We start from the raw sequence: 72,089 nt of genomic DNA, 5'->3' as shown, positions 1-72,089 counted from the left end.
TCTTGCAGTTTGATTTTTTTTTAATTGTCTTCTGGTTCAGAGGCATTAGGGTACAAGTACATCAAGTTCCGAAGCTCTAGCATTCAGTGACAGCTTCTAGAGATTAATTTATATGAGTCTTTATCCATAATTAGTGTTTATTGCATTTAAAGTAGACATTTAAAGTAAAGTGGCTACTTCAGGTAGCTCTCATTAACCTAAAACCTCACATTATAAATACATCTATCTTGAATCGTAGGCATTTTTTTCTTAACTTGGCTTCCTATTTTGTTATTTTGCATTCTTCTCTTTGTAGAGGTTTCTCATGTAAATCCATGTTCTGCCAATACACAGAAGGATTTTCTGCACAAGATTCAATTGTAATGCCATTTACATGTGTATTGCGAAAGTAATTATCAAAAGAATTGCCGCCTTTTATGTCTTCACAATCGAGGGTATGTTACCAGTGAATGAGTAACTTGCAAATTATGCAAATGAGTGGGCTGCAAGAGTATTTCACATATTGACGTGTGATTTCAGTAATTCCCCTCCATACGCAATTTCTCTTTATATATTTTCAAAGCATTTCATTGCCCCTCAAAGTGGGTATTGTCTTGATGAGTATCGAGGTCTCAGAAATTGATAGAGTTTCACGTGGAGCGCTGTCATTTGCGCTTCACGCGGTGATAGTAATGAGGGCAGGCGTCAAATGTCAGTGTCACAGCTGTGGGTGACTCTTAGGAGGCACGGACAGGCACGTGCCATTCCTATGCACCATCTACCAGCGCAAATGCACGGCACCTGCAGAGAAAATGGGACACAGAGCTGGTATCTGTGATCTGAAATACGACAAGCATTACCTGACGATTGACAAGTCAGAATGACTCTGCTTGTGCTCCTGCTAATTTCATGCCCAGGCAATTACAGTTAGACACGAATTATAAATCTTTTGGGGTGTTTTTTCTTTCTTTCGCATTATATTGTGAACTCCACTAAAAGGTGATTTTATGGCTGGAATACGAACATGTGGAAAATTAACTGAGCTTGAGAAAGGCACTAAAGCTCTTCCAGTGCATTAATTATCTGGCAAGTGTATTTTAAAACTGGTAAATCACCCATATCACCGGGAGAGACAGAGGAGGGATTCAGACTAAATTAGGAACTAACATTTCGATCTGATTCTTCCTTAGATGCATGAGTAAGGAGAATAGCTTCTGTAATAATCATCGGAATTCTGCTGCCTGCCAATTAGTCCTGAAAGCGATCGTTCTGATAGCTGCAGCTCATCCTCTTTGACACACTACCCATAACGTATTTGAAGTGCAGAACATAGAATGATTTGAATTTTCTCAGCAAATTATACATCTGTTTAATAAAACAAAATCCTGGATTTTCATGTACTTTCCTAAAAGGAAATTCAAACATCATAAAAAACTTTTCTACATTTCAGTTCTTTTCCTTGCTTCATCTCACAGGGAAGTCAATGTAGCTGCTGGGTGACAGCACAATTACCCTGCAGAGCACCTGATCTGACGCAATACCAGTGCAGAATTCTGATTCTGCTCTGTATTAAAGTAACAACGCAGAAGAAGAAATAACAATTAGACACAACTAATCCGCAATAATAGTACTGAAAATACAGAAAACCAGTAAAACGTATTTTATTGCATAGCAATGTCCTTTTTATTTGGGTTTTCCACAAACTAAAATTCCCCTCTAAGTGATGCATTAGGAAGATCTTTATTTACAGAAGAACAGATTTGTTACTCATCTTTGGCTCTAGAATAACCATTTTCTCTGTCTCTTTTAGTAAATGGAAATGTGCCCAGATGCACTCTTGGTGAGAAAGTACTAGGTTATATATACATTTTTTTGAATAACGTGTGCTGCGGTTGAGCTGGGTGATGCTGTTCTGCCTTGCCCCAAGGTTTAAATCACAGGAACCTCTAAAGGGAAACCAGCAGGGGGAAGAACGCCAGCAATGATCATAACTTACTAACAAAATTGTCCTTGGGGTGATAATGGAGAAAATGCTGATATCTGGAAATAATGGCACCTCCTTGCCTGATTCTGGATGGCCTGGTGGCGTTTATTCTCCCCTGGCTTGAGGAAGGGCTGGAAGAGATGTTAATCATCAGCAAACACTGAGGTGGGCTGCAACGACATGGGCACAGGGGTACCCATGAGGGCTGCCAGCAGCGATTCAAGATGTTTTGCTGTGTTTTGGCATGCATGGGCAGGGCAGCAAGCAGGCAGGCTCGCCCATGCGGGCAGCAGCAGCAGCAGCTGCACCCTTGGGAGAACATGTGGCTGTAGGCAAGGACAAGCATCGTCTCTCTTGTTGCTTTTGCTCTGCTTCCCCGTGAAGGAGTGGTGGTGAGGAAGGTGACTGAGAGCTCTTCCTCAGGTTTTGGGAGGGGCAGAAAGATGGGTGGCCAGCAGACACGTGTTGGGAACGTGCAGGGTGGCACAGTGTCATTTAAGGACTGGCAGAGTTCACTGCATGGCTTCCAAATGCTCTGCAAAAGTTGACTAAGAAAAATGAGCAATAGCTGTGTGAACACCTGCTTCTCGTGTGGAAACTGGAGGTGAAGCCCAGCCAGCTTGATAACTTGTGTTGAGCTTCATGAGGGAACTGCTCCTGGGACCAAGGCATTTGGACTCAAATAAACAGAAATAAATACAGGTTTCCTTGTCTGAGTGCTTCTGGTGTTCATGATGGAGCCAGGGACAGAAGGAAAAGGTCCCTACAATCCTGGACCTTAGAGCCTGTGGGTTGATTTTGCAAGAGTTCGTGATTTTTGTGGTGATGGTCTCCTCTCTCTGGTGACCAATGGTAGGACACGAGGAGATGGAATGAAGCTGCATCAGGGGAAGTTCAGATTGGACACTGGGAAAAGGTTCTTCACCAAGAGGGTGGTCGGTCACTGGAACAGGGTCCCCAGGGCAGTGGTCACAGCACCAAGCCTGTCAGAGTTCAAGGAGTGTCTGGACAATGCTCTTAGTCATACCGTTTAGTTTTAGGTAGTCCTGTGAGGAGCAGGGAGTTGGACTTGATGACTGGACTTATGGGTCCCTTCTAACTCAAGATATTCTGTGATTCTGGTTCTGACTTGCCCATGAAATGGGAACTGCCTCTCCAGGAGGGCCTGGGGACAGTGCACAGAGCAGGCAGAGCACACGGCAGATGCAGCCGGTCCTCCCCAGTTAAGGACTATGAGAGCTTTGGGTTTGTGCTGGCTGCCAGGGTCAGGCTTATTTTAAAATCGGTCATCTACCCTGAGATACACTGGGCAAATGCAACCTATAGTCACTCGCTAGTGGTAGATACCTCCAAAGGTCCGTTCTCCTTGTTTGAGACACCTCTCCCAGAATAAGATTAATTACCTTGTTGAACTGCCTGTTTCTCTCTATTGCCTAGAGAGGCAGCCCCTACGTTGCCATAAAAGCCAGATGCCTACTTTTTAGGGGTGGATGAGATGCATCTGGTCTTCAGAGTCTGAATGATGCTGAAAGGTCACCTTGTGTGACGCTGCCACAGCTGTTACAACTGCAAAGTTGGGTGATTTTAAGGGCTTGTTGAATCCCATTGTCACTCTTGAAATAATACCTAATGGCTGAGTTCCTAGACCTAAGAATAGGGGTTTCTAAGGAAGCTGCTATAAATTGGTGGCGCCCGCAGCAGCAGCAGCTGCACCCTTGGGAGAACATGTGGCTGTAGGCAAGGACAAGCATCGTCTCTCTTGTTGCTTTTGCTCTGCTTCCCCGTGAAGGAGTGGTGGTGAGGAAGGTGACTGAGAGCTCTTCCTCAGGTTTTGGGAGGGGCAGAAAGATGGGTGGCCAGCAGACACGTGTTGGGAACGTGCAGGGTGGCACAGTGTCATTTAAGGACTGGCAGAGTTCACTGCATGGCTTCCAAATGCTCTGCAAAAGTTGACTAAGAAAAATGAGCAATAGCTGTGTGAACACCTGCTTCTCGTGTGGAAACTGGAGGTGAAGCCCAGCCAGCTTGATAACTTGTGTTGAGCTTCATGAGGGAACTGCTCCTGGGACCAAGGCATTTGGACTCAAATAAACAGAAATAAATACAGGTTTCCTTGTCTGAGTGCTTCTGGTGTTCATGATGGAGCCAGGGACAGAAGGAAAAGGTCCCTACAATCCTGGACCTTAGAGCCTGTGGGTTGATTTTGCAAGAGTTCGTGATTTTTGTGGTGATGGTCTCCTCTCTCTGGTGACCAATGGTAGGACACGAGGAGATGGAATGAAGCTGCATCAGGGGAAGTTCAGATTGGACACTGGGAAAAGGTTCTTCACCAAGAGGGTGGTCGGTCACTGGAACAGGGTCCCCAGGGCAGTGGTCACAGCACCAAGCCTGTCAGAGTTCAAGGAGTGTCTGGACAATGCTCTTAGTCATACCGTTTAGTTTTAGGTAGTCCTGTGAGGAGCAGGGAGTTGGACTTGATGACTGGACTTATGGGTCCCTTCTAACTCAAGATATTCTGTGATTCTGGTTCTGACTTGCCCATGAAATGGGAACTGCCTCTCCAGGAGGGCCTGGGGACAGTGCACAGAGCAGGCAGAGCACACGGCAGATGCAGCCGGTCCTCCCCAGTTAAGGACTATGAGAGCTTTGGGTTTGTGCTGGCTGCCATGGTCAGGCTTATTTTAAAATCGGTCATCTACCCTGAGATACACTGGGCAAATGCAACCTATAGTCACTCGCTAGTGGTAGATACCTCCAAAGGTCTGTTCTCCTTGTTTGAGACACCTCTCCCAGAATAAGATTAATTACCTTGTTGAACTGCCTGTTTCTCTCTATTGCCTAGAGAGGCAGCCCCTACGTTGCCATAAAAGCCAGATGCCTACTTTTTAGGGGTGGATGAGATGCATCTGGTCTTCAGAGTCTGAATGATGCTGAAAGGTCACCTTGTGTGACGCTGCCACAGCTGTTACAACTGCAAAGTTGGGTGATTTTAAGGGCTTGTTGAATCCCATTGTCACTCTTGAAATAATACCTAATGGCTGAGTTCCTAGACCTAAGAATAGGGGTTTCTAAGGAAGCTGCTATAAATTGGAAGAAAACATAATTAACCAGCTTCTGGGTATTTCTATAGCTATTGCACCAGGGTTTTTTGCTTATAAATAAAAAGTATTTAAAGTGCTGAGTAGACCTTGCCTGTATTAAAACCATTTCATAGAACATCAGATGCTGGATATGAAAAATTCCCACTGAGCAGAAGATGGAGAACAACAAATTTTTCTGTTTACCAGTGTCTCTGAGGAAAAAAAGCATGGTTTCATGTCAGACCGAGAGTGAATTAGATGAAAATTTCAGTGAATTGAGGGCTAATAACCACTGCACCCCACAGCCTCCAAAATGCTTTGGGTTGAGCGAAACATTTTGTTTGACGTGAAATGAAAGGTTTTATTTTGGTTTCAAACCGATTCAAATATTCTAAGAAATAAGGGAAATTTGTATACGGAAGTAACTTCAAATGAGAAAATCAAAACCTTTCATTTTCAAAATGTCAAAATGAAGCCTTTCCATTTTTCACTGATTTCTTTTGTCTGAGGCTAACAATTCAGCAAATTTGATACAAATTCATGAAATATTTATGTGATGCTGAGTCTTCATTTTATTCCAACAAATGGCTTACAGTTCAAAACTATGCCTGGCTTAAGCATTGTATCATGCTGTCCAGCTAGCCCTTTAACAACACTGGATTCTTCTCTCTTAGATAGTCTCAAACCTGAATAGAGTCTGTGACAGACACTAATAAAAATGACAAATGTGTATCTTTCTTCATAAAAATATAGAGTTGCTGCTAAAATGTAGAGTAAGATATCTTAACTCCTTGTAAAAAAGACTTAAATTACAAAAATGGCTGATATAAATAGTTTAAATGGTGGGATGCATGACAGAAAAAACTTAATCCATTTACTGATAACTGAGTATTTTAAAAACCTGCTTCTGAGAGTATTTCTTTATGGCATTTTCTGTGGTGTTTCACTAAGGATGCCCTTGGATTTGGTTCTGCTTTGCTAGAGTTCTTCTTCCACAGTTTCACCAAAAGTGCTGGGTTAACCCCAAGCACATAAATTACAAATATATATGCATGACTTGCTGTCAATTTGCATGATTATTGCCACAAAGATAGGCCTGGCATAAGGCAAGACAACAAGCCATTGATAAGGCCAGTTGAGGCAGGCTTGGGATGCTTTGGTCTTTCTGGACAGTGTCCTGATTTATGCTATAAATAATCAGGGGTAGGGTTTTATGTTTGGGGCCTTTGTGTGGGAGCTAAATGGGATGACCTAACCTTTGAACCGGTCTTTGTGCTCCGTTTCAGAGGGATGGCACTGTGTTCAATGTCACGGCAAACGTGAAAGGGGCTCTGAGGGCTGGCAAGGGTGATGCAGGATGCCCTTGGCTGCTGTCAGTTTTTCATTGGGGAACCTTCTCACGTTTCTTTTTGCTGATAGGCTTCAACTATTTTTGTGAAACATTTTTAGGAAATGATTGGGAGAACTTACACACATCTGAAATGTAGAAACAGCAAAGAATATTTTCAGGAGGGAGGAGAAGAGGCACTCTTACATGCTCGTTTTGTCCTATGTGTGTATTTGCATACAGAAACAGGAAAGATGGTTTGTTCATAGCATAGGTGAAGTACTTAATTACGTGGAAACGTCAGGTTATGGTTGGTGGGCAGATTTAATACCTAATACAATTAAAGAAGTAGAATCTACAGAATGTCTGAGACAAGATGAAAGTAATTCGAGCGCCTTTTCTCTTTGCTAAAATGATTACACAAGAAGGGGGGGTCCATGCCAAATCCAACGTGTTCTTCATGAGCATAATCTTGCTTGCTTTTGGGGACTGTTTGAATGGGTCCCTTTGTACGTGTCGGCCAGATCATTCCTGCATAGTGAGGAGTAAACCTCAGTGCAAAGCACATGCTTCTGGGGGTCCTGTTAAATTGCATTGCTTGGCTTTTTTGTTTTAAATTCAGGCTGGTTTAACACTCTGGGAATTCTGGCTTCACAATATTAAAAATGAGCACAATATAGGAAACACCTGCGAGTCTCAGTGCATATTGTTCTTGGGCTGTACAACAGGTATCATCGAAATGCAGTCAGATTTCACTCAACCCGTAATTGCAGTGAGATAAAAGCAGGGCACAGAAGTAACTCCTCGCTGCTGGTGGAGAGGCTCAGGGTGGGGAGGAGGGATGGCAGGGCATGGAAAGCAGATCCATGGAGCAAAGCCCTCTGGACCTGGCACGCTTCTCGGTCCTCCTGTGGATTGATGAGACCTCTCAAATGTGGATGCAAACAACAGCCTTTCCCGTTTCACACCTTGCTACTGAGTGCAAATTGAGTTGTATGTGAGGGTGGCTAAAATAAGCCATTAATAGCTGTATTAAATGGTCTTTGGGATCCATATCATGCCTCTGCAAGAGAAGCATACAAATGCTCTCCTCGTAATTGGAATTAAAGCACATGCAGCTGGTAGCCTTCAAGGTTTCATTTTGGTGGCTTACTTTCTCTTTTTCCCCCAGAAATGTAAAGCTATCATGAGCTGGGGTAGCAGGTCATAGGTTTTTATTTTAATGGAGGAGGAGGGTGATAAAGACATGTTTTATTCACAGTCAGAGAATGTTTTCGTGTGGCGTGAATGGGGACTGGAGCTCATTTAGCCTTTCTCTGCAGCCTCTCAGAGCCGTGCTTTACAGAAGAACATGTTAGAATTTATGAAAGTTTCATTACTAGATTTGTCAGGCAACATCTGTCTGTTGCAAAGAAGACAAACCCGTTTAAATTCTGGAGATTAAAAGGCAAGTCTCCTTACCCTGTGGTGTCAGACCTTTGTGTCTGCTGCCTGCCTGAGGCAATGAACCCAGGTCTTCCTTCTGCTGAAACCAGGTGCGGATTTCCTGCTGAGGCTGGGGAAACGGGGATGAGGTGTTCTGCATGGGGAAATAGTGCCCAGTGCAAGATTCCCATGCAGAGCCTTCTTACCACAGGAGTGCAGAACCCTAATTTTTGGCCTTTCTTGCCTTTTTTCCCACTACCAGAGAGATGCTACCTGCTGCAATAGTGTAAAAACTGCAGTGACTTGAGGTCCCAGCCCTGTGGCAGGTGTCCTCTGCTTCCTTGGCTTTGGGGACACCTCACTAACTGACCCCAGCGTATCAATTCTCTGGTGTCAGCGTGACAAGAAAGCTTGGGGCGGCACTCAGAGGGACTGGGACAGCAAAGGGTTCCAAGGCTTAGCCCCAGTGCTCAAACCTTGGCTCTCAAAATCAATAGCAAAGTATGCCCAACTGTCTGAGTGGTCGTTGGGATGCCCCAGAGAGCTGGAGGATCTCCATCAGCTGATGAAATAGCTTCTGAAGGGTGACATGGTAAAGGAAAAATCTCACCAATTTTTACCTTCCTTAGAAAATAGCGCACGGCAAAAATGGGATAAAACCTTGCCTTTGCTCAGCAGCTGGCATTTTGCAATGAGTTCTTTAATTCCCTTGGGAGAAAAGGGAGAAGTTTGCAAGAGGGCTGGTGGTGAGATGTGCCTGTAAGTGAGGACTCTGGCAGAGTGCTGCATTAGCTTGAGCTCCTGAAGAAATTTAGGGGGCTGTGCTCAAAACAAGGGATATGAACACAGCTCCCAGTAATTCGGGTCCTGCCATGTCCCCTCTAGAAGTGATGCCGCATGAGGGGGACAAAACAAGAAGGAGGGACACACGAAAAGACAGAGGCACAAGTTTTGTCCAGTTTTCCACATGTCTAGTTCCAGAGGTTTGAAAATGTCTCTCATGCTCCCTCCCATACTTAAGCGTCTCCTCTCTTTGAGATGTGCAGTGCAGGATCCACAAAGTATTTGGGGACCTCCCGCTAGAGACCTTTCTGTAGGTGCATAGGATGAGGTCCATATTAGATTTCGACACCATTTGGAAGATGGCATTTGATCTAAATGCGTTGCTTTTAGCCCTTGTTGAGACTTCGCAGGGTGTGCTTCCCCCGTGGTGCAATGCTGCCTGCAGCAGCCATGCCCTGCAGACTCAGCCCACCAGCAAAACTGGGTCTGAGGACACCTGCACACCCGCAGATCCTGTTTGCTTCCTCCTAATATGAGCACTGGATTTATACGCTCGATCCATCGGTTAAATTTACATGTGCAAATCAGGAGAACTCTAGGAATGTAGGATACAAGCGAGGGCAAGCTCGATTTAAAAACATGTAGGTTGGTTGTGGCTAGACCGCTGGGGAAGCCTGTGGTTTGTCCACGCTTATGTTGTCAGTCTTAAAATCACATTAGTTAAAACGTGTTAGCTAACGCATTTGCAGATGGAAACGCTTTTCCTGTTCTGATGTGGCTAGAGGAAACAGTTTCATGTTTGCAGCAATGAATAATGCCTTGCATTTATACGCTCATGCTACTTTTAGGATAAGGGTGAGCACCTGGTAACTGGGTTATCACATCCCCGCGAGGTACTGGCACTCGTAACAGACCTTCCTGTTGTGATAAACTGGTTGAAAACCAGTGCAACAAAACAAAACCAAAAGGAGGCAAAGGATTATGGTTTTAGTCCAACTAAATCCTTGAATGAGCTGATCGTGCCCTGGTGTACAAAAGAGACAGGGCTGGAAAAAGGAAAGGGGGTCCGTCAGGAAGATGGGGACCATCTCCTTTGGCAACAACGCAGATGTAGATGGGCTTTCGGGAGGCATGAAACTGCCCAGGTGTGCAGGGTCTGCCTGGTCGGCACCAGCCTCCTGGTCCTGGTCCACCCGCTCAGGCCAAGGGGCTGTCTCCAGGAGGGAGCTGGCATGCAACGGGATGGCTGCATCCTCTGCAGCTGCCACATTTATGGTGTATTTTGAGATGGCTGTTTTCAAGTCGGGTCACTCGGGTGGTCTGTTCAGCTCAGCGGTGCTGCATGACCCAGAGGGGCAGCAAACAGAGGTGTGGAGGGGGGAGCAGTGTTTGGGGGTGGGCAAGGTGAGCTTCTGCATCCCCTGCTGCCCCCAAAGGCAGCGTATTCTGTAATGGCATCCATGTCTTCTTCTGTCTCGCTTCATAATAAACAGTAGAGGCATTAGAGAAGTTTTATTGTCTAAGTCGAGGAATTACAAGGTTTTTCCAATCAATTAAGCAAAGCATGTGTTAAGTGACCTGTCTGGGGGATTGTATTGCCTTCTTTTTAGCCTTTCTTTTTTAAAGGGGTTGATGTATCTCTGGCTCAAGAGAAAGAAATGGCCTAGCGATATAAAGCAAAAGAAGTATTGGGAAGCTGGAAGCCAATAAGCATATATAAGAACTCTCACCAGTTTTAATTACCTCTGTGCAATACTGATGAAAAATTTAACAGAATGCATTTGGAGAAGCTTTCAAATTTTACCAAGTCACATCTAATCCTTAATACACTGGCTATCCAGACACAGAGGCACCATTTTCTCAAGTCTGGTTTTCACAGACAGTATTTTATATCAATATCTTCATGTGGTATGTGGAAAATCCTACTTCCCAAAGAGCAGTGAGATCTTTTCTTGCTATCATCTCATTTATACCATTGCTTGCTTGCTTTTTGTGCTCAGTAATATACTTCATATGTTTTTTACTCCTCTTTTTTTCCCCTTCCCAATTGTTTGATTTGTGTGTTGGTAGCAAAAAAATCTTATTTTCAGGTTCTTTGAATATAAATCTGACATTTACACAGTTCATATGTGGGGAAACTGGCTGCAGCTTCAGGAGGCTCAGGTGGTGTTAAAAAGCGAGTACTGGAAATAAAAATGCATTTCATACCTACTCATGCATACAACATTCATACCTTGAAAACTATACCAGTACATGCACAGAGCCAACATTTGGGTCAACTGCTTCCAGGCTGATGTCTGCTTGAGCAAAACTGGCCTGTAGTTGAGCGAGGCTTTGGCCACCCATGTCTCCTTGGGGTCTGTGCTCCCTCCAGCCAGATTACTGGGATTACTGGGATTTAGCATGGGACTCGGAGAAGCCCAAGCCCCTCTGTAACCAGGAAGGCTGGACGGGGGCCATGGCGGTGCTGGGTGCTGCACTGCTTGTGGTGAGGCTCCTTGGCTGACAGGAGTCCCAGGATCCTGTGAGCATTTTTAGGTGCAGGGCTTCTGGGCAGGGCACTGATAACCAGCTCTTCTGTTATACTTAAATGTAAGTTAAAGCAAGCTGCCCCTGAAGGTACCGTCTTAATTGCAGTTGTAGACTGTACGGCTGGAAGAGGCCGTGGTGACTGCTTCACCTTTTACCTTAGGCAGGCCCAGAAAACCTACTTATAAACCATTCATGATTATTCTTTTTTTTCTTTGTTAAAAATACTTCACAGCATCTCCATAGCTCAGGGCAGTTGTGTCCCCATCTGTTCTGCCTGCTGTAAGTTGTTAGTTCTGGATTTGGCACTGTGGAAGAAAACTGGCATACGACGAAGAGGAAGCAGGACCTACATTGATTGACAGAATATTTTCTCAGTGGGAAAGTGCAGTGAACTCAGGCATAAAAAGGGATAATCCATAAGATATTTATCACCAGGGATCTAAATTATATTAGGAAGTATACAAACAAGGATCTGGTTTCTCTCTAGACACCATGGGGTCTACACATTCCTATGCCATCCGTTAAGATAGATTGTTGCTAAAGGAATGAATAAGAGAAAAAACCTTTGCTGCTAAATTCCCTGGGAATCCACTATGATGCTGTTTTGAGCCTTTGCATGTGTTCCCAGAAGCATCACGTGTCATGTTACCCTTATGTGTAGTTGTGAAAATGTGGAATTTAATCACAGTTTGTCCAAGATAATTTTTTTAGGCTGTTGTAACTGTACCCATGAACCTGTATGTGCTGGAAGACGCATGGTCCTTACTGAGGAGGATTTTTTTTTTTTCTTCTGATCCTTAGCAAGGGAAAAAACTATGGAAGGTGGGGAGGGAAACCTTTGGGATGAAGAAGCAGATGTTCCAAAGCTATGAGGAAGTTTAATGGCTTAGTGTTTTAGTGGGCTTCTGGAAAGTTGTAATGCCTGTGTGCGGAAAACCAGATGGTGGTACTGTAAAAGTGACTGGTACTTGTGCATGCAAAGCTTGGGATATGGCATTTTTGCCTCCAAACTGTATCTTTGAATACACTGATGAACTCACTGTGGACTTACCAAGGTTGTGAAGAAAATCATTCTGACTGGCAAATGGCGGTGTTATTGTTTGTGGCTCGTGGAAAGCTCACTGGATTGCCCTTAAATTGCACTGCAGCAAAATCACTTTCATAAGGCTGGGGGGGATTTTCTGAACCATCACCAAAAGTGGAAATGGTTAAACTAAAAATATGGCGTCCATTTAATACCATTGAGAGGTCATACCCAGCAAGGGCACCCTGAGCCCACACAGACGGCACGTTGCTCTCCTCTCATCTTTGCAGACGGAGAAAAGAAGCTCTTTCAAACACCCGTTTTCTCTCCCCCCCCCCACCCCAGTGTTAATTTCTGCCCGAGTGTTTTGTTGCCAGCACTGCGAGTACGCTGGGAGCTCAGCACTACCAGTCCTGCTTAAAACTGAGTGAAAAAATAGCTTGTGAGGGGTTTGGAGCAGAGACAATCAGCCTCTGTCCGAAGTGATCACAAAATAACAAAAGGGACCCAATAGCTCTTTCAAACACCCGTTTTCTCTCCCCCCCCACCCCAGTGTTAATTTCTGCCTGAGTGTTTTGTTGCCAGCACTGCGAGTATGCTGGGAGCTCAGCACTACCAGTCCCGCTTAAAACTGAGCGAAAAAATAGCTTGTGAGGGGTTTGGAGCGGAGACAATCAGCCTCTGTCCTAAGTGATCACAAAATAACAAAAGGGACCCAACGGGGAGGACGAGTGGGAAGCGACGATGCCCAGGCTTGTTCTGGTCTTACCCTTTTTTGCCGTCATCTGCTTCTGGTCACCCTTTGGGGGTTTTTGAACAGGACTCCGGGATTTTCTTTGGTGTTTTAGTTGACTGGCAGACCTTTGTTTGCCTCTCCTGGACTTGGTCTTTCTCACACCGAATGCTCATTGCTTGCCCTCTATCATATAGCTGCCTGCTTGGTCATATTGTCCAAGCTGGCAGCTTTCCCCATGGCAGCAAGATACCCAGCCTGGTGTTCCTCCTTTCTCCTGGATCACCTCTGTGCGCTCCTTGTTCAAGATCTCCTGGTGCTCAGGACCTATCTCGACCTGCTCCTTAGGCAGGGCCCAGGGCTTTGCAGCACTGTTGGTGTGGAGGGCTATCACTGAGAGCACCACAGGCCTCCAGCTGGGCTTTTGCCATACCCATGCCAGGCTGGATTTGCTGCCCACTTTTGGGTTGCAGTTACGTGACACAGCTGAGCCAGTGCACTCATCTGGGAAACCCACACAAAGCAAAGCCAATAGTTTTAGACCAGTTTGGGAGCTTGATCCAGTTCAGTGCTAAGATGGGCACAGAGAGGGCAAGGGTTAAAGAGGAGGTGGAACAGAGGAGGAGGAAGGGGACTGTTCCTGGCCAGATCAGTGAGACATTAGGGTCTCCTCATCTGCATCCAAACAGTCAGGAAGGTGGGCGCTGATGTCGCCTGTTCCTTGGGGGTTTGTAGGTCTGGCATCTGCCTGCGCGACTTCTGTTTTCCCCAGGGAGTTTTGCACTTAAGCAGCTCTGTAGTGATTTGCTTTTGGCATTGGGCAGTTCATAAATTTATCGGTCTTTAATCACTGAGCCATAAAAGCCGAATGTCCTTGCTGATTATTTTCACTCGATCAGCAAACCTGGGTACGACTCACTACAGCCTTAGTGATACACATGGATGGACTCGTGCTTCGACTGACGCCTTTCAGGTGACCTCAGAGCATGATTTATTATGCATCCTTTTCCCTCCCTTTGTCAGAGAAAAGTAGCAGGTACTTCACAGGTAAATTAGAGAAACCTTTACCCTAGGGAACATACAGCCTAATGCCAAGAGCAGTAACATACTGTTAGCGAAGCGGTGGTGATGAGGTGGGATTCACTGCATTGCAGCGTGAGAGGGGAAAACCTGAAGCGCGTGGATGCACCCGGGCGCGAGGGCTCTTGCTAAGCCTACCGCTCTGCTGCCTGCTCAGCCCATCGCCAGGGCAAGTTTCTGTTCCCAAAGCTGGCAGTTTGTCACCTTACACGAACTTACGAATAAATAAACTGTTTGAACCGGAATTGGAGCATTTGTTCGAACAACTTTATGGAAAAGATTGTGGTTTTTTTTTCTTTCTGGGAAGGAGATTTGATCCTTCATCTATTAATCCAGGCCCTTGGAAAGAAGGGAAGGTGAATTCCTCCCTGAAGCTGATTAGGTGTGCAATGGGTACACGCACCTTACAGGCATGGTCATGATAGGATTTTAAAATGTTTTATTTGACACGTGCATTACTCAGATGACTGTTCCTGCATGGACCCCTAATTGACAGAATATTAACCGGGGAAAACTTTTGTCTGTTTAGTTGACAAATGGTTAAGCGGGTTTGTAGTTTTGATGAAAGATACTGCTTGACGGAAGAGAGGGGTTTCTTCTGTCTTTGTAAGAGCACTCCAGAGTGGAGGTTAGCTTAATTTATGAAGAAGGAGTCCTATAACATTAAGCATTTTTTCTCTTTAGGCACTGAAATGTGGAAAAAAGTATTTATGACTTCCTAATTACTGAAGACTGTCATTCGGGCGTCAAAGTGGAAGTGCAAGAAGGCCTGGGTGTAAATCTCCTCTTGGCCTCAAAGAATTTTTCTTGGGAATGGAAAACATTTGAGCAGGGTATGTAGGATGGAGAATGAGAAACCTGGTGCGGGTGTATTGGCACATAGGAGAAGACAAAGCACTTGCTCAATTTGAGTGCTGTTGTGGAATAACGAGCCATAATCATTAGTGCATTAATGGGCAGAGACAGAGGGGACAAGCAGCACCTCCCGTGTACTTCACCAGCTCCTCTCCAGCCTCCAGAGCTGGCTGTTTGGTGATGGCCCCATTCTGACAGTCCTTCTGCCCCTCAGACACCACCCTGCCATCCCAGGTTTCCTCAAGAGCCTCTTTGGCTTTGAGGAGCAGTTCCTGCCAGGCGGAGCAAACAGCCCGCTCCAAGGCAGGTTTTCCCACCCTCACAGCAGCTACCATTGGTGGCAGTGCTGGTTTGGGGGGGATTGTATTTTTTTAAATGTCAGGGAATTAACTAAAGGGAGTGGAAATATCCATATTCATGAATAAAGCACTGACCTGAATGCGTGCCCAAGTTTAATCAGAACCAAAACTGTATTTCTAAAATGAAATGCCTTTTCAGCAGAGGAGGAAATACCATGATGTCCCAGTATTCACTTACTCATGACATTCTAGCTCAGCTTTGTATACTGAAAAAATTCAAAGTGTTTGACATAGGCTTAAATAAACATTTACCCTTTTGGTGCTCCATCCAAGTAGACCCAAGGCAGTACTTGAGACTTACCCATTCATAACTGTGAGAAGAATGTGGGACCTTCCCTCAGAGTCATTCCAGCTTGATCAGCTGGGATTTGTAGTGCTGGGAAACAAAAAGGGCATTTTTTTCAGCTTGCTTTCAGCTTTTTTCCCTTCCAAAATGTTTTTTACTGTTTCGGCTTCTGTTTGTTTTTTTTTTTTCCCCCAGTTTTTTTTTTAAGCTTATTAATGTAAAAACCAAACTAAAGCCTCAGCTAGTCATGGGCTTGTGCGTGAACTTCTGTGTTGCAGCCCAAAGTGCAGCTTGATCCCGCCGATTCCAAATTCCTGAAGCATGAGGAGTTCAGCTCAAGCTACGTGCGTGTATATGCACAAGTCATATTTTGCCAAGAGGAAGGGAAATTTCCCTCGCTGCCATATAGCTGAGTTTCTCAGGCTAAACCTCTGTAACTTATACATTAGGAATCTTGGAGAGCTGGAGGAGTGGTAAGCGCTAGGCATACAGCGTGCTCCGGGGAAAACAGCATTGCTTTCTCTTGAGCTTTTGCTGCACGATTAGAGAACAAAGCTGGGGAAAGAGGCTTGTTTGTGGTTGCACGGAGTAACAGAGTTATCAAGGAATGTTGTATTACCTACACAGAAAATATTGCTGTGGATATTTGTGTTCCCTCATAACATTTGTTGATGCTTTCAGGCTTTAATATGGTTGTGATTCATTTTTGGAAACAGTTCCCCCAGGTTTCTCACAGCTGTGGTAATTTCTTTATCTAATGCTTCATGTCAGCTCCCCCATTCATTTGGGGGGTAGGTTTTACCCTTTTAAAATACCTACTTGTATGCATAGTTGTTCAGAGAGTGCTTCACCTATTTTTATTCTGAAAGGATCAGAACCCTATTCCTTGCAGATTTTTAAAGGCCTTTGCTTGTGCTAAGAAGTTTGAAAACATAAAGGACCGGAGTCAACTTCATTAACAGACATAAATACGGGCATGGTCTGTCTGTGAACCTTAGAACAGAGAGTAGTTGGAGAAAATGAACTGTTGGAGTATAGACTTCCCTTGGGTAAAAAAAATGTGTTTTAAACATAAACCGACATGCTAACGTCTTTAAGGAGAGCACCTAAAATCCAGTTCCCCTCACATAGCTCCTACAATAGACAAATAAATAGCCTGTGCATCAGTATTAGAAGCAGAACAGAAAAAGTGTTATCTTTATTTTAAAAAATTACTAAGGAGGCCTTTAACACAGTATTACAGAGCACTGGCAGATAAAAACCTGAAACTTAAACATTGAGAAATTAAATTAAGCCTTAAGTAGTGTTTGTTTCAGAAATCAGATGGTATTTAGAATCCTTCATAATGAACAAAGTACATTTTCAGATTGAAAGAGGAGGTGCAGAGGCCTTATATCTATTTTTACTGACATAGTGAACTAGATGAGTTCAATTTTCAGCCTTGGGAAGTCAACTGTTTCCGCTATTCTCTCATTTCAGTTTTAATTGCGGGAAAGGCAGACTAAATTTCTTGTCGTCTACTCATTGCATTTGCTTCTCAGATTGTGGTTCTTCACTACCAAACCTAGGTGCCCCTAGGTTTAGTCAAAGAAGATGCTTTTCTGCACTGGATTATTTTTTCCTGCAGCATATCAGGGAGAGACATGCTGTCTCAGCTAATAAGCAAATAGCTCCACGAGCAGCCAAACTAACGATGCCTGCTTTCCAGTGGGTGCGTGTCTCTTGCTTGATGGACTTTTAACTGAATTATGCTGCAGCTGCAATGTGCGTTCATCCCTTAGTAGGCACCAGAGAATCCACTTCTTGGCCAAAGTTTTTCTCCCACCGGGATGCTCTGTTGTTTAGTAACACACAGTTCAACTGAAGATTTTCTTCTGTCCAGGAACTGAAAAAGACTCTTGCTCTCTTTTCCTTCCCCTTTCCTGCTCCCCCTCACTGGTATGGATTCACCACCGTCTCCTCTGCATGACTGTCACGATGCCTTTGAACTCTCTAAGTTCTTCCTCTGGAAGGAAGAAATTCTTTACAGTGACGACAGTGAAACACTGGAAGGGGTTGCCCAGGGAGGTAGTGGAGGCCCCATCCCTGGAAACATTGTAGGACAGGCTGTACGGGGCTCTGAATGACCTGACCCAGTTGAAGATGTCCCTGGTCACTGCAGGGGGGTTGGGCTAGATGGCCTCTAAAGGTCCCTTCCAACCCAAAGCATTCTATGATTCTACTCCATGCTGCCTCAGGTTTGGCTGAAAGTGTCCAGCAGGCTAAAAGTCACTAGGGCAGCTGGAGAGGCAGGCACCCTGTAGCATCACATAATCCTTAGAAAATCAGGCTAAACACTGAGGAAAACAATTCAGAAGTACTGGGAATGGTTCATGTTTGGATTTTTCTTCTGGCAAGTAGATGCTTAAGGGGACTCAAGCACTGATTGCCAACCCATCAGAGGAGCCCATGGTAGTGGGAAGATGCTCAGGTCCAGGAAGATGCTCAGGTCCATGTCCTTGTCCTGCTCAATTCAAGGCAGATGCTCACCCCTGCAGCTCTTGCAGGACTGTGCCTTGAGCACCAGCACGGTTGCTCTCAGCCGTTAGTCCTGAAGGTGTTATGAAGTACTAAATATACTCACCAGAGCAGAAAAAGAGTCTTCATTCTGCTTGTGGTAGAGCTGGGAAGAGAGCAATGTGGATTTCCTGCTCCAGTGAGCGTGTGCTTTATAGAAAATGGAACTGTTCCAATAAATAAGCAAATAAATAAATAGCATCCACCCTCTGTGTGCTACACAGCTACCCAGAGACAGAAGAGATGTGAACTTGGGTCATCTGCTTCTCAAATGCATGTTCTGCTCTGGAGAGGTTTAACTCTCTGGCTCTTTTCATTCTGTAAATGATGCCCCAAATCCCCTTCTGAACAAGTCCTTTTGCCTAAGAATGCCCCAAATAAAATTAAACTATGTATTTGACCCTAAAACAGTAATGTACTTGCTGGAAATTCTCAACAGCCTCACTTTCAGAGGAAAACGTATTTTTTTATGCACATATATGTGGGCAAGCCAAAAGGTATTAGTGGCTTGACTGTAGCGGGTTTTCTTCTTTTTAAAATCCTTTTGGACCAAGCTCTTACACAGGTGTTTTACACCATTTCAGGACACATTTTTCCCTGCTGTTTTGAGAAGAAAAAAATTTTAAATGTTAGCATTAATGGCATTCTAGTTTTATAATGGTGGGTGGTTAATACATTGCTGAACCTGCCCTGGATTTCAGAGGTGTTTTGGACAGGACTGTAGAATAAGAGAAATAGGCGCTTCCTTCAGGGAAGAAAGAAAAAAATAAAAATTGAAGGTAGTATTGCAGCAAATATGTAGTTACTAGGCATGTACGTTACCAATTGCGGTCCTACTTTTTTGTGACGGTTCCTAAAAATACAGTTGGCTTTCAGCTAGCTTGTTTGAACGACTGCTGAATTCAGAAAGGGGGTTTTAAAAGTGTGCATTGCTCTGGCAGAACTGCCCCTAACCTATACACTGGAATAATACACCTGAGACCAGCAAGCTGCTTTGGATTTACAGTCAGGTAACTGAGATAAAAGTCTGGCCCAAATATTCAGTCTCCCAGGACTTTCCAAACCAGATAGTAACCACGCACTGAACTGCTTTAGGAAGTGGGAAGCCCTCGAACGTAGTTAAGGTTTTGGACTAAGGAGTATATGAGCACTGTATGTCTTCTTTTAGGACTCCTTTGCCTTTTTTGATCTGCCGCTGTTTCACTTACTGTTTTTACACGCTTACGTATTAGTGAATGAGGCTGCAAGGGCAACTGTTTAAAGCTTTGTTTACTGACCAAAGGCTGCAGGACAAAACGGCACTTTATAAATGCCAATAAATTCAGATTTTTTTTAGGCTGCCATGATGAAATTGCTGTTAGGAGGGCTGCTATCTCTTTTAGTTTTATATTTTAAAGAAAGCCTTTTAAATGACCGTTACCTCATAATTTTTCCCTCTAGTGTATAATCTAAATAATATAAAGGAATTAAATTCCTCCGAGGTTACAGACAGACAAGGACTTGCAATACTGCCTGGAGATGATAGGTTGGGCTTTCTTATTAACGGGACTCATTTTTATGCAGGGAATGGCCACATTCAAACAGACCCCCTTTCACTTTAATATTCCTTTTTGTTCTTCAGTCTCTGAGTGACAACATCCTAAAAGAGCAGTGTGTGGCAGGTGATTAAAAAGGACAGCTATTCCAGACGGTATCCTGAATTACCTCCTGAGCAGCGCTGATGATTGCTTGAGCCCTCTCTGGGGCTGCAGAGATGATTCAATAAGCCCTAATTGAAACAAATATGTGAGGAAGAAAAATACGCTGTGTTGATTATCCATACTCAGAGCTGTCTCCAAAACCTGGTTTCCTCTGGGTGTTTCTGTGCATATGTGCTCAGCTGATGGTGGCTGGAGCAGAGGCGTTTCCTCGCACTGTCAGGAATTAGCAGGCGCGGGCAGGCAGAGCAAGCGGCTGGCAGCAGTGAGGCCGCGTTAGGACACATTCACCTAACGTGTTTCATTATCTAGATCACATTTTGAATGGCCATTACAAAGTGATTCTGTATGGTCTGTGCATTATGTATGACAAAGAACGGTTACTAGTGGGATTCATTAAGCAGCAACTAAATTTTTTCCTCTGTGAAAGCAGTTAACACCTTTTAGTAAAACATTTCCCCTAAAAATGTGGAAGAAATCTGAAGGGGCAAGGAAGAGAAGATCTGTAAAAGAAGGGACTATGTTGCTTTCATCCATTGTGTGTTTTCCTCTCAGTTTTTCCTTGCCCAAAAAATAATAGTCCGTTTTTGCAGTGACCCCAGGAATTTCAGTGGGAACATTCCTGGAGCAAAGTGTTATGGTGAAAAACACCCAGCAGTTGAAAACAGGAATTCAGAAGTTCTGGCATGAAGTTTTCAGGTCTGTTATGTTCATACTCCATCCTGTTTTCCTACCTCAGAAGGCATCAGAAAGCTGACCTGTCGTGTATGTGGGGGCATATTGGCCTGTTTTGACCACTGAGAAAATCTGTCCTTGAAAGCAGAACTCACAGGAGATGAGAACAGGCATTTTTTCCAGAAGGTGGAAGCCCTGTGCCTCAATCACTGCTGGTTTCTGAAAGCTGAGGCGGGCTCCTGTATCCCACTCTCTGCACAGCGGAGCTATTCGGGTTATTAGGTCTGCAAGATGCTAACTGTGTCATGTGAAAGAGCAATAAACTTGTTTGGGGGGGTGACCCAAAGTCAACCTTGATATTGCTGCTTGTTTTTCTGCATTGTACACATATACAGTCCCTTGGGTTGGGGTTTCCCAAGTGATGGTTGGCGGGCCAGGAGGATATAGTAAATGGAGTTCCCATATTAGCGCTGACCCTGCCGGCATGCTCGGGTGGCACAGCGTGCCCCTGTAGGGTTGTTTCACCGGCAGGAGAAGAGCCACATTTGGATGGTGCCATACTGAGGCTTTATAGGCTTTTACCCTGACTTTGATGGGAAAATGCTTTAAGACGCAGACGTAACAGTAATTTTATCTATGCACTTAAATTAAAAAGGCACATGTACCCTGAAGCCTTTTGCAAATATTTGAGGCACCTTGGATATAATTTGAAAATTCCCCCATCAAAAGTGGCACTCAAGATAATTGAAGTGCAGGAGTGACCTTTGTAATAACTCAACAAAGTAGACAAATAGAAAGCTAAAACTCCTGTCTTGCCAGCAACTTGCCTCTCTCCCCACAAATAAGCTAGTCGTAAAACACTACAGAGAGGGTAAATTGTGTGGCACATATTTCATCTCCTCTGTCTTCAGTATATCTTACCAGATGCCCTGCAGCTTCAAATAGATGCATTTTTTTCAGATTAAGCACTTCCTAAAAGTAATGGTCCTTGATAGCAAAACTGGAGAATGATTTGCTGCTTGATTAGAGACCAAGTCCATGGAAATAACCCTCTTGATTGATGCACTGTATTACAGTGAGTGATCCTTCCCTGCCTGGTCTTTGCATGACTTGATTTGGCAAATAGCACTGACTGTGGATGGGCTATGACAGTCCAACGAATGGCACATCCGGTAGAATAAATCATAGCCCGAAAGCATGAGTTCAGCTAAACCACCTCATTGACTAGCTCTGGTATTTTCTCTCTTTCTTACATTTCCTTTGCTTTAATTATCTTGCCTGCGAACTCCTTTTATTTGTAATGAGTTATAAGTAGCAAATGTTGATGTAGTCATTCTTGGTTATGTAAGTTTTCGCTTTCAGCCTTGGAGATTTCTGGTATCTTCTAGGCTTTCAGTATATTGCCGTTCATTGGTGGCATTCAAATTAAACGGGGCAGTTGGCCCTTGAGAATTCAAAATATGGGCAATTTAGGTAAATCGCTTTATTAGACTCCGACTCACTTTGAACTTAAGTTGTATGCACTTCAAAGGGTCAGGCTGGCTGTACATCTAGTAGTTCAGCAGCCCATGCAATATTCTTAAAGCTGCCAAAGTCAGATGGAAATGTTGTGAATTCAAGCTCTCTTTTATGCAATTTCCATAATTCCCCTTTTTACCTTGCAGGAAGCTAAAACAATGTGTGCGCTGGGGTAAAGGGGAATCCTTCTTCCAATATTTCTGAAACTCAGCATGAGTTCAGATCTACCTTGAAGCTAGAAGTGGCTGAAGGAGTCTTTCTTTTTCCTAACCTTTTGAAGCAGCCTTACTTAGACCTTTCAGTTTTCTGGCTCTCAGTAAATTCTAGTGAACTTGCTGAATGCCAGGGATGCAGGACTTGCAAACACCAGTCCAAGCCAAGGTTCTTGGCATCTTCAGGCTTCTTCCAGCAGAGCCAGGACTCGGCAGTGGCCAGTTGTTAGATGCTGATTGGAATAGATAAGTCTCTGTGGAAAAAAAAAACCAATCAAACCCTCTGCTTCAGTTAGTAAATGCTGAGACAGAACATTTTCCTTTTAGGGGTAAAAAAGATTTCATCTTTTGTGGCCTGGAACCGTCTGACACAAATCCATTCCATGTTTCCCATACACAAAATGCACTTTCTCTCCACCCCAATCAAACAGCTTTGCTCAGCTCCATTAAACAATTCTGTATAAATTGCCGTATTCACTCAGTTCTCATTTATCTCAGCTGGACTTTTTAATCGGGCCATATTTTTGGAAGGACGCAGGGTTTCTCAAAAGCACTGGTCACCTGGATCAAATGATTCCTTGGCCACTGTCTGGTGAGCAGGACTGTGAATTAATTTTCATGCTGTCGGCACACAGTGTGTTTGATAACCTAGCCTGTGACAATTTCAGAAGCCTAATAAATGGTGCTCCAGTTTTATTTACTGATATTTCACTCAAATATGAATGGAATCTGACCATGGAAATATTAAATTAGCTCTATCATGCCCTTCTCTGTCAGAAGGAGGTGAATTATGAACAATAAATAAGTGCTGAATGAAAGACTCTCAGAGCACTTTGCACTGTGTCTGGGTTATTAGAAGTGAAGCAATTCCACTTCATCTGTCCTGTCCAGGTTCTCCAGGTTCCCAAGACCCTATTAAGGCAAAATTGTCTTCAGCGTGTTGGAATGAATGACGCACAAACCAGGAGGTTTTTAAAAAAAAAGTTGCTGAATTTTTAAAGCTCAAGTGCCCTTTTTTAGTGCCTTGGGACCCAAGCGGCAGATAAATATACACTATATAAAAGACGTAGGTAAAACTAAGATACAATATTGGCATAAAACTGGAAGACATAGGATCTAAATGAAGTGGAACAGGCTTGTTGGGGGAGAAACTGGGCAGGAGGAGAGAGGGCTGATAGAAAAGCACCGCTTTGAGTGGACTGGAGTTAACAGGAGGATGCAATGCTCACAAGCAGCTGAAGCAAAGAAGCGAGCTGTGCCTTTGTTCGGGGTCTTTGGGCAGAAAGGCTACTATGCAGGAGGGGATGGGGAAGCACATGGGAGGGGGATGTGAAGTCTGGACTGGGCAGGCTTTATTACAGCCCTTCTCCTGTTGCCTAGGTGGGAGGTGCTGCAGAAATGGCTCTCCTCTCTACCTTGCAATAGCTCTGCCCCCCGCTGCAGGAAAAATCAGCTTGGCTTGGGCCTTCCCCTTAAAGTGACCAACTCTCCATGGATCTCCAAAAAGACTTGGCTTCCTCGTCTCCATTTGTCAAAGGCAATTTAATTTGAATGCCACTAAGGACAAGATGAGTGCTTGTTGGATCTGCTCTGGTTCTGCTGCTCCCACCCATCTCTACTCCACAGGGCACTGGGGTAATTACAGCTTTTCACAGGGTAGCATAAATGGCGAGGAGGAGTGCTGAACTGCTGTGCATGTTACGTCGGGCATTGGGGTGGCAGAATGAGTGCCAGCAGGGAAAAGGCTGGACTCACTGCGGGGTGACCCCAGCCGACTCAGGAGGGTCTCTCTCGTTGATGGGGCACTGCTGCTCCTTAGGCTGGAGGCTCGCACGCACCTCTTTCACATGGCTCTAAATCTACCGACCCTGTTTCACCTATGTCCAGTGCAAGTTTACAGACTTTAAAGGGTACAAGTTTTGTGAATGGCAAGTACTAGCACATAACAGACCCATACTGCCTGTTTTTACGCTGACTGGTGTAAGTACAGCAGCACGAACCTTGGGGAAGGAAGAGTTGCAGCAGCCTCCTTCAGATGTACGCCAAGGGTAGGAGGTTGCAGTAGGGCTGGGGAGAGGTGGCACTTTGTTCTGTCAAGTTTCCTGGGGCAGAAGTAAATACCATGCACCTTCTTTGTCTGGCCACTGTGCATTTGTCTACATGGGTGCTATCGTTTGGATGAGGAGCATGCGTTTGAAGTGTCTCATCCAAGCAACCTACTTAACCGTGCTTTGGCTCTGTCATGGGATGGTCTTGGAGCACACAAATTTTATCTTTTCAGAGGCAACTGAGTGGGAAGATGCAGTCCAGCACACTTCGTGCACCCCAACTCGTAATGGGCATTTAGTTCATGGCCGCAGACTGGAGCCTCATCCGAGGTAAAGCTCTCAAAACACCTGCAGCTCAGTCCTTAGGTCCTCAGCACCAGCTCTTCCACTCTGCCAGTCCTCTTCTGTGGCTCCACACCACACGCTGACATAGGCAGAGCCTTTCTCTTCCAAAGCGTCCCGGTGAACTTCGGGAGCATGTGGTGGAGTTGCCTGAGTCTTGATTTTCTCGAGGACGAAAGTTAGTTCCTTCTAGCTTCAGGGGATGATAAACCCAGGAATGGGAAAGTTGATCTGCATTTTTAAAAACCCTTTGGGTTTTGTATTGATTTTTTTTTTATCCCCCAAATATATGCATGTAGCATCTAAGACTACAGAGTAGAAGGGATGGGTACATAGCCTTTGTCTGTTCCTTTTCAAAAGCCTGAGTTACTTAATTCTTCTTAAAATAAAAATAGAAGTGGTAAATTTTACACTAGATGACAGAGATTATTTTTTTTTTCTGTCCAAGTCAAGTTAAGTCAAGAACATAAATGTTAATTGCATTCATGTATATTTTCCCGATATGACATTAAGTGAGGGTGGAATAAGGACTTCTCCAGCATAAAGAGAATTTTCAGCCTGTGATTAACATAAATCAGGAATTCAAATCTGGGTGGCTCCCAAGTGAACCAATTAAAACATCGCAGAGCCCTGGCTCAGTCTGTCTTTCAGAAGTTGGAGGGAAGCTCTCCTGACTTCCTAGTGGAAATGCAAAAAACCCCAATGTGGTTGTATAGGTTAAGGCACAGCTTTTAGAAGAGGACCGAGCAAGAGGGATTAGCTTTTTTGGCCAGCCGATGAGCTAATTCTTGTCATCCTTACACTGAGCTGCACCTCACTTACTCAGTAAAGCTGTCTTCAAATGCATTGGCCTACTTCCATGAATGAGGACAGCAGAGTCAACCCTGCTGTGATTAGCAGGTTGCCAGCTCTTTCTCTTTGCAGGGGGTGCCCAGCACTCTGAAGGTCTATTTATTGTTTTGATCTTGCCCAAGTCTCTCTAACTTCTGTGATATCATTCAAAACTTAGTTGGAAATTCATCCCATACCACACGCTGGCTTTCTAGGCCAAGCCTCATTCAATAGGAAAATTAAGCGGAGTGTATTCTCAAATAAGTATTTTAAATTCAGCTGTGATGGAAATGTATCAGTGTGCAGGTCATCACCTTAAGGAGATTTTTATGAGGTTAAACCTCAAATTGGTTGAAAATACGCAGCAAATGTTTCCCTAAAGTGGAGAGATCTATTGCAGTGTGAATGAAAACAACATTTAAAGACCTTGAGTCAGATTTCAAAATTAGGACAAATGTAAGTGTTTGCTGTATCCCAAAATTAATGCTGTGTGGAAGTAAGAAATAACTTTGAAACTGAAACAGAGCCAAGGCTGGCTTTGGAGCAATTTTATTCCACGGCTAGCTGCATACCTCCCAGTTACTGAAAAACAAATGTGGCATGCTTACCGCCTTTTACGTTACAGGGTAGATGACCACCAGGAGGAATCCAGGAAATATTTCCAAAGCTGGAAGCACTGAATGATGTGGAAATAATTACTCAAGTAAAAAGAAGGCTTGGATTGCTTTCAAAATATTAACATAATCTTCTCAAAACCACAGCAACAACCAAAAAACCCAGGAACGAGGAAAATTTGGATCCTTCATACCAACAGACAGCCAAAACCCTCAAAGCACACTGACTACTCTGAAAGCATATTTATTCAGCTTTCAGGAGACAATTAGCAGGAATGAGACTTAACATGGCAAAGATCCTCCAAGGAGGATCTGCCAGGAGAGGTTGGAATCTGATGTGAAATTGGAATAAAAGGAAGTACACTTGGTTTAGTATGTTATGTGTTTTTGAACCACTCAAAAGTTCCTATTTCTAGATATCTTGAAATATTTCAGATTTTGAATTCTAAAACATTTGCTATTTTTTTAATATGACTCATGAGAACAAGTCATATAGATAAAGAGAAGAAGCTGATTTCACAGGAGTGTGTTGGGTTTAGGCACAAGTGTATTCCGTAGACTAAATTTTGGAGTGGATGAGATAACTCCATACTCTTTTTGTTTTAGACTTGTAATGTTATCTTCAGAAAAACAAAATAATTTTATTCCGTGGGAAAATGGCTCTTCTTTACTATCATCTTTGACCGGTACAAACAATGTTTCCAGGAAGGGAACAGGGATTTTTGGTTTTTTTTGTCTGCAGAGAGCACCTTTGTTCAGTTATTACTTGTACTTTTTGTTCTTCCTTCATGTATCTGTGATTTTTTTCCCCCAGCTTCTGGTGGGATGTGCTGTGCCCGTGGCGGTGCAGGACAGGCACTGCTGCAGCCGGAGCGGGAGCTGGCCCGTGTCGTCCTTGGTCCCATCCTGCCCTTTCAGCTTGTGTTTAGTGATGGCAAAGGACATGAGGGATGTGACCCATCAACCCTCTGTAGAGAAGTAGCAATTAATAATACTTATTGGTGGCTGGTTTATTTATAAAAGCCTTCAGGGCATCAGGTTAAATGTGAAAATTAATTTTAGTAGAGGAAAGAGATTGGACAAATTGGTAGTTTAAAGAGTTGCTGGCGAGGGTATTGTTTGCTGTAGTCATCTTAACTATTTTTCGGACAGTCCTATGTAATTTGGGGATTATAAAGTGGTTATTGCAGTTCCATGATGTTGTTCTCCACTCTATCTGTGTACTGACTTCTTAATTTGTTCTTGCTTGCCCCTTGTAGCTCTTCCTTTTTGTCCCTGCTGCTGGTCTCGTGTTTAGGAAGAAACGGTGATAAGCTCTGCAGTTAGCCCAGCGTTGTTGCCAGTGTTGTTAAAAAGAGCCTTGCATCTCTCAAGCCCCTGCTGGGCATCAGCATGTCCCCTCATCTGGACTCTTTTGAGAGTCCTTGAAAGGGACATTTCTAACCAGAAAGTCACAATGTTTGTTCATAGTACTTCCCAGAACGGGGTTTCACGATATTCATGGATGAGTCTTCATGTTTGAATTTCTTGTGAGCGGTACAGGCAAGCTGCTTTCTTCTCAGATCAAGGATATGTGGCTCTGAAATTGTCTGTTTTATCATCCCAACAGAGCCAGCTGCCTAACAGATATGAGTAATGTGAAGTAGAAATGAGAAGACCAAGGTAAACAAACATAAAGGAGCAAAGAAATGTGTTTCCTATCTAGAAATGTAGAGCATGCTACGGATAATACAGCTCGGAAAGGTCTGTCACAAGATTCATAGTCCCTGGGCATATTTCATTCATGTGAATGGTGCTTACACAGCAGATAATTTGAGCTGTTTTTACCTTCGCAGCGTTGCCAGAGAAATATTTTCATCCCCTAAAATGGGTCTTAAACAATAGCCCGATCACATTGCATAGACAGGGCGCTCCGGTGTCTGCAGCGTTTCTTGAGTTTCTTCCTTGCATACATATTTGTTATCACAGCAGACGACAGAGCCTGTAATGTAATAGGTACATGGCCCTGCTCCATGTACGGACAGATTTTTTGAATTTGGACATTTTTCCATTTCACCTTCCTGGTGGTAAAACAACCACAGATGAAGAGTAAAACAGGGCACTTAGTAGTTGGACGCAGAAGCCGAATAACATTTCTTAACTCGGTAGGAAAACTCCTTTTACTTTCAAGGAAACCCAGAGCCAAGCTTCAGAATTTTTGGCCATTTTTACAGTATAAAGAGGCTGGCGGCGCTTGCCTGAAGAGCACCGCTGATAGGAGGTGTTGATCTGTAAACCACACACCTTGCCCTCGGTGTTCCCTCTGTGAAGCAATGAAGCCCTGCAAATGCTGGCATCAAGTACTCCTTCCATCCACCAGAAATTAATAGCAGTTTTTGCTTGCAGCTGTTGTACTATACGTGTTTCTTAATAAAAAAAAAAAAAAAAAGTTAGATCAAAGGGTATGTCTAAAATTTAAATTCATTTTGCTTCAAAAACAGATTACAGAAGTGCCCCAGTTATGATTATCTTTTGTCTTGCAATGTGCTTTCTTTTGGATCTATTCTAAACCTCTCTTCCCACATAAGGCCCCTCTTCCCCCACCTTCTTCTGCCATTTAATTTATCATCAGAGCAAATGTGCCGTGTAAATTGAAATATGCAGGAGCGTCATATATGGTGAGAAGTAGTGGGGATTAGCACGTGAGAATGAAACACCTTAACTAAATATTTGCCCTCTTAATTCTGTCCGGTTTTGGTGTGTTTTGAAAAATGAGATTATGCTTCTTCTTTCACTAAAGAGAATCTTTTGGACTGGAAAGGAAAATTGTTTACTTCATGGGATGAAGCTTATTAACAGTTATAAATTGTAAAAAGCAATATTTATCTCCCAGGCGATTGTAATGTCTTTATTAGAGCTTCAGTGAGTAGCTGGGGTTTCTTAAGTATTTCTGTTAAAGGAATAAATTTGTACAATGAATGCATGCACCGTGAGATAATCTGGATTTCAGCAAAGCATGCCTTCTCTTTTTGAGAGAGGAAAATCACCTGGTGGGGTTTCACCACTAAAGTTTTACGTAGGCAAGCTTTATGTACTCACAACCCTGAAGGTGTGAGTTAAAACCTTCCTGATCTGTAAAAATACATTTTTATTTAAAAAACAAACAAACAAACAAACAGAAAACAAACAAGCCAACCATATCTGCAACGCCAGACATGCTTAAAGGGGGAGTTCGCCACCGGTTTCTGCTTGGGGAGGAATGCCCGACGGACGTGCCTGTGCCAAGGCCTCCAGTGGATTTTCCTCTTCACCAGAGCAGGACCAAGAGGCTTCACTGGCCTCCAGGAGCTGGGTCTTTTAGGAAAGTTGAAAACTTGGAGACTCCCAATGGATTTATGAGACTTGGCACTAGTGGTGGGGGGTGGTGGGTGGGAAGCGTTCCCATGAGTAATAGTTTGCACGATCAATCTCCTCATTTATTAATCTTTTCAGATATTTCTGAGCAAAATGCACGTTGTGCAAATCTGTTTCTAAGTGGATAAGTAGGCATGGGGGCTTGGCATGTGGTCAAATCACATCATCTCAGCAAGCTATTACCCTTCCTTGAGGTTTCAGCTGATCCATTAACCCCAGGGCTGGGTGGGCTGAGAGCAGGCGGGGAGGGCCAGGGGGGCTCTGCCAGCCCTGTTAGCTCTTTCACACCAGACCCTGGCCACATTGAGTCCTGCGGCCATGCCCTGAGGAGCCAAGAGCAGCAAATTGTCGTAAGAAATCACTTTGGTGACCAGCCAGTTATGAAAGGTGAAGTAAAATAGTCCTTCTTCCTCGGGACAATTTAGGGAAATGATGGGTGGCTCAAAAGGAGTTGTCCTATGTGCACGTTCCCTTTTAAATAAAACCTGTGCTCAATGGCACACCCATGCTTCATAAGCAAAAGCTAGCAGTAAAGATGTATGGCCAAATTTTACAAACATTATTAAAAAAAATTATTGCTAGATATTATATACACAGAACTCTGAAAAGGAAATCTATTTTTATTAAAGTTTGGAATTTGAAAGAGGGAGATACTGCCAATAACTTTTTAAGAGTCTGATTTATAAATGAAGTGCTAATGAATAATTCCACAAATGGTGCTTCATATAGTAAAGCATGGAGGCAGATTTTCACTGCTGCTGGTACGAGAATAAATCTGAGTGAGTAAATCTGCTGCGTGTTGCCAATTTTTATCATTCTTGGATGTGGAAATATAATCTTGCGCAATATTTAAAGAATGTAAAAACTCTGCACAAGGGGGCTGGTGCCTCACTGGCAGCGAAAGACGTTACTGGCACAGACACGGAGGAGAGTGTGTTTGCGGGCTTGGTGGTTTCCCAGTTGTAGGAGCATCCTTCACAGTACCGGTCCCTTAGCCTAAGGCAGAGGCTCCCGGGGCGTGCAATGGTCTACACTCTGCTGCTGGAGAATCTCACCAGCACCTGGGATTAGCAGGGTGTAGATAAATGGTGCTTATTCCCTTTTCCCACCATATGGAAGGGCTACTGTTTGCACAAGCGCGTGTCTCTCTGGCTTGGCTCCCAGGAGGAGTGGGAGCTGCCCGGCCTCGGAGGTAGCAGGTCCGGGCAGTGCTGCCGCTGCCTGCCTCAGTGGAGCCAGCGCCGGAGGACTGCACTTTTCTGACGCACAGGGGGGCCAGTGGGTATCCCCTATTAATGCCAATTAGAGCTACACAGTGTTTGTTGAGCAAGTGGTTTATTGCCATTGGTTAGATTGTTAGCTTAATGAGATTAGACAAGATCTAATGAAAGAAGACAAGTACGTAACGTGTTTGTAGTAGTTAAACTGCTCCGCACTGGGATTTTCCGGGACTGTGGCATGGCATGCTCTGATAGCCTGTTCACCATCACATTGTCCCGTTCCCACAGCTGCTTCCCTGGAAAGCTGTCATATTGTCAGCGCTGGTATTTTCCCTTGTACCCAGCTGGCAACAGGTTGTCAGTCTGATTTAACTGGCCACCCTACATGTACATGATCAAATGGTGGCATCCTTTTAATACATGGTGCACGGTGCAGCTTATGATTGATTCCTGACAAATTGGTCAGCATTGCCCTGCTATCAAACCTATCAAACCTAGCTGCCTCCTGGGGCTGCTTAGCTGGAGAAGGGTTAGCAGCAAACTGACAACTGCTCATCAAGCAGATAACGATGGGAAAAATTCAATGAAAACCTGCATGGCTAATGGTGGTGGAAATGCTGTCTGGGTGGGAGAGGCAAAAGCCTACAGCTGAGATGAGGGGTCAGTCAGGCTGCCCAAGAAACAGCAAAGACCTTCTGGATAGCGGAGTGTCGGAGGCCACATTGTGGAGAATAAGAACAAAAAAATGGTCATCTTCATCATCTCTGACGCGCTTTGTGGATTGTCTTCAAGGCTTGGTTTCTTCAGGCATTCAAAAAAGAGGATTGACTGGAGAGATTGGGAATAATTTGGCAGCCATCAGAAATCTGTAGCAGGTTACCCTGAGTTACTGCATTTAGGGAACACCTCTAAGATTTGGTGTCAAAGGCCCTTCTGGCATAGGACTACATGTCAATAGAATTCATAAGAAATTAAAACTCAATGCAGGAAGGGAGTTTTAAGATCATTTTGTATTTATTTTTTCAGGGGTGAAAATCATTATTGTGTTGGGCCAGCCAAAGAATTATGCTTCTTTTTGCACCTTTATGAAAAGAGACTGAGAAACTGATAGGTGCCCCATGTGCTTAAAATCCCCTCAGGGAGCTACACGAAAATAGAGACAAGATACTGCAGGAAGGTAGAGCCTTCTCTGCCCTGCCGAGGGGTCAGTACAGCTTAATTAAGCAGAGTTTCTCATTTCTCAAACCATGGAGTATCCAGCTGTCTCATTCCCTCCCCTCTGCGGATGTCATATGTGTCATATACACAGAATTTATGTCAACATTTGCCATTCAGTTGACTGCCTTTGTCCTTTATCCGAGTGATAGGCAGTTGTTGTTTGCTGCCTCATTTTAACCAGTCATTCCCATTAGCACTAATAACACCAGACTGGGGGGAGCTTTCATTTTGCACAAACCTGGTGCTGACCTTCCTCAACGAATGTCTCCATCAAGGAGAGACTCATACTACCATATGGACGTATGTTGAAGAAGGAGCAACAGGATGCAAATCATCTTGGAATTCACACTGTACAAAATCTTTTTTTCTTGTTCCTTTAAATGTGCAATCCTTTTTTCTTTTTTTTTTTCCAATGGTATTTTTGCCGGAATACTTTTTGCAGAGCGGAAGACTGGAACTCTTCAAAGCCACAGTGCCAAGCGTCTCCTCTCCCTCCTATTTCAAAATAAATCATTCTCCTAGTGGTAATGAGTAATACAGAAAAATGCAGGCAGCGAGGATTTTGCCAGCGAGAGAGAGATTTGCAGTGCTGTGCTTTGGCTTCTATGCAAAGTTCTATTTAATGACACTGCCACAGAAGGAGTATTATATTATCTGTCCCACTGCTCAAGCCTTCAGTCTCCGCATTGTATAAGCACGCTACTTTTTTACATTTATAAGCAGCAAGCGATTCCAGAGAAATTCCTGTTCCAGCAACAAAACTCAACAGACCCCAACTATGTCATTACCTCACCGTGTCGGGGCAAGTCCTGCTCCTGCAGCTGCAGAGGGCCTCTGCCAGCTGCCCTGGGAGGGTCCAGCTGCCCTCCCCGGGAGTGTGCACCCATTGCCACCGCAGCAGATGGGGGCTGCTCTTCAGCATCTCCGAAAGCCCCAGAGGGAAGAGGAGCCATGTGCCATGGGGGCATGGCTGGTCCTTTGCCTCTTGGAGGGCGCAGAGGGAACCTGGACCCATTAAACTGGCACTGCAGGTGCGGTGATGCAACCCACGTGCGCTCCCATAGCATTGCCGGATCCTACCCAAAGCAGTCTGCTGATCCCTAATGTTTGTTTTCCTGCTAAATTTTTCCTGGGTTTGGGGGGAAAGTTAGGAGATTCCTTTTTCTCTTTGCTTAACTAGGGTGTTTTTGACATTCAGAGACAGTACAAACGGGGTTTTGCCTTTGAACTCTGTAGTCTAGAAGAAGTAGCTGTTTCAACAAAATGAATTTTACTTTACTGCCCGAATAAAATGCTTCTGAAGATTTCTGTCTCCCAGGAACTGCTTGAAAATGCCAGCTTTCCTTTGGATAGAATACCTTGAGTTAATGATATTCATAATTAATCTCTACAATCTCTCCTGGGCAGAGGGACCCCATGCCTGTCCCACCAGTACGCCTTGGCCTCGGCTTGAGGGACAGATGAGAGCATTTAACTGCATTCCCATCAGTTTCTCCCTGGTGAGATAACCAAGCTGCACCATGCTTTACTTCCACGGTGTCTGCTGGGAGCTCAAGGAGAGCACATCAGCCAGGTTCCCTCTCTTGGCGCAGCCGTTCATTCACAAAGATCAGTGTAAACCTGGGCTGAATTGCAGCCAGGAGCGGGGATGGAAGCACCCGTATCCTGTTACCAACCTCCTGAGCTGCTTAATCCCTTCAGCTGAAAGCTGACCTGCAACAGATGCCGTTTCAGCAGTTTCCAAGAGTCAGCGATGTCCAGGCATGGTATATTCAACATATAGGGCCAGTTTCTCAGCTGGTGTGAGTTGCCCCAGCTCTACTGAGACCATCAGCATTAGACTGATTCATGCCATAAATAGGATCAGGCCATAATTTTTTTTTAATTCGCCACGGCTCATGTTTCGCATGACATGGAGTCAGATTTTTGAGTCAAGAAGCCTTTTGTTAACATGTTCCTGAATATCTCAGTATCTGATGTGCCAAAAGTAAAATGGCTCTTGACTCTCATTTCCGCTGGGTTGCCTTTTCACCAGCGTCTTAGGCTTGATTTACACCGCTGTCAGTGGATAATGAGGGCCGTCTGCCTGGGAATCGTTACTTTTGGAGAGAGTTGCCACTCCGTTGTTGGTCAAGCATCTGTTGACTGCTGGATGCTGTGGTGAGCGATGTGCTTTTCTTGGCGACACTGCTCTGAGCCTCTGGCACGGCTGTAGGACGCTTTCTGCGGTGCCTTACTGCCAGTGCCCAGAAGAGGCTGGGCTGGGTGGCCTCCCACCCCCGCCTGTCTCAGATGCTTATTTGTATTGCTCCTGTCGCTATCTTGTTGGGTTTTTTAGCAGGAGGTGAATGCACCTTAATGCTCTAATAAATGAAGATAACATCCTTAGAATCTGGTGGCAGGAAGGACAGCTTCATGCATGAGGAAAGTGGTGTTTATATTAATGGTCTTCCAATTAGCAAAAAGCATTTATAGTTTTGCTTGATTTTTACAGTCCTTCGTTTGGGGTTCAGGGCTCATTCTCACTGCAGGAGACCTGGAAAACATGGCTTGCTTTGGCATTTCAGCAGCATTTTCTGGCATGCCTAAGATTTATGGTTGGTTTGATGAAGTTAAAGCTGGCACAGCTTTTCTGCGGGTGGAGCATTTGAGCAGACAGGTTTATACAACTCAAAGAACTGCATCAGACTGGAGCAGAACTTGATTTAAAGATAATCTGGGGAAGGGGGAGTGTTATGAGAGAAGAGAGAAAAATACATATAAAATAAATTCAAGCGCTAGATTAGATGCCTTCCTCGCTTTGCTACTTGTTCACGCTCTTAGAGTCTCTGGCATCCACTAAATAGAAGGCAGGCACTCTAAATCAAAGCAAATGTTTTCTCTGTCATTTCTGACACGACTCAGTGTTTCCGTAGATGGGTTGGCAAATCAGGTAGGCTGCAACCGTCTTCTCACCCACGGTGCTGTAGTCGAAGTTACTGCTATAGTGGTGGCTGCCTGTGCCTCAGAGGCATGGCACTGCCGAAAGGCAAGGGCGGCGCGGGGGGAGCAGGGGCCCATGTCCTGCCTGGCTGCTGTGAGCTTGCCGCCTGAGATGAAACATTGCATCCACCTTCCCTTGACGGCTCAGATGTTGTCACTGTCCAGACCTTCAGTGAAAACTGGAATGGCGCCATAATATTATTTCCAACATTAACGGGAGCTCTTTAATTGTTGGATGCGTGTCCCAGCTCATGATGAACATAAGCTTGCTGGTGTTTGTTTATGAGTAGCATCACGCTCCACCATGGCTTCTCTTCAATGAAGTTTTATTCATACACTTTCTTGGTCATGGCAGGGAAAGTTTTCTGTTTTTCTGTGATTCACAGCAAGTGAACTTTATCTTCTTATTCATAAAATTCCCAAGTGATCAGACATAAATGCCTCATTCCTGCCACTATCCTCCCCAAGAGGCTTGTGTGCCAAAAAAAGACTTGGAGTTGGCTGACAAGTCATTTCCTGATTTGCAGCCGTTCCAGATTTACTCAGCTACCAGCCACCCCCATGATGAGCTTTGTTCCTGTTGGAATGGGAGCAGGCTTACTCCTGGCTTTTTTTCTTCTCTGCTATGGGTTCTCTGCTATGGGCTGCCAGGTGCTGAATTTTAATTCCTGCAGAAGCTAACAATGAATTCTGACTTTTGTCATACAACTGGGCGATGGTGTGACATCTGGATCTCCTACATGCCAAAGTGCTAACCCCTTTTGAACCTTAATCTGTAGCAGATGGCTATGACCCATGAATAAGGTTTATTTCTACTCCAGTATACCAAGGAAAGGATCCAGAATGCTTTCTTCCCCTTTCCTAAAAGATGTAGACAACAAAGTCCCAGAAAGTGATGAACACCTTTGTTCCTCAAGTATCTAAATCTCCTTACACATGCCAGTGATGTGTTCAGAGCTCACAGATCTATTATATAGAGGCCCAGGGAAAGGAAGTTGCCAAACTTGTTAAAAATAGTGTAGCAATTATATACCCGTAGGTATCATCCTTGAAAGACCCAATCTGCTCTCCCGGTGGTTGTGCCACCAGTCTAGAGGACACCTATAAAACCTTGCATGTGCCTCTTGTTGAAGCTGGGGCACAGTCAGCTAGACTAGGGTCGAAAGCAGATCGCCTGGAAGTAGCCTTAGGATAAGTGACTCCTTTTGCCACATTGGTTGCAGAAGCAATCTGCCCATTTTAAGGAAACTCAGTCTGGAAATGCTTAGCCAACGTCACATAGCGGTGTTACTGGTACATGCAATGGCCAGCATACTCTTTAGTAGAGTTTTGTGATCGTGCAAGAGTTTCAGTTCTCATTTTGTTTAAATGAAACTTTCTAAACATTTTGTTTGCAGAGAAAAACCTTAAGATACAAACCCTGAAGAGTACCCTGCCAACAGGCAAACAAAAATGACTATTATGTAGTTATTTTTTAAATCCCAGTATTTTTTTTTTTTTTCCAGCTTCCATTGCTTGGGTGCAGCAAGTGGTCAAAAAAGGATGCTTAGCTGATGAAAGTAACCTTGACTCACGTGCCGAGTTTGATAGTAGGGACATGGGTCCTGTTTCTTTATGTATCTACTGATCCAGTTTGTACCTGCAGTGCTGTGCACTGGCCTGCGTCGTCGGTACAGACACTAAAACAGCCATGCTGAAAACCCTGCGCGGTTCTGATCTCCAGCAGAACTGCACAAAGGAGGAGTTTGGTGTAGCGATGTGAGGGAGGCTGCATTGTGTCAGTCATTTGAGCAATTGGCCCCTGGTCTTATCCTTAGCACATACTTAACACATCTTGCCAAATTATGTGGTTGCTTAGTAATGTGAACAAATATCCCCTGGAGATTCAATAACCAAACTCATTATCACTTGTCATGTAGGCCAGGAACTGAATCCAGATCTCCAGGAGTGAATGACTGGTGTGCTAACCTAGTCTCCCACTGCTAAAATAGCAGAATGAATATGTGCAAAGTCAGCTCCACACAGTGGGTAAAAATATGCCCTCAGTAAAAACACAGAGAAGCTCTATTAAAAATTATTCTCATTACATAGATTCCATTATCTGAAATAAGAAGGGGGGAATTCAGCATTTGTTAATGTTTCGAGGAAAGACATAAATGAAGATTGATTTTTTTTTAATTATCTAGTTTTGATCTTGCAAATTAAGCAATAGAGCTGTTCCGGTTAAGTGTTGCAGAGGAAGAGTCTGTTGCATGTGGCGTCTTCTGCACTTCAGGAGGCCACTAAATCCCTTTGAAAACAGAACCTCGTTCCAATGTCACTTGTGCATGCTGTTAGGTGGGTCTACCAGCACTCACCACAGCTGTGTGCAGAGGAACCTGACCCTACTCCACACAGGATAGTTTGCCGCCATATAGCCACACCAGCGGAGTGCATCCCAATGGTCCTGACACCTCCCCAGGGTCCAAGCTCGTGCTGCAGGGACATGCTAGCCCCTCTGGGACCTGATAGATGGCACTGCATTGTGCACACCGTAAATCCATGATCTGAAATTTTTGCGTAGTTTGCGTACTTTGTCTCCTGCTCATCAGCAGGTTCCTTCTGGTTCATCAGGAAAATGCAGAGAGTCAGCCAGTTTGCTTAACAATGATTTTGGCAGTGAATCCAATATTTGTAGATCTGCGTACTGCATACATATGCTGTTGGCTATAAAGATACCACATTTTTCTCTCATAAGCAATCCCAGCTGCATATATGGGGTTTGGACTTTTTTTTTTTTTTTTTAAATTTTATTCTGGAGTAAATTTCAGACCAGCTGCTCAGCGTACAAATGCAAGTTGGTTTAATTCATGTAGATACTGTATGCATATCAGACTCTGAGGGGGTGTGCACACTCATAATGATGGGAGTTCAGAGGAGCTGCAGAGATTGATAATTTGCCCGAACAAGGTCAATACTGGCAAACATGGAGGGGAATATCTTAAGTTGCTATTGCCCTTTCAGGTAATACCTACTCAAGGGTAAAATGGGCTTGATCTTCCTTAAGCAGCATCTCCTGCCACTTCCTCTGGATATCATTAACACAGATTAATTGTTTTCTAGAGTTTAGTGTACAGGATCTTTCCAGTGGCATCAGCACTTTTCAACTTCTACAGAAATTACCTTGTCTGAAAGCAAGTTTGTGAAGCTTCTTGCACTTTTCCTGTTAAAATAGCCAACAACTGTTATCATGGAGACCAAATTGAGGGGATGACATCTTCTCAGTTTTGGAACTGGGTTTGATTTTCCCCCCTCTTATTTCTATTGAGAAATCTGTATTTTTCGACTATTGAACACATAATTTCTCATTTCCTACCTGTGTAAGATGACATTGATCTAGTAACTAGGCAATCTCACTAGCTGAACAGTCCTCCTATCTGTCTGGGGATTTTTACAGTTATCAGGTTCTTGCAGGGGTAATGGCATGTTTAGTGCTCTAGAAGTATGAATCATTAGGTATTTGCTGCACTGGTATGCCCAAAGGGATTTTAAAGCTCCTGTCACACTGCATTGTGCTAACATTGCTTTCAACTCATGCCGCGGGACTTTTGCAGGCTGTGTGAAAAAGCTTCTGGGAGGGGTTGGCATTCTTGCAAGGACTGGGAATTGGCCACATCTAGAGCCATGACACAGGTCAGGGTGCTCTGGGGCTCAGAGCCGTACCAAGTGTTTGCTTCGTACGTCCTTGCCATGTGCTCCAGCTTGCATCAGTCTTTAGATATGTGGTCAGAAGGAAGCTTTCTCCTCCTGAGTGGTTGCAAAGCACTTTGGTGGTGTGTTTTTTAATCTTTCTTGGTACCTATCATCTCATGTGGTGTGCAAGCCCTCTTACCAAGCTTTGCTGAACTCCCTTCCTTCATCAGGAGTGGGACATTGACAGTGCTAATGTGAGAGTTACAGCTTCTGGTCATTCCTACTTGGTGTTAAGTTCACGAGAGAGCTTTGGGAGGCGCTTTGTTGCCCATGGTGAACTGGAGCATGTAGAAAAAAATGTCTGAGAACTTGAGGACTATGTATTTATTGCAATGTTTCTTGATGATTGCAGAGGACTAGACTCCGCAGTCATGTGAGAGTCTGGTGGTCTCAGAGGGGTTTCTGCCCATCATTTCTTGACTTATGCTTGCCCAGATTCTGGATTTGCTCATACTTGCTTTGTTCCAGCCTGTACCGCTAGGCAATTACAGTTGAGTTATTGTTGTGCTGTAATGGATTTACGCATAATTTCTGAGCCCAGACATACTCTTTCAAGTTCTGACTCCATAGAAACATTCAAACCAGGACGTGGACAATTCCTTAGCTGAGGTTCTGGCAGGCAGGGGGGATGAGATGGTGAAAAGAAAGCACTGGCATCATATGGAAATTAAATTCCCTTCCTTTGAAATTCAGCACAGTAATTCCCATCTGCTCAAGTGAGGGATCCAGTGCTCAATTCTCAGACTTGGAGCTATCACTTACTGTCATACTGAAGCTGTGGTTTGAGGGTAGGGCTAAGCCTGTAGAGCCTCTCTGGGGGCTGCTGCCAAAAGAGGAGGTTCTGTTTCCCACCTGAGCCCTCCCATCGGGTGTGCGGTCCTGCTGCCTTCCTTGTGCAGCATGCTGTGCTCTTCTCGCAGTCTGAGGAATCACCTGGGGGACCTAAACCCATAGACACATTAACCAGCAGAGGCTGCCTGAAGGTGGGCTCACCTGTATCATAAAACCACAACCTTGACCACTTCTTTCTCCAGCTCTTTCTTCTAGGTCCCATTGCTAAGAGAGTCGGGGGGGTTGCAGCTTTCTCCAACAGCTCCACAAAAGGGGGGATGTCTCAGAGAGAGCCCACTTGACCACATTGCCCCAGTTGCTTGCTGCTATTTCACAAAATGCACTTGCAAACCCTTAGTCTGCAGAGATATGCTGATATCACATGACACAGGTAACTATGAATAGCTTTTTGGAGGTGGTATGATGGAATAATTAAGCATAACGAGCAGGAAAACAAAGCTTAATTGGGTTTGATGTCACGGAAATACAGGATGGAGTCTTTTTCAGGGTACTTCTATATCTTTTCCAAGCAATACTTAACTCCATACTTCATCCCAGAAGCTTAACATGGTCACGCCTGTTCTATGGGAGCTATCTTGCTCCCATAGCAGAATCCACTGTCCCAAAATGGTCACCTAAACTTATCACACAGCGGAAAGAACGAGGGCCAGCTGGGGTCCTGAAGCATTAGCCTGCTGAAGGGGGGAGAGGTGAAGCCAGCGTGCTTAATCCGCTGCCAGGGAAGCGTTGAGGATGGGAGTATGTCTTTCCTTCTGCCCCTCTGAGGGGCTGAAGTTCTCTTCTTCCTTTTGAGAGATAGGCCCTAATCCTCTCCTGAAGTTAAGTGTCTAAAAACTGTCTTTGAAAAGCAAAATGCTCTTCAGTTTTATAACATGGCCAGAGGAGAAGCCAGTGCTCCCACTTTATACAATATCCTAGTGATTATAACTTTAGCCCAAGGCAGAGGCACAGGACTTCAGTTCTATTTTGAAGGGATTCAAAACCATACAGAAGATGAAAAAGTAATAAAAATGTATACACCAGCACTATTTTGCTTTGTTGTTATGTCTTTTTCTGTTGCTAATATGCACTGTATCTAATTATAAGCCATTTCTTTATCAGCAGTGAAAACTGTTTCAGTAAAACCAGTTTATTCCACCAAGTTAGACAGTTGCCTTCTTAAACCTGAAAAAGAAATGCCCAGGCATCCCATTATTATTGGTTTGAATTATTTATAGCATGTAGCATTTTACAAGACATTCGAAAAGCAAATGCATCCCATATTTTAAATATTACTAGGTGGTAAAAGATGCACGCAATGCAGTATAGGATTGCAATCATAGCATTTCCCCTGGTGTCACTTGCCACGGAACTTGACTGCGCTGCCACAACAGTGACAATCAGGAACGCTGTCATTACGGTCAGTGGGGGAGCTCTTGATTTATTTACATTCATGTAAGCAAAGTCAGAAGCAGGCCTTGGAAAATGTTAAGGTCGTTGCATCTAGCAAGGTGTAGCTGCGGTTTTCAAAATTACTGTATGGCTTTGCAAGATAGGGTTTATGAGCTAGCTTTATATTAATAGCAAACCTATGCAAAGTGTTTTCCCCTTTGAGGTTTACAGCCCCATATTTTCTTACAAAAGAAAAGCAGGAGTATTAGCTTTGTTGTGTGGCTTTGTTGATGGCCGATGAAGGTGCTGATGATGCAAATGTGTAAACTAACTGGGGCAAGATGCTTAGGGACACGGTTTTGCTTAGGGACATGGTTTAGTGGTGGGATGGCAGGGTTAGGTTAACAGTTGGACTTGATGATCTTAAAGGTCTTTTCCAACCTAAACAATTCTAAGATTTCAATGCTGGTTGCTTCCCCCTGCCATTTGGGTCTTGAGATTTCTGAAGGTAAAACTAAGCAACATCTCAGAAATTCTACCTGAAGTCAGGCAGTTTTTTCCCAGGAATCGAGTACTTACGAGCAAGACACAGAGATACCAGACAGCTGGGAAGGAGATGGAGGTAAGGGAAGGGCAGGAGTAGTGTTGAGACTCACCTACCTGTGCCCTTTCCTCCAAAATCTCTGAGCATCCGCTGCCCTTGGATGAAGCCATCTCTGGCTATGCCTGGACCACAAGGGGAAGGGAAGGTGTGCGAGAGGCATTGAGCACGCCAAGCGGCTCCCACATGCCCTGTCTGACCCGTGCCAACAGGTTGGCGAGCACCAAGGTCATACCCTATGGCACAGCATGTGCAGGGCTGTGGCTCCCAAAAACTCAGCAGCTGAGCATGTCTTTGGCTTTGACCATGCTCTGTGGAAACACATCCACAGATGATAGAGGAATATGTCAAATACATCAATGAGATGTCAGGGTATGATTGAGAATGTAACAAATCCTTCAATGCTCTTCACCTTGGAGAAGAGTCAATCCACAAAACAAGTGAGCTGGCTGTAGCAGCAGAGACCTTGACACCCAGACAGCAGAGCTGCTGCTTCATCACTCACATACATCCTTGCAGATTATGCTGGTTTTTTTCTAGCTGTTTGGTTTTTTTTTTTCTTGTACTTCATTAGCACCAGTGCTCAACACTGAATACTACATACACCAGGTTAGCCAGAAATTCAAACACTTAGGTCATTAATATCAATGTCTATGTCAGAGGGCTAGTTACATCTCAAGCCTTTTTTTTTTTCTTCCCTAAAGACATTTTTCACCCAGATCAACGACTGGTGATTATCCAGTCTAAATCAGGATCCTATTATGTGAGGTAGAGGAGATTCTTTTGACTACTGCTGAAATGTGTGTAATAATAATAGCCACAGAGAGGAGTGAAATGTAGTGTGAGGGTCCTGTGTGTGTCCCTTTAATTAGAAACCACGCAGAGTTTGAAATCCGAGGTGCTTCTAAACATGTGTAGCATTCATTTTAATCATTCCTCAGTGCAGGAGGAAGCATCAATTAAATTCAGGAGGAGAGAAGCTCCTGGGAGGGGGTGAAGGAAATGAATTTTTTTAGTAGGAGGATGATGAGGAGGAGAATGATGAGGATGAGGATGAGGATGATGCACAGGCACAGCACTTTGAAAGCATTAACCTGAAAAGGCACCAAGAGGCCCCGTAGTATGTCAGCAAGCAGCCAAAGCTCCAAAAGATCCTTAAGGCATAACTTTGACCCATATTCTGTAGATAATCAACTTCCCTCTCCCCAAAGGGGATTCGGGAGAATGACATAAAAGCGTGATTTGCATTACGAAGCCTTGTATCTTCCTTGATGTTTTCCTTGTCTGCTCCAACTACCGTTGCTTCCTAACATCAAAACGCACGGAGGCTTGCTCCAGCCGGGGGAGAAGTTGAACTGCTCCTAATGGGACCCTGGCGCGGTGGCGGGGGGGGGAACCTTTCCCACCGCAGAGGAGACAATGGCTCACGGTGTCGGAGTGCCAGATCCTCTTTGACCTCCTTGGTACAGCAAGGCTGCGGGGCAGCCCTCTCCTCCGACCACCCCTCAAAGCCTGGGCTGATTAAAGCCCTTCTGGCAGCCAGCTGGCCAGGTTGTGGGGAAGGTGCCAGTCTGGCCCATCAGCAAGGCTCAGGCGTGGGATCAATTCCTAATCATCTTTGTGAAGACAGCACGTGTCAGTAAATTGTAGCTAGTGAGTCGTTTCAGGGCGAGGGACCTGGGTGGGAGGGCAAAGCAGAGGCAGTGTGCGGGGAGGTGATTTAAAATACATGAATTTTTCCATTTTTAATGGATACCAGATATTTTAATATTATTGATTGCCACATATGAGGGGGGGGGATCTCTAAATTCCTTGCGCATAGGTTGGCATGGTCATTTCTTCAGACGCCATGAGCATGGAGAGCCCCAACGTGCTCTCGCTTGAGAAGGTCCCCAACAGCGAAAGGATGAGGAGGCTGCTCACACAGTGCAGATGTGGATGAGCTAACTCCTCTCACGCTGATGTTTTGGGCCAAGAATATTTCAACGTTAGCATTTCCTAATGCAGTTTCATCTCGCTGGCTATAAAGCCTGTCCCAGTGCAAAAGAAACCTCTGCGATTTTCATGTAACTACGAGAAAAGATCCATAGCCGTTTTTGTGTAACAGGATTTGTGTGGGCTGTTGGTAAGGGCACGCTGCTGATAAATAAGGTTCAGTTGTAAATATTCTCTAGTGACATGGGAATTTATCCACCTATTGAAATTCACAACTGAGCTACCAAGGAAACACGTTCTTTAGCTCCACTGTGTATGCAGCCCATGGTGCATTTATCAAGCGACCTGTCAGTTCAGGGAAGGCACAGTTCAGGTAGTACAGTATTTATGAAACTGTTAATACCACCTCAGAAAGTTCTCATAGAGTATGTTTTTTAAAGCTGCCTTATGAAAACTTTGGACAAGAGGAAAAGGGGGGATATGTTTTCAGTTTTATAGTGTGGGGCTCTGCAGTCACGTGCAGTGAGCAAGACCCAACAGAAAGAGGTGCTTCCTAGGCACCATGCTAATTTATCATAAAGCATACAGTAAAAACAGTGTAAGCAAATCAAGCACTACCTTTTGCAGAAGTATTAGGGTTTAAATAGGAATTTTGGATCCTCCCCTTCATCAGAAATAAGAATTAAGGCTGCCTTCTCATCATTCACCCATCTCAGTTTACAAGCCTCCCTGCCACCATCAGGCAGAGGCTCTTAGTGTGGGCACTTCTTCATCCCATTCCCATATCAGGTGGTCTTCGTGGCCATTTGTCTTCTGCTGCCTCTCTCATACTCCCTGGAAACCCTGGAAGTGGCCCTGTGTGCTCACCTGTAAAACCATCCCTGTTTCACCCTTCAAACCCTGCAATGCTCTGATTCCCTCAGCTCCTCAGCAAATGCAGGTTTACATATGGAGGAATGATCCCAACATGGTCCTTGAGCAACCCTGTGTCACCTCAGAGAAATAAATAAAAAAATTCCTTCATTTTTAAGTTTTTCTGTGTGAGTTTATTTGAGTGCTGGAGCCCTTGAGCTGAGGATGTCAAAGTGGCTTGTGTTGTTTCAGCTGCTGATTTTCTTGATTCTCTGTGATTGAAACGATGGGAGAAGCTTTTGCACAACCGTTAAGTTAATGTTTGCATGAAAGGAGGGAGGAAGAGAGGAGAAAGATTTTCCTGGTGTGCATTTATTTATGTAAAAAAAAAAAAAGAATTCTCTTCTCCACCCGTAGCAATCCTGGCAAGATTCACCGGAGTGGGGCTCCCTCTGTTGAGCTCTGGGAGCTTCGCCAGATGGTAAATACAGCTGCCCGCTCCATTTTGGGGGCAGCTTCATCTCGAAGCCCTTCCTTACCCCTCTCCCCTCCCTGCAGCCCACCTGAGAGAGAAAAAATTGCAATGGAAAGGTCCCAGCAAAGCAGGGTCTGGGAGTGGGACCTCCGAGCTGTGACCTGCCTGGTGTCTGCTGGGAGGAAACCCATCTCTGATGAGTTGGAGCAGAACCAGACCATAAAGTCCTTTCTGGGGCAGAGATGGGAGAGGGTTTCGGCTGAGGAGATGCTTGAGTCAGAAGGCAAGGAGCCAAGAAGAAAGATGTGGAAAGGCTGGAAAGCAAACCAAAGGTATCAGGCTGGGTGGCAGAATTACAAAGGCACCACTGGAAAATGTAAGCTGTCCCGTGCTTTGTCAGCTTCCACCAGGAAAGATCAAATGAAGCAGTTACAGCAGAGATCCACACTACGGGCTTTTATGCAACACTTTTTAGTATTTTCCCCAAAATGTTCTTTTTTCTTGCCATGACCTACAGCGTAAAGAATTGTGTAAAATTCCAGGGCTGTAAATGCTGCCGTTGTGGAGGTGAAAGAGCCTGAAAAAACGTCAGACTCAAAATTGCACAGCGGGCTGACTTTTAACTCGTTTCCTTTACCAAAAAAAAATGAGCAAAGGCTGGGTTCTGGCAGGCAGCTGGGAAAACCAGGTCGTGGTCCTGACCGAAGCAATGTTGTCTGGGGAGTACTCAGTGAGAGATTTCATGTTTATTTAAAGGATTTAAGAGACACTATGAATGGAGAACACAAGGCAACCCTGAATATATATCTGCCATAGTGCCTTGCATATAAGGTTTTGTTTCGTGTTTCTCTGTAGCCTTGAGGGAGCCCCTATTTGCTTTACAGCATGTCTCTCTCTTCGTGGCTCTGGCAGGCTCCGTGTAGCAGACTTCGCCCTCTTTCCGTCTTGAGCTGCTCAAGTAGCACATTGCGGTGAGATTGCCCATTGAAGCTGCAGCAGCAGATGTTTTCTTCTGTTACTTGTTTTCTTCTGTGTTAACCCACCGCCAGCCCCTGAAACCCTCAGTCAGGACATGCTCGATGGCCCTTGCAAAGGCAGTCAGTCGAGGCATATTTAGTCTGGTGGTTTCTCATGAAGTCACACTGCATACGTGGGTTAGAAGCCAACCCTATCCTGGGCTGCATCAAGAGAAGTGTGGCCAGCAGGTGGAGGGAGGTGATTCTGTCCCTCTGCTCCATCCTGGTGAGACCCCACCTGGAGCCCTGCATCCAGCTCTGGGGTCCCCAGCACAGGAAAGACATGGACATGTTGGAGTGGGTCCAGAGGTGGCCATGAAAATGATCCAAGCACTGGAGCACCTCTCCTATGAGGACAGGCTGAGAGAGTTGGGGTTGCTCAGCCTGGAGAAGAGAAGGCTGTGGGGAGACCTGGTTGCGGCCTTCCAGTACCTGAAAGGGGCTCATAAGAAAGATGGGGACAAACATTTTAGCAGGGCCTGTTGCGATAGGACAGGGGACAATGGTTTTAAACTAAAAGAGAGTAGATTTAGACTAGATATAAGGAAGAAATTATTTACAATGAGGGTGGTGAAACACTGGCATTGGGTTGCCCAGAGAGGTGGTGGCGGTCCCATCCCTGGAAACATTCAAGACCGGGTTGGATGGGGCTTTGAGCAACCTGATCCAGTTAGCAGTGTCCCTGCTCACTGCAGGGGGGTTGGGCTAGATGACCTCTAAAGGTCCCTTCCAACCCAAAACATTCTGTTATTCTCAGTCCTCTCAGCTATTGCTTGAGATGTTTCAATCAGCTTCTGCTCTGAAACACCAGCGTGCAGCCGCCAGTCCTTTCACCAGGACACCTGCATGGGATTATAAGGGTAAAAATTAGCCTTTAGGATCCAGTGACTGTTTTCTGCCTGAAAGGACAGATTCTTAGAGCGTACCTAGGCTTTGTAAAGGCTATGGCCAGCACATGAGAGATCACTAAATGTTCGCCTTCATAGAGGCTGCCAGCCATTCAGCTTTGTTTCAGAGGAGATTACTTGTAAGATAAAACTTTATATTATGTAGGAATTTTCTATACATCCACGACGCTTCATCAAGATTAACTGGATTAAAGCAGTTTAACTGAAACCAGAATTTGACCTACAATGCCAGCAGTGTGTTGACAGAACCAGTTATTAAAGAGCACAGGGTCTGGAAGGTTTCAGGTTTTGCAGAACATGAGGGACTTTGTGCTGACACGGTTAAACAGCTGGCGGGTGTTACCCACTGATGCTCTGGGCAGCAATAGCCGTGAATTCACTGCTAGAAATCCAACCTGGCCCTGAAAATCACGTGTTGTTTAATAGAAGTGCGTCTAGTTTGAAAATACTTTGCTTTAAACCACGTGTTACTAGGAAAAAGAGATCTTTGAATGTGTAAATATTGATGGGTACTGAGTGACGGGCTGCAGCAGCGTGAGATGTGCAGAAGATGTGAAGCTATTTTAGCTGCGATTATGAAATCAGATGAGTTCAGCATGGGACGTTCTTGCATTCAAGTTTTTAAACTTCCGAAGAGAAACGGTGTTGCCCTGTAAAACTGAGCTCTTACTCTGGTAAAGCAGAGGACCCCAAACATACCTACGTGACAAGCTGTGCAGCAGAAAGCTCGCCCTTTCTTTCTCAGTTGTGCTGCAGGCATCGACTGCATTTGCCAAGGGAAAGTTTGAAACATTTTTTAATCTCGTTGTATACAAAGATGGATTTTATAACATAAATGCAAGTTGGGCCTGTTTGCCATATAAACTACAAAATAACCTTGGGAGATCCTGTTCTCTTTAAAGAGCAGTTTGTATTTCATTTGCCCATCGGGGAAGAAGATTAAAAACATCCTTTGCTGTTCTGGGATGATGAACATCGTTGTTCCCTGTTCTTTGGGGAGCAACGCCGAGGCACTAGAATGATGCTGTACCTGCTCACCTTCCTTTTCTCTCCTTCATAGAATTGCTTTCATAGAATCGCTTAGGTTGGAAAAGACCTTTAAGACCTTTAAGTTTCCCATGGTATCTTCATGCTAACTGCAAAAGTCACTTCTGGAAATGGCAGATAGGCTCCTAATCTGTTTGGGCACTTCCTCTCCATGTATAGAGACCACCTCTTGGGAACGCCTATAGTATTCCCAAGACCTCCTAGCACCTGAAAACAGTTTCAGAGAAGCATTTCACCTCCCGCTGCAGGTAGGAGCTGTGCATAGCTCAAGTGCGTGCTGCCTGCACATCTCCTCAGGTGTCCCAAGGACTGCAGCCCTCCACAGCACCATCAGCCAGGATCAGGGCCTAGCCATTATGTCCAAGTCCTTAGTTAAATAAAACAGTGAAGCTTTAGTTGAGAAGTTTTCTTTTTATTGCGATCAATTGCTACCTATATGGCAGTATAAATAAGCATGTCGCTTTCCAGGGTATAAAAACGATTACGTTGAGTTTTCATTCTTCATGGTGCCATTGCTATTGTCGGCTTAACTACTTTTATTCTCAAAGCTGTTTTTAAAGAGGTTGTACCTGCAAACTGTGATTTTTCAGGCTCTTACTTATGGTTCACACAGAGCTGACTAATAGCACATTGCTGGTTTTTGTCTTTGCTACTTTGTGCAAAATTAGACCCTCTTTGATTAATTTTCCTATTATTAGCTTTCCATGAAAGCAAATGCTGCAGTATCACTGTTGTGATCTGTCAAGACAGGTGACCTGGGGGTGATAGTTCTTCTGAATGCCTGTACATAAGACAAACCATCTTACATGGAAGACAAACCACTTTTTAAGAGTTTTTGCTGTGAGATATAATGAAGATTTATGAGCTGTCATCCTAAAAATTCCTCTGGAGGACAGAAGTCCCTAAAACCTCTGCAGGTGACAGATCTTATGGTGGTATATGCTTGCTATACCTGCACTGGCTAAAGTCTGCTCCAGCCCCTTGTTTCTTCAGCTCATTTGCAATGAGCTGAAGCATGAGCCGAAATGCTCTCTCTCGCATCCTTGGGCTGACAAAGAAGAGGCGAGTTTTAAGCACCACTATAGATTTAAGTGAAATATGTTGCTCTTGGAAGATGTTGAATCTAGAGCGACCGTAGCGGGGTGGATGGCGAGGAGCAAGGGGCCCGTGCACAGCCCCTGCTGCCCTTCACACTGTGGCCCTTACCAAGCCTGGCAGACAAGGCTGCCATTGCCCCTGCGACCAAGTTGCTCGTCGGGCTTACAGCTGACTGTGCTGAGCGCCAGACTGCCTCCCACTTCTTCATCCCAAAGGGATCCGAGCAGGCATTTCACGCTCGTGATTTAAGTCGCTCTCAGCTGATTCGAATGGGTGCTTTCGATGCCAAGGTCCGGGAGCTATTAACGGGGAGCGCCCTGTCTCCTCCTCAGCGGTCCCGCTGATGGATGCTCCGCCACACAGCCCCTGTCCTCTCCAGCACAGCTGCTGCCATTTCTGCAAAGCTGTTAGGGATGGCAGGAAAATATACGCCGAAGTGCCGCCCAGCCTGCTCACGGGGAGCTTCCTTCTAGCTGGAAGGCATAAATGCAGTCCCATGCATTGCCACCGAATCTTTGCTTGTGTAGACTGGGAGATTTGTGTGATGCTTCAGAGTAATGAATCAAAAAATTAACAATACGTGTTTTAATTATTATTTATGCTCTACAGTAGTGGTTTGTGTTTAATTCTAGTTTGCCACTGAGATGTGCATACTTTTCCTTACTTTTTTCTTTCTGTGTCTTTTCTCCTTGATTGACTTTTTATTTGCTTTGGATGTTTACACTTGGTGGTACTTCATGAAGGAGATAAATGTGTGTATTCATTCATTCAGAGGAACAGACCCTTCAGATGTATATTCGGAGGGGGGGGCGGGTACGGAGATGTTGCAGAAATTTGAAGAACTGCAACAAGCAACATGCCAGTGTGTTTTGCTAAAATGACTTAAGTAAAAGTCTAAAAAAATAAATTACTGTCCCTAGTAGTGCTCTTATCAGGCTGTTCCAGCAGCATGTTCTGAGGCTGGTTGGCTTCATCCCTTTCCTGTTTAGGGGTTTGAGCAGTTAAGCACTTCTGGAAAACCTTTTGCATTTCCCCAATTTTTTCATCCCTTCATCCCCCTGAAGCAGGGGCCTGGTGCGGGTGCTGCCCAGCGGGACGGGCAGCGTCACACCTGCCTCTCGCAGGGGATCCCCCCATGCAGGGGAAGCCCTTGCAAGCAAGGGGGCTGAGGTTTCACTTCTTTGCTTGGCTTGAGCCACACAAGGCAAGAGTAGGGGCAAGGGAAGTTGCCCTTCAGCATTAACGTGGCTTTCACACAGCAGAAAAACAATGTCCTTTCTTCTGCTCTGCTGTTGCAGAGAGGAGTTGTAGCTGGAGCCTCAAGAGGTTTCTTGGGTTTCAGGAATCTGAACACAGATTTGTTTTGAGCAAAGGGTTGGATCCTAGCATTTCTGTCTGGATTTAGTAGCGGAGGCCTTGCCCCTGTGTATTTTGTTTTTGAGTGCTTGTATCATGCAATGTACTGATGTCAAGGAAAGGCCTTGGACTTCCCTCCTGTGTGTTTTTGAGCCAGCAAATCTGGCCAGCTGCTCTGATGATTTTGCACGTGGGGCTTGGATGCTGCCTTTGGTGTACACCCTCCCTAGTCGTGCACAGACACAGAAACTGAAGGCACACTCATCTTAGAGATCAAGGCTCTGTTTGCTCTCTCGAGAAAAACTGGTTGCACGGGGAAGCTCTTATTTTCACTTCCCAACTTGTGTGAATTAGGAAAAGCATGTTTTGTAGGCACCTGCACTGTACTTTGGGCAAGCATCAGACATTTTTAGAACTAGTGACCTCCTTCATCAAGTATCGCATGCAGAATCTGGCAGGCTTTGACCCATGTTGGAGCTTGCATTGCTTTTGAGCATATTGGGAAAATGCCTCTTTTCCATAATTTTGAAAACTTAAGACCTACTCCACCTGTGCAGCTTACACTCTACAAAGCTTTCTACTGGGAGAATTTATTGGAAACAAGCATGTTTGCATTTTTTCCCCCCTCCTTTTGTTCTTCAGGATGCGTAATGAAAAATTCTCCAGCATTGCCACTTAATTGCTTCATGGCTGTTGTTTGTCAATTTGCCAGCAGGTTTCTGCTTAACTGCTGCCATTTGACATCGCTGAAACACAAATGCAGAATGATTGAGTTGCCAACATATCATTAAGTCTTCTGCAAGGGGGGTTTTCAGCATATTAACGCTTCAGGCTTTTACGTCAGTCATGACTGCTGAAATAGAAAAGAAACCTTTGGCAGCATTCAGCATCGTGCCAACGCGCATTTATTGGCAGGAAAAAGAGGCTGGCCGTTGCCATTGACTGTGACTTCATCCCTTCCTTCCTTCCTTCCTTTCTTTCTTACATTCTTTATTTCTATACACACCCACACAGAGTTTTGAAATTTAATACACATCATAGCCGAATTCCAGTTAACCAAACAATAAATCAATGGGGCAAATCGATTTCTTGGTACAGTCAGATGTGGAGGCTGCCTAATTTTCTGGCTGCCTGCATTGTGCTTGACCAGATTTCATGGCAGCTGGGGAGGGCGGTGATGGCCAGGTGTCCCTCAGAGCAGGAGCACAGGTCAAGAGCTGACTTGGAAGGAGATGATGGGGTCGTGGTCTCTACCGTGCTCCTCATGGGGCAGCCAGGCTGCTCCTGTTGGTCCCCGGATGCCCTGGAGGCCACAGTGGAGCTGGACACTGTGGGTAGAGGAAGAGCATGGTGCTGCTGGGGCCAGGCTGGGAAAGGGAGTTTCCCTCCTGGGACATAGTTTTGCAGAAAACCCCAAGATGGGAGCGTGGCTGAGAAGGGGATTCAGCTAAGGAGCAGAGGAAGAAGAGGATGGTGAAGGGGGAGCGCGGTGGCTCGGTAGTGTCCACCGGCTGTTGCTGTAGTGTTGCCCAGGAGCAGGAGCGGCAGAGGAGGGGTAAGTAGGGGTTAGCTCTGCTGAAGCAGGGAGCAAGAGGAAGGTGTAAGCACTCCTATAGTTGCTGAAGGAACATCTCTATGTGCTTGTCATGGCCCTCCACCAAAACCATTGCCTGCCTCCGCTTTTCTTTAGTCTGATCCCTTAGATGACACTTTGCAGCCTGTTTTAGCTTAGAAGATTTTGTAAGGAGGACCACCTGGGCATGCTGAAGATGAGGATGTCTGACTGAAATGCCATTGCATGGAAGAAAGAGCTGAGGGGAATTAGGACAGGGCATGGGGCAGAGATTTTGAACAGAAAATGGGAAGGGTATGCTCCCTGCGAGCTGTGAGTTGGAGGTCAGTCCTGGCTGATGCCCTTCCCTTTGAACCAGGGGAGTCAAGTGAAGAAAAGGGGGGGTGATTAGGCCAGAACTGCACTGCACAAAGATTTGGCAAAGAGGGAAATAATCATAGGATCATAGGAAGGTTTCTAAGAATCACCTAACTGTTGATGGGGAGTGACATTACAACTAGCAAACAGCAGCAGTCGTCATTTTTCTTCTATTTCCAAACTGCGCTTAATGCTCCCTTAATGCTTTCAGGTGTAGTTAAGAGGAGCTTTCTGAATCTGATCTGCTTCTCACTTATGGATTAACCAAAAGTAGGAACAATAACAGGAAATTTCCCAAAATCTGCTTCCTGGGGACCAGGATTCATTAATATAATCTGACCACTGGAAGCCCACTGAAAGCTGGATTTTTCACCAGAAAATATCAGCAAGGAAGCATCAAGAGTTTATTTGAGTTTTTTTCTGGCAATTGTGGTATTGAATTTCTCTCTCTGGTTGATTGGAGCAGACACTGAGAGCTTTAGAACAGGAAAAGCAGCTTTATTTGAAAAGGGTTTAGAGGACTCCGTTACTTCTTTACCTCTGCCTGGGCCACAGTAAATGCAAGCTTTACTCGGGATGCTTAAATCAGAATGGGTACTTCTGGCCTTACAGAAAGGCTGGGAGATGTCTCAATTACAGCAATTTTGCAATAGGAGGGTATCTTTTGCACTAAACAACATATTCATTTAAAAAAATGCCTCAACAGGTTTTTTAGTTGAAAAGCTATGGCTCAGAATTAGAAAAACTGTAGCTGATAATTGAAACTTTTTAGTTTGGAAGCACCTTCCCACTGGCAGTTGTAGTTTAAAAGTACCCTACGCGCAGGTCTTTGCCATGTAGGAGGGTCCCCAGGTGACACGGTCCGTAACCAAGCCCACGAGAGAGAATAGGAACACAGGCACCTCAGCTGCAGATTCCCTCGGGGGGCCACATTAGAGTCTCCAAATAAAACAACACCAGATTTCAAATTAAAATTTTTGTCTTGCAGTTTGTTTGTTTTGCTTTAAAGCCTGCATTTTCATCAGGTTAAGGTATAAACAGGCACCTGAATCATCTTCTAGCCAGCTCAATTAATCAGTAATAAAAGCCCAGCATGTGTTTCTTAAGAATTTCACTGATGATGTGTGAGACTGAATAAAATCCAGTTTCCTTTTCTGTAGCTCTGGGAGCTCTTCGCTTTCAACACAGTAAAAGAGGGCTTGGGCAGAGAAAGGGGTTAAAAAGTAAAGAAAGTGATCTGTCCTTGAATTGCTACAAAGATCTTGGGAATAGGAAGGCCCCGTCCAGGGTAAGTGATACGAAGCGTGCTTGCCAGGCGTGTGCCTGGATCAGCAGTGGTTCAGTGCGCACCTGGCAGAAGTCTTACTCGGTGTTTGATAAATTGTCTTCTCCCAGCATGAGTTAAAGTAATGAATCTTTTATTTCTAAATTACTACAAGGCTCTGCAGTCTTTCAGCTTAATTTTTTTTTTCTAGTTTCAAATAGGTAACGCAATCTATGCCGTACCTAAGGAGTTCGATGGTATCGTAGGCTTAATCTTTAAAATGCTGGGGAAGGGGGGAAAGCTTTGGTGTCAAGGGAAATAACCATCCTGGCAGAGAGAGAAATATCAGTAGGATGCTGCCACTGATTTGGCAGAGACTGTTTGATGCATGCTTTGTGAGCTGGCTGTTGAGCCTCTTTTCTAGTTTTAGGCTTTTTTGTTACATTTGAAGGTGCCTCCAAAATTCTTTAATTGGGTACCTTCATTCCAGCATAGCAAAAGCCAGAAGAATACAGAGAAAAAAAGAGGAACTGTAAATCGGTAATGAGAAAGCCGAGAGCTGGGGATGCATCTGAATGAAATTAAATCCCCATCCAGACAACGCGGATAGTGCTCTGTGGAGCCGTGCCTCTTTGCTTGCCTCCCTCGCTGTGCGGTGCAGGCAAGAAGATGTGCTGCGCCCGCTTCCCAAGACCCGCGCAGCTACGAAAGCCCTTGCTCATAAAATGAGTGAGTTAATGCCTGTGTGTGAAGGTGCACTCAGAAACTTACTTTTCCGAGCAGCGTGGCGCCTGCCTGCCGCAGCCACCATCTGGCGCCCAGAAGCAGCCGGAGGAGGCTGCGCCGGTGGGCAGCGCGGGCGGCGGGCGGGCGCTTCTCCTCCTCTGGCCGAACAAGGCAGGTGTAAGAGCGTAAAACCTGCCCTTAGCAGAGCAGGTCCATTTAATGCACCCGTTGGGATCGAAAAATGCCTCCGCTTGTTGCTTTAACAAATGCCATAAAAAGTCATCCCAGCATCTCATTTTCTGGCTGGGGTGGGGAAATGGAGCGTTTCTGTCGGGCCGCTCCACCGTCTCCCCGTGGAAAGCATCCAAGCGCTATTCGCACGCACAGGAACGTCATCCAGAAGTACAGGCATAAGAAACACTCAGGGGAATACCAGGGTATTTTATTAAACATACCTCTACTTTTTCATTGGCCCTATAGGACACCTAATTGACAGCCAGCGTACAGAGCAGGGAACAGACTACTCATAGCATATGTACATGCAACAGAAAACCGTGTCATTTTTATAAACACATCTCTGAAAAAAAAGACTCTTATGAAAGGTTGACTTTACAGGACCCCTTTAACATCCCCTCTGATACATGCTGCTGCGTATTTGCGCTGAGGCTTGCAAGCTGGCTTTTAGCTCAAGCTAAATGAAATTAAAAAATGACATAGGGTAGTACAGCGATGCACCTTTTCTCCCCCAGTACGGGCTAAAGAGCTATTACAGGGCCAAACCCCATGGGCAGCTGTGTCCAACACACTCCCAGCTCCGTGTGATTCAGCAAGGAGGAGAGCAAGTATCCAGGGAGGGCAAGGGCAAAGGCAAAGGCAAGGGCAAGGGCGAGGGCAAGGGCTGCATAAACCAATACTTCCCCCCAAAAATTGTCCGTGCAGTGGCAGCCTGGGTGAGACAATCTTGCACTGGGCCAAAGTGAACTCTGGGAAGAATTCTTCACACTCAGGTAGTTTCCCTCAGATAGGCTTCTCTTTCCTATCACACCAACCTAATCACTTTTTAGGCTTTCTTGCTCTTGTGCTGTGATTTTTTTTTTTAAGTTTGTTTCTTTCTTTTAATGAGAGTGAAAGCCTCAGAGCTGTTTTTAGTTCTAAAAGAAAGATATGAGGCCTTCTGCCTATTCCGCTTTTCCACAGGGACATTAAGTCATAAGCAACAAAGTGTATCATAACTGTTTACAGTAGCCCTCAGTGAGCAGCGTGAGACTTGGGGATTATGAAAGAAGCAAGGGTATTTGGTTACCGAATCAAAAGCTAAACTAAAAGCTTCAAACTCAAAAGTGTTTGGAGTTGCTCAAACAAACACAGTGAAAAATTCTCAACTTGCCAACTTTTAGAGCCGTGTGAATCCTCAAGCTTGTTTTGTTTTGTTTATCTTGACCAAAGCAAGCTCAAAGGTCAAAATGTCTAATATTTTACCTTCAGGCGTGTCAAGTTTTACTTGTTTAAACACATTGTTCTGCTTACATAGGATATTTTGCAAATTAACAGATGCTTCTTGGTGGTTAGTTAAGAGTTACCATGGGTTTCGGCTTGAGCTTCAGGGGAGCTGCACTGGCTCCTCTGATGTAACACAATCTTCTCAGTCTTGCCATCACAGGCATCCTAGTTTTCCTGTAAAATCCAGGGTATAGCGTTATGTAGCAGTCACCTGCAGTGACTGGGGTAATTTGGTCACACATCATCAGTTTGCTTCTAGCGGAAAGTGACTTTAAAGAGGAAATTGGATCTGGCTGGAGTTTACTTACAGGTGTTGCATATTTTTGTTTCCCCAGAGTGTTTCTCAGCTTCCCTATGGCAAAGCCCTCTACACCTATGAGGGAAAAGAGCCCGGTGACCTCAAGTTTAACAAGGGGGACATCATCATCCTGCGGCGGAAGGTGGACGAGAACTGGTACCACGGGGAGCTCAATGGGAACCATGGCTTCTTCCCCGCCAGCTACATCCAGTGTATCAAGCCCCTCCCGCAAGCTCCACCTCAGGGCAAAGCACTTTACGACTTTGAAATAAAGGATAAAGATCAAGACAAGGATTGCCTGACCTTCACCAAGGTAGGGGAACAGGGTTTTTTAAAGAAAAAAAAATGTTTAGAAAGCTGCTTCTGTTGGGACTGATGGGGCGTGTGGGGTGCTGGCAGCCAAGCCTGCAGCACAGTGGTACTGGGACCCGTGGGACATCGATCTGGCCCCCTCAGGCAACTCTGCCCAGGGACCCCCTGCACTCCATTTGTTTCTTTCAGCTGTTTTTTCGTATGAGAAAATTAAAGCCCTTGAGCTCAGGCAGCCTAGTGGGGACAAGCTGACGGGGCTGAATTTCCTGCAATAAGTGTGGTGTCCCCTCATGTAATGCGCTGAAGGACTTTGACTTCTCCCAGCTTGCATGTCCTCTGCTCGGTGGCCCTGCAATGTCCCACACGCCAGCTGTGCTGCAGGACTGGGTGGGTGTAAAGCCTCCCCTCGGGGCAAGCCCTGTGTGAGCGTCTTTGGGAAATTGCTCCCATTTTGTCTAAAGGAGAAGTCAGTGAGACAGCTCATGCCTTGAATAGCAAGGTTGGTATAAAGCCAGTGAGGCTCAACAAGTAGAACTGGCTGCACGCTTTGCTGAGAATGTTTTTCTGCATGAAAAGCATACATCTCATCTGCATTGAAATGGTCTGCAAGAAAGACTCAATTTCAGAAAAAAAAAATCTAATGGAAATGTGTCTTTTAATGTTCCTGATTGAATCAGATGTTCCAGTGTTTGAAAATGCCATTCAGCTTCAAAATGTATATTGCATCATACCATATACCAATTAGTAGTTGAAATACACTATCATCATATATCACAGTATTTCCTATTTTAAAAACATAAAGACAGTAAAAGGCAGACATTTAAAAAAAAGAAAAAAAGTCTTTGTTTCCTTAAACAAAAATGTTTAATAAATTCCATTTGGAAGGAGAGAAAACTGAGATATTGTCATTTCCTTTGGATTTAAAATGTCACGTTTTCCCTTTCTCCCCCACCTCTCCACCTGCTTTCTGTCTCCCCCTCCCCTCCCTGGCAATTTGTGTTGACCTTACATGGGCTTCATGGATATCAAGAAACGCACAGTAAAATAAAGCATATCCCCTAATGTTAATTTATGGCACTGAATGCCATGGAGAACCTGTTCATTGTCATTTTCTGTTTTATTTCAGCTGTCTGCGGTTGTTATAGTATCGCATAAAGTAATAACAGTTATGCTGGAAATGAATATGATGATAAAAATATCCTTCACCGGGATTTTACTGACCTCCTCTTTTGAGGCTACTTATTATAGCTGAATGAAATACTTGCAGCGTGTAATTTTCTCGCCAAATGTAACATCTTTTTCACGCGTGCAACGTTTCTTAGCAGAATGCCATTTCCTAGCATGTATGCTTTCTCATATTTATTTAACAAAAGATTGGTGAGCGCTTTTGCTCTATAGCAGGCAAAGCGTTTGATTGCAAACACTGCAAACCCTGTGACTACCCAGCCTCCCTGGAGCTGTGAACCTCTGCGCGAAAGCGGGCTGCTCGCTGTGAAGGAGCAGCTATGCGCTAACAGAAGGTTACCCAGAAGTTACCTTTGAGATCCTGTCGGTAAATATGTATTTGCTGGCACCCTGTTTTCCTTGCTGCTCACTCAGAGATACAAAGGTGACTTCTCTGAGAAGCAGTCTTCCCTGTCAGCATAAGGTATTCATTGCTTACTCCATCTAAGAAGCTTAATAGGTATGGCAGGCAGTTGTGGTCTTTTCTGTTGGAGCAGGTCCTTTGCTAGATGCTTTTGTATTTGATATATTTGGTGCCATATATTAGTATACCTCCCTTACAATAACTGTCTTTGTATACTGATAGCTCTCATTTTCTTGGCTGTCCAATGTCATCGTCACATGGAACATTTCTTTCTGCTGTAGCTCTACTCTCAATCCCTCAATTTTCCTTTTTTTCACCCCCTGTGTTACTGTCTGCATCCTTTTATCCCTGATGACTGTGTTTTCCCCAAGGGGGTTTGGTTTCTCTTCTACTGCTATTTTCTTCTTTAGCTCCTTCCACTACATGCACTGTCACCTTGTAACCATTTTTATGTCTTGCCTATTGTTCTCCCTGACAGTGAATAATCTATTTTTCATCTTGGGACTTTACTGTCATGTTTTCATCAGCTTTCTCAGTGCTAATTTTAGCTGTCACCTGTGCTGATGAAGGTTCCTGTTTAGCCCAGATTTTAGATCATCTGCTGATGCAGCAGAGTCACGAGCACTGTGCTGCCATAGATGTGATTTGTCACTCGGAGCAATATTTATCACTTGAGTGTCTCCGTTTGCATCCAAAGATGCTGGACCTGATCTCAATTTCATTTACGCCATTTGTTCTTTCCTCAGGTAGACAGGTTGCATCGGCACACCATTTATACAAACTAGTGTAACCCTTTTGTGTCCCACAACTCATTTACCAGACACTTGTAGTTGGGTTTTACTTATAATAAAGAATAGTTTTCCTCTGAAGAGAAACTACAAGAAGAGAACTCAAACATAGGGATCTTCTGTATCATTATGTTTTGTTGCTCTTTCGCTGGACTTTGCTTTTCCCCCTCCCCTTTGTTACTGTACAGGCAGAATATCTGTCAGTGCAATAAGAGAAAACAAAGGAAGGATATTTGGGGGTTCCTCTCACTAGTTTTTTTTTTTCAAAATTAAAATGTCCTGTTGTTCCAGAGGTGGATTGCAAGATAGTTAATTCTGCTTTACACTGGTCTTCGTGAACAGTGCTGCAGAGGGCTTCTGCCATTTACCCATTTTCACCTCGTGTAGAAGCAACACTCTCCAGATAAAAGGCCAAAGATAACCCAAATATAACAATTTTCTTATGTGTAAGTATAAAACTAGAAGGGACAGAAACCTCTGTCTTGAGCATCCAGTGCAACAAACAAAGCTCCAACCTGTCACCCTCTTGCACGGCACCGACTGCTCCCCCTATCTCCTCCTGCCAAAGCAGCCGCTGGTGCGGGCAGAAGGGCCACCCACTGTTCCCTCCTCTGCAATGCTTACAAGAAGACAAAACGGCCCAGATCTGCAGTTTAACATATTTTTCCTCACTGTTTGGCAGGGATCAGCCCGATCAGTCAGTTAGCAGTTGTTTTGCTCTCTGTAACGATGGGTTCCAGCCTTGTGTCAGTTTTGCACCAGTTTAACTCCAGCAGCTTCAGAAGTATTACTCCTGATGTTCATTAGCGCGGTTGCAATCAGCGTGTGGCCTACAGAGTCTGATTGTATGCCCTTGGGATATACTCATTTAACTCAGCTTCCTAATGTCTCCTTATGTGATACCCCAGTATGAGCCTGGGCTCCTGCTGTCTCTGTTTTAAAAAATAATCCATCCTCCCTTGGGCTAGGCGCTCTCTGGTACAAGCCATGCGCAAGGGGACTCTGCTCTCAGCTATTGCGGTGCAAATCTGGAGTAATTGCATGATTGTCTGTTTGTGTAGGTACTCCAGCCTTAGACTGACTCCAAATTCAGCCCACGGCTTTGTTTTGATGTTGGACCGCCCTTTGCACGCATGAGTTCATATGGCCCCTTGAAGGCTGAGTCCCAGTGGCTGATGAGTCTCAAACCTGTCAAGGTGTCAACTATTGCCTGTGCTTTATGGCTCATCACATTTTTAATAACATCAACTATTTCCTTCGTTTTCCAGCCCTTTCGTTCCCAGCCCACAGCGGTGTTTAACAAATGTTGTGCCAATCTTGGAGCCATCACATTCAATACTGGTTCCTGGCTACAGCGCGGCATCCCAGCCCCTTCCTTAGCCCTCAATTCCAGCAGCATTTGCTGTGCACAGAGGGACCATCCTGGCGGTAGCCGGCGATTGGGATTCTCATGCCAGCTGGCAAGTGTTGTCAGCGGATGCACCAAGCACCGCCCGGTGCCATCCTGCCGTCGCGGCGATCTCCCCAGTGCTCTAGATGGAGTCGTTATCTCTGCGGAATAGCAGGCACATCTGCTTCGCATTGCTTTGTTAATGGCCGTTAATGACTAGCGTAAAAATCAGGCTGTGAATCATGACTGTTATTGGACACAGTTTTGTGCTGTTTTCTCGGCAAAAGGGCTCATTTGTCCGTCAGTCAGCTTGCTTTTTAAGTGATTTATCTTTGAGTTCCTTCCTGACAATGGTTATACACTGGAACCGCAGGTCCCACGTGCCTGCCGCAAGGCTGCCCGGCCCTGATGAATAGAGAGAGACTTGAGCAAGTCGGAGAGAGCAAATAATTAGAGACTTCAGCAACAGGCATAAAAGGAGCATGAGGTATCTTTGTCAAACTACAGTGGATACCATTGGCTTTTGAAATAAGATTTGAGGCTTGGATCCCTTTATGCTGCCTGGAAATCAATTTAGTACATGTGAAATAGTCAAGTTCAGAAAGTTGAAGTGGTATGCCAAGAGATCTGTGGCTCTTTACTATTCATGATCCTTTTGGGAACCTTTCTAGGAATTTATAAGTAGCGTGGCTATCCAACTAATTTAAGGTACTAAAATAGTTCACATTGAAGCTTTCACCAGCCCGGTGTACAGAATGATGTCGTGGGCTGCAAATTCAAAGAAAATTTCTATTAATAAAGAGTTTCAAAAGATGTTTCAGGATTTGCTGTAATTCCTGGAGATTTTCAACATGCTTCTGAAAAAAAATTCCGTAATGGAAAGCGTTCTCAAGGATTTGCATTTTGCTCTCCACAAAGATACACATTTTGAATGTCAGCATATCTTGGGATGTGCAGCTATCTGATTTTCTCATATATGACCGCATTCGGCAGCCAGACTTGGCAGAGCCAAAGTAAAATTTATATATGGAAATGCTTCCAGATTTCATAAGCCTGTAGTAAGTAAAGTTAGCGGGGATCTTGAAAGGTCCCTTGTTCCCTGCCCCATCTTCCAGCAGGATCAACTCAGGATAAACCTTTCCTGCCAAGTGTCTGTCCAGCCTGCTCCAGGGTTGGAGATTGCATGCTGCCTCTAACAAAATCTAGTCGAGTGCTTCTGGGGTTTTACAGTTAAAAAGTTTTTTGTCAATTCCTTATCTTATGTGTGCATATATATGCACATATATATACTTACATATGTGTGTATACACATAAATACGTAAGATTATATATGTATACATAAACATGTAGTGAAAGTGTAAACCCATCGTGCTTTGGATTTTTAAAAAGTCTATTAAGAAAACAGATGAAAATACAGAAAGTAGGAACACTCGTAGCAGGTTCTTGAAGTGATGCAGCCTTTATTTTCCTCATTTACCCCCTTTACCTAGATTCTAAATTTATAATAATCGGTCTTTTGTAAGATCATAGGGAAATTTTGCAGAGACGTATTACTGTCAGCTCTTTACACAGATCAAAAATGGTCTGTGCAGACAGGGCTTTGGAAGGGAATGCTATCTGTTTCTTCAGGAAATTAAATGCACAAATTCTTTTTGCATCCTTCCAGCTGTAATAAATAGCTGAAGAACTCCATCTGTGGCTGTTTCTCTGAGCTTTCCCCTAACGGATCATTCAGATGAATAATTCAAAGGAAACATTTAAACTATTTCAAAGTACACGTGTTCAAAATGCACATGTTCAAAAACTGGAAAGGCCATCACATCCCTGTTCTGGTCATTTTCTATCAATGCGAACCCATGGTCTGAACATCTTGGATCAGGAATTTGTGAGGGTTTTTTCCACATGAGAAGTATCTGCAAAAAACCAGCTCCCTTCGCCTGACCAGTTAGCATGGATAGCTTGTTACGTGGAAGGTGATAGACCATATGTAGCTCTTATTTTCCTGGAGTGAATGGTGGAAATAAAGTGAGGACGGCAGGGAACTCCGTCTCGGCTTTCTGGAGGAAGAAGTTTTCTTCTTTCTTATACATTTCTGCACAGGAATGGAGGAAGGTCGGATACCATGAAATAATGAATGGCATCTCGGCAAGTTTCACTTCACAGCTTCTCTCAGCCCTTCCTTTGCTCTGGCCGTGGGAGATGTGAGCACGCAGGCAGTGCCCTGCAGAGAGGGATGCCCTCCGCAGCCTCCGTAGCAAGCGGGGATGGCTCGAGGCTGGGTTTAGTATGACAGCCCCAGTGGACAGACGCGGTAGCAGAAATCCATTGACAAGTTGAGCAGCTCAAACTGGGAAAACTCAGGGTTTGGTTCTAGTCACCTGAACTTTTGTAATGACTGGTATGTTCTAGGTTTTGACTCTATCAAGGGAAACTTTGAGCAGTATGAATCTATTGTGGTTTAACCTAGCAGGCAGCTGAACACCACGCAGCCACTCGCTCACTGCCCCCCCTCAGTGGGATGGGGGAGAGAATCAAAAAAGAAAAAAAAAGTAAGACCCGTGGGTTGAGATAAAGACAGTCTAATAAAATAGTAGAGGGGGTGGAAAAGTAGTAATAATAATAGTAATAGAACATACAAAATATACAAAACAAGTAATGCACAATGCAGTTGCTCACCCCCCACTGACTGATGCCCAGCCCATCCCTGAGCAGCAATTGCTCTTCCCCGGCCAATTCCCCCCAAGCATGATGTCACACGGTCTGGAACAGCCCCTTGGCCAGTTGGGGTCAGCTGTCCTGGCTGTGCCCCCTCCCAGCTTCTTGTGCCCCTGGCAGAGCAGAGGAAGCTGAGAAGTCCTTGACTGGTGTAAGCCCTGCTCAGCAACAACTAACACATCAGTGTGTTAGCAACATTCTTCTCATCCTAAATGCAAAACACAGCACTGTGCCAGCTACTGGGAAGAAAATTAACTCTGTCCCAGCTGAAACCAGGACAGAATCTTGTTTGCACTTTGCTTAATCTCCTGTTTTATAATCCCAGAAAACTTCATCATCAGCCAAAGTTTTTGCAAGATCTCTTAGATTAAATATAATGTTAAAATGCCCTTGGTTTTAGAAAATGAACTTGTATCTAAACTGAAGTTGATCCAACAGTTGAATGCAACTTGGCTTTTTACCTGCTTTGCACTTTTGCCTCCTAACATTTTTTTTAGAAAGGAAAACAGACATTCAGCACATCAGCAGTGTATGCAACTTGCTGAGCACCTCGTGCTATACCTTATGCTTCTTGCTGGAAGTGTTTCCAGAGCTGCCTGTGCTCTGCTGGTGCTTCCCTTTGAATTGTCTTCTGGAGCAGCCAAGCACTGCAATGGGTTCTCAGATGTACTCTGCTAGAGAGTTCTCTCCTTTGGGTTAGAGGTGCCCTGCTGGGTCAAGCATTCTCCCTGTCCCTGCAATGAAGCCAGGAGTTACGTATTTCCACCCACTGTCCCCAGGCCCCTGGAGCTGCTGGCAGCTGGCATGAACTGCACTGGTTTGCATGGCTCTTGTTGCCAAGAAAGTCAATGGCATCCTGGGGTGCATTAAGAGGAGCATGGCCAGAAGGTCAAGGGTGGTTATCCTCCCCCTCTACTCTTCCCTGGTGAGGCCACACCTGGAGTACTGTGTCCAGTTCTGGGCTCCCTGGTTCAAGAAAGATGAGGAACTCCTGGAGAGAGTCCAGGGGAAGGCTACAAAGATGATGAGGGGACTGGGGCATCTCCCCTATGAGGAAAGGTTGAGAGGGTTTGGCTTGTTTAGCCTGAAGAAGAGAAGACTGAGAGGGAATCTCATCAACAGACACAAATATCTCAAGGGTGGATGTCACGAGGATGGAGCCAGACTCTTCTCAGTGGTGCCCAGTGACAGGAAAAGGGGCAATGGGCACAAACTGAAGCATAAGAAGTTTCAGTTGAACATGAGGAAGAACTTCTTTACTCTGAGGGTGACAGAGCACTGGCACAGGCTGCCCAGGGGGGTTGTGGAGTCTCCTTCTCTGGAGATATTCAAAGCCCACCTGGATGATGTCCTGTGCAACATGCTCTAGGTGAGCCTGCTTTAGCAGGGGGGTTGGACTAGATGATCTCCCAAGGTCCCTTCCAACCCCTGCCATTTTGTGATTCAGTGCACTTTGGATGGGATGCCTGGGGTGGGAAGCTGGGCCAGGGATGCTGCTGGCCCAAGATTCAGGGAACATTTTTACCTGGTTTATGGTCTCCACTGTGTACTCTCTCCCTAAGCTGTTATGTGGGTAACTAAAAACTGGCATCTTCCTACTGAAAAAAAATCTGATCGTGTATTTTGTATATCTCTGATTTTAGGATGAAATTTTGACGGTCATCCGGAGGGTAGATGACAACTGGGCAGAAGGAATGCTGGGTGACAAGATTGGCATTTTCCCTATCCTCTATGTTGAGGTAAGATCATAACAGGTGGTGGTGGGTGCTGGTCTTGATGCCTTGTGGGGTTTTTTATGTCCACAAAGGCAGGGTAACCTTGAAAATTCTTAAATAAGAAGGACAAATTACACCAGAATAACTGAAAAGGGCATTTTTTGGTTGCTGTCCCCTAAGGCACTGTGAGGATACACTCAACTCAATTTAAACTGGCCAGCAAACTGTATACCCTGAACAGAAGGCTTTCCTTGGAGTGTTTCTGCTGTAATCTCCCCTATACATAGGGAAAATAGGGGAGAATGATTGCAGTCGGGGTATCTTGCACGCACCTGAGGAGAGGCAGATGCTGCTGGCAGGTGAGAAGCAGTGATGTGGGCTCAGCCGTGCCCTGAAAGCACAACCCTTTGGGGAGTTGCTGCAGGTGCCCCCTGCCCTGTCAGGAGCTCAGGCAGCTCTGCCTGTGTGCCCAGGGTCCCTAATTTCCCATGCACCAAACGCATCTTTGCCCTGAGCACTTTCCTGCAGTCATTTCCACGGGAGGCTTATTTCAGAGTAAATGCTGAGACTTCACGTCCTCTGAGCAGACCCGTTGTGCCACCTCTTCCCACTGCCCCATGCCCTCCTGCTGGTGCCCATCCAGCTGGTGCCGCTTGGGAGAAGAGGTGCAGCAAGCAATGGTGGCCCATGGTGGTCCTGCTGGAGATGCTCTGTTGTCCAGGTGCCAGGTAATGCCTTTGGGGAGCTCTCCTTCATGAATGAACCAGGGATGCAAAGAACAGATGGGAACCACACACGTATGTGTTTTCTTTGGGGTGCTGCCACTCTGCACCCAGTACTGGGAGCAGTATTGTCCTGACTCTTCTCCCAGGTGTAGGCTGGTGCCGCTCTCTGGAGTGAAGTGTCTCTTGTGCCCGCAGCAGAGCCCGCCCTACTGTGTGTGGCTCTGATGCCTGCCTCCAAAATTACTTCTCCAGATTTCTTAGTTAATGATTTGAGACAAAATAGAGATAATTAGTGCCTGAGTACCTAATTATTAGCTCTGACAATGACCAATTTGGAATAAACCATCATTAATATACATTGCGTTCCCACAGTTGACAAGAACAATAATATTAAAACCAGAATGTGTAGGAGCCGTTATTGGGAAACCAGCTGCCTCATATAAGTTAATGACTACTTTTCCTCTATTCTGAACGCATAAGACATTTTCAGTCTGTTGTGATTAAATGAGAAAGCTGGGTTTCTCCCAGATTTCATCCTTTTTCCCTTCTCTTTATTGTGCCGCGATGTTACTGTTCCGAACTTTGCTGCAGAAAGACTGAATTGGGGACCTCTGCGCAGCCAGCCACCGTTGCACCCCACCATCTTTCCCCAGCTCTAGTTTCACCTGCAGGCTGTAAGAGCTTGCCGTGCCTACGCACCATGCAGCATCCTGATCCATCTCCCACCCCTAGGTATCTGTTCTCCTTAATTCCTGCTCTCGTAGCGTGAAGGGCTCAAAGCCTCAGAGGAACAGCCTGTTGGGAACACCTGCGATGTTATCTCACTGAAGTTCTCCAAGCGCTACCACGTCCTAGGTGGCCCCAGAGGAGCAAGGGGTAGCGCTGTGCAGAGTCAGAACAGCAATGCTGCAAGTTTCTAAAGAGATGCAAACAGCCAGGCAGCCAGCACCAAGGGAGGAGAATGCACGTAGGAATGTGTGTGTGCATATGCATTCACACACAGCCATACAGGTATATAAAATAAATACAGCTATATACGCTTATACATGTATTGGTGTATATATGCACACATATATTTTACCTGTATAAATTTGAAATCCAGAGGCCTGAAAAGCCTTTTGAAATGAGGTAGTTGGGTGAGATGGGCATAAAACTTGCACCGTGGTTTGTAAAGCCAAAGGGAAATGATCCTCCAGACAGAAACATCAGCGACCTATTTCATCCAGTCCTGGTGGACGGAGGCCTTGTTCTGAATAGGAGATGAGCTTATGCAACTATTGGGGTTATACAACTATGTTGCTGTTGCCAGCTTCAGATGTTACTTTACATTAAAAATTAAGAAGAATCAGCAGGCCAAATCCCAAAGATGTTTTGAAAATCTCAATGCCAATGTTTATAAAATAAATCCATTAAACAAGTAGTACTTGAATCTAAAAACACTCCTTGAGTCTGTCCAAGTCCATTAAGTGGTTTTCAAAATCTTGGCAAAATGTGTGGAATAAGCAAAGCTTAGCTCTACGGTAGCCTTCCACTTGTGTGAGCCAATGGCCAAAGTCCGTGGGATTTTGCGTGGCATCTGAAGCCGTGCACCCCGGATGGAGCAAATTCCAGCCCAGAGCCCCTCTCTAAAGGCAGGCTTTAATGTCCCCAGCTGCTCCCACGGCCCGAGCAAGAGCTCTTAACGCTTGCTACGGCAGAGCATTAGAAAACAAGCTGGTCACTTCAAGGATTTTAAGAGCTGAGCATCCCAGAGCTACGAAGAGGGGTTATAATCCTTGTTGTGGCCCCCCTTTGGTGAGACTTGGTCCTGGCAATGTTCTGCCATACCCCTCGCGTGGACGCTTGCAAGAAAGGCTTTTGCAGGTGCTCTGTTACAAAGCATTTGCATGCAGAAGCCACAGCAGGGTTGGGAAGGAGGGGTGCACCGCAGCCCGGCTGGGCGACCAGCAGGTTCCTCATCAGGAGCCCACTGGCCTCCCAGCACCTGGGCTTGTCAGCGGGCCCATGTAAAAGCCGCCCGTGCCTCCTTAGGCTCCTTCATCTTCTTTCCACCCTGTGCTTACCGCATCTGAGAGCGGTCCGCTTCTGTAAAGGGCTCTGTGCCTGACAGGGCACCTTCTGGGGTGAGACTGTGGTGTCACAAAGCGGCGCCACAAAAAAATAGCCAAAACCATCAAAATATATCTGCTCCCTGCAGCATTGTAGAAAATCTGTATCTTAGCATTGTGTGTGCTTGTCGGTATAGCCATGTAAGCGTACCATGGCATGGATTTTATGCTTTATTCCCTACAAGTGTCCGGCAAGGTGTGTGCATGCCTGCTGTGTCCGACAGGTCTCTGCAGAGAGGCTTTTTCCTGCCTCTGTGGTATTGTCTCTGCCCCAACCTCAGAGAAGCTACAATTGTACGAGGAATAAATATTTGCAGCTCACAATGGTGACTTTTACAGAATGAGTCACACACAATATGTTCTGTCAGGGAGAGCTTGCGCAATTTTTTTTTTCTTATTTTGTTGCTGTCCTTCGTCTCCAGTAGAAGTCACTTGGGCTGATAATTTATGTTTTAATTTCTCTACAGAAAAACACAACATAATCAAATTGATTCTCAAGGTGCCTTCTGTCCTGAAATAAACACCTTATTAATAATCCGTATGGTTTGAAGTCATATTCTTGCTGGGAGGGGTTTTGGACCTGCAAGGAATTCAAAGTCCTAACTAAATTTCTTTTATTTTACTGTCTTCGAGCTAGCTCCTTAATTTTTAATAACTGCTGTTATCATCTCTGTTTGGGAGTCGTAAGTGTTGTGCTGCTATGTGTAAAATTCAGAATAATGAAGAATAAAGTGTGTCCTAATAGATTTAAGTGTCTGGGAATGAAATCTGAGGGCGATGGCCTGCCAAGTATTTGGAGGGACCCATCCTGCTCAGATGGGCAGGAACTGGAAATTCAAAAAGCTGAGCTGTTAGACCAAAATTTCTGACTGAAGCCCCCAGTGCAAAGAAGTATTGACTGAGATCAAGAAGCCTTACAAGTCAGTGGCAAGGCAATTATGTTGAGCGCTATTGTGACTGTAATATCAGCAAATTACAATTGATGAAGTGCCAGCCCATGGTTATAACATTTTATGGCAGCAGGGGCACTGAATGCTGTGATTAAGTAATATTAGGAGTTTAAAAATTCCTTTTACAGTGCAGTGAAGCAGGGTAATGGGGATCTTCTCCTCTTCTTCACAGTCAAAAAGAGAGGAAGGTGAGAAGGAGGTCTAGGAGAAGGAGGGAGGAGGAGAATGGGCAGAGACGATGGTTTCAGTGCCCTGCAGCATAGATCTGCAAGACTCCCCAGAGCCCCAGGGGAAAAGAATTCTTGCAGTCAGTATTTAAAGAGTTAGTAATGGGGATCTTCTCCTCTTCTTCACAGTCAAAAAGAGAGGAAGGTGAGAAGGAGGTCTAGGAGAAGGAGGGAGGAGGAGAATGGGCAGAGACGATGGTTTCAGTGCCCTGCAGCATAGATCTGCAAGACTCCCAGAGCCCCAGGGGAAAAGAATTCTTGCAAGTCAGTATTTAAAGAGTTCAGCCAAAACAAAACAAACAAACAAAAAAATAAAATCCAAAGCCAAATGCATTTCTTAAAGAAGGCAATGATTTTTCATTCCAAAATTAGCTTTGCAGAGCAGAGCACCACATTTAACGATTTTGTGCTGTACCACTGGATCTACCAACCATCCTAAACCAGCTTAACCCATAGAGGGGAACCTGAGCACGTGTACCAGGCTCCCAGCTGTGGTCACTGAATAGTGTCACGGAGACCCATCCACCCAGCTGGATTTGTCCTGAACTGCGTAAGGATGTACTGTGCTGCCAGTAACCTGTAGTTAGCCTGCTGATGAATGCAAATGGTTGAGAGTTTAGTGTGTGTGTGTTGTGGTCGGTTAATCTGACAACTTGGCAGGTTGCAGGAGGAGATGCAGGGAACCACTCTGAAGAGAGCAAAGCCTTTCCCATAGCCCAGCCTATAGACCTGCTTGACTTTGGGATTCTTCACCATTTTCCTGGTGGTGTAGCCCGCAGTCTGGGATTCAGTCTGGATGGCAGATTTTAGTTTGTTTTTTTTTCTCTCTATGCAGATTCCCATCTTAGCCATTTCCCAATATCCTGGTATCCCCAGTGACAGTCATCACAGTTATATTCTTGAAAACTCAGATGTGTGCATGTGTATATTTATAGCTCTAATAGATATTTTGGCCATTTTGGTCAAACCAAAAACATCAACAACTAATTGTTGCCCTGTCCACTGCTTGTCTATGTTTTTTCTCTCCTCGATCTGTTTGGTTCCTCCCTTCAGCTGCAGGACAGATGGGTCCCTATGGGACTCTCATAATGAATTCAACCTTGATGTCTGACCCATCATGTATATATGTGCAGTCTCTGTGGCAGCATGGTCTGCACCGTTCAGAGGATCCTTTATGAAATCCTTAAAAAAAAAAAAAAAAAGGAGCATTAGACAGACATTAGATAGCAACGTTTGTTTGGTGCCCTTTCCAAAAAGAACATACGATGTCTGTTTTTAAGGACTGTCAAAATGGTTCATTTTAGCCTTGCTAGTACCATGTAACGCTAATAAAAATGAAGGCTTTTGAAAGGTGGGTAGGAGACTAACACAGATGATTTTAGAAAAGCTGACTTGCTAAATCTCAGAGGAGCAGATTCATCCCAGTAGTAAGTAGGTGTAGCACTAATGAGTTAAGAATTATACCCATTAACATCAGAATTGATTTTTTTCAGTTCTCTCTCCTTTTATGTGTCAGATAAAAATGCAGTAAGAACCTTGTAAAGCTGACAATAATGTAAGGTCTAAGAGGTGTTCGAGCTAATTTCTGTTGAAAATCTTTATTGATATGCATTTTCAAATTTTGTAATTACATTGTTTTAAGCCTTTTATTCCTGCACCTTCATAGTTTCTAAAAAGTTGGTCCTGCTTGTTTTCCTCTGGCATAGAATGTGGTAGAATATTCCAAGATACTTTTTGGAATCAGATTTCTACGTGAATGGAGTACAAAATGCAGTTCCCATGTTTCACATTCAAACTAAAACATGCAGAAGTTGTTTTGTAGGCTGCAAGAGGGACCTCAGTAAGAACCTACACACCTACTACTACTTTCACATCAACCCATGAATAAAACTTACTGATTTAAAATATTGTCACACACATGCAAAGTAAAATAATTTAAAGAACTTCAGATAACTATGATCGCAGTCAGGAAAAATAAGGTTATTAGCACTCAGAAGGGAGAAGAAGATTAAACATACCATATATAATAATATATAATAATATATATATTATATATATACACATTTTCAATAATGTGGCCCATCTTTTCTGCATAACAGCTACATTTCTTCTTTTCCCTTTTGCTTATATAAATAAAGAACCATTTGCTCTTTGTTTTAAATTCCTATGTAAAATGTAAATTAGCATGATTTGGGGAAAAAAATTTTCTTTTTTTACTTTTGAGTAATTTCTTTTAAGTTTTCTCTTAATTCCTAGCATCCTTCATGAGGTGATCCTTCATGCAGAGTCTGTAAGACTTTCCTCCATCTTCAGGATACAAAATTGAGCTGCATTGTCACCTTTTGACTTAAATGCCACTTTTCCCCTATGTTAGATTAGCTGAGTTCCTCTGCTCCATAGACCTTTTCTAATCACTCACTCCCCTCAGGCTGTGTCTGGACAAGTCAATGCAGGATTGCTTTCTGGTTTCTGTGTCGGGGATCACTTTCCTCCAAAATTCATCTCGGGTGGGCGCCACAGAGGGGAAGCCTGCATGCAGAGGTAGGTGGGAGTTCCGTCACCTTTGAGTCATCCTCCAGCCCAGACAGTCATGAGACCTGTAGTGAGCTGCGGTGAGAGCCAGCACGTAAATTTAGACATAGCCGTGGGCTGTGAAAGTTTGGCTTTTGGGAATTGACAGTTTTAGTCACAGGTCTTCTCTTGCTTGTCTTCCTGCCTACTTTCACGCGGATTAATTCATAATTAAGTTATTCAGATTTATACGTTATGACCAAGCTTTCTATTAATCAAAAGCACATCCAAACTGTTATCACCTCTTACTGTTTCAGGGACTGTTGAACCAGAAATTGGCCAGCTGTCATATTCAGGAATATCTTCCCTGCCCGCCTCCCGTTATGAGTAACATCTGAATTTAGTAAATTTTATTTTATAAAAATAACTCTTTAGGTTTATTTATAAAAGGTTTCCAGCCCAGCCAACTTAAGCACACAACCTTGGCAAGTAAGCCCATTTCATGAGCCTTTCAAAAGCATATATATATCATTTTCATATCCGTATGGAGCATTTTTGAAGTGCTGCCTCCTAGGTGCCAAAACTTGAAGTGCAAGTTCGGTACCTAAGTAAGACAGACTGACTTTTGCTCTTGATCTGATGAAGATACTTCGATCTCCAGCCACAGTCCACTCAAGGACTTCCAGCACTTCCCCTCTAAAATCCTGTTTGTCATCCTTCCCTGACTGGGGACTCGCCTGCTGCGTTTTGCACGTGCTGCCACTTCCCTGTGCCATCAGCACACAGCACTACCATCAGCCCTTTCCTTTGCCTCCAACTCTGCTGAACTCTGCTTGTGCTGGAATACGTGATTTCCAGTCCCGGGTGCAATTCTGTCTTGTTTCTGTTATTTTTTACACTGACTTTTGGGTTCCACTTCAAAGTTGATGTTCTCATGTTACGGCACTGGGGTTGCTTTTGTTACAAAACAAGCACTACTGATGACCCCTCAGCTTCCCTAGATAAAGAGAACAAAATGTCCTCACAAACTGTTGCATCTTACTTGATATTTTCCTTCGGTTTAGTGTTTCCTTTCTCTTTACTGTTCTTTCGTCCTTTTTTCCACTCTTTCTTTTAAACTTCTAAATTTGCAGTTGGGTGGTGAGTAAAGAGACATCTGCCAACATGCAGTCCTACTGGAGAGTCATGCCAAGAAGCTGCAGCAGCAACAGAGCAGCAGTTCTGCCCCCAGTAGCGCTTTTGAATTGGGAAATACTCTTCCAAACCCTTTGCGAGACCTTGCAGGTCTCCAGGTACAATTAATCTGATCAATGGCAGAGAGATCTCTACATCTGAGCTAACTGTTT

Source organism: Egretta garzetta, unplaced genomic scaffold (genome assembly GCF_000687185.1).
Source record: "Egretta garzetta isolate BGI_Z169 unplaced genomic scaffold, ASM68718v1 scaffold5, whole genome shotgun sequence".
In the NCBI taxonomy this organism is placed as follows: Eukaryota; Metazoa; Chordata; class Aves; order Pelecaniformes; family Ardeidae; genus Egretta; species Egretta garzetta.
This window is presented reverse-complemented; position numbering follows the sequence as displayed.